This window comes from Panulirus ornatus, chromosome 19, assembly GCF_036320965.1.
Source record: "Panulirus ornatus isolate Po-2019 chromosome 19, ASM3632096v1, whole genome shotgun sequence".
NCBI lineage: Eukaryota > Metazoa > Arthropoda > Malacostraca > Decapoda > Palinuridae > Panulirus > Panulirus ornatus.
This window is the reverse complement of record NC_092242.1, coordinates 54,687,735-54,759,823: the sequence shown is the minus strand read 5'-3', so window position 1 is coordinate 54,759,823 and position 72,089 is coordinate 54,687,735. Positions and strand designations below refer to the sequence as shown.

Genomic DNA, 72,089 nt, shown 5'->3' with positions numbered 1-72,089 from the left:
TAACATGGGAAATGATGAACATTCATGAAAAAATATTCACATAATATACTGTATAATTACATAAAAACTACCTGAAAACTATAATTAACCTACAATTTTGAAAGTGTCTTAGCTATCTTTGCTAACAGTATTGATCATGGAAGAACCTCTTACTATACTGGCACAGAATTAGGGGCTGTCAGCATTTAGAATTTTATCATTGTTCATTCTGCTCACTCATTACCGTAACTTAATCAGAGTACTGTACCTGTGTACAACCCTATCAAATCATTCTTCCCTATTCACATTGTTCAGTTATCTCATTTTTTGCAAAGATGCAACTAGATGCTACAAGAAAATATGCAAGAAACTTATTAGATGTCAGAAATATACCAGAGTAGTGGATAAATGAAACAGAACAAATAAAGAAATTGCAATTGCTGACTTTATACAAATGTTTGAAAAGTTTTGAGACTGGAAAGTTCAGTAGAGAAGGCCCCATAAATGTTGAACTCCCTTACTTCATTGCACAAATAGCTAAAAATGAGCAGTTACACACACACACACTAACAAAATCAGATCAAGTACAGACATACTGACAAAAATCAGAACAATTACAGCATATTGAACTGCAGATTGCCGTTTGTGATTATGTTTGTAAGCGAACCTACTTCAACTTTCTCCCACTGTCACATTACATTTTAGCATTTCATTCTTTTTCTCATCATATGCTGTAAGTAAAGTCAGCTGCTAAGCAGGAGGCATATGATGTATAATGTAAACTGCCACCGTACCCATCAAGCAGTGGCAGTCATTCAAACATTTGCCAGATTGCAACATTCTTCTTTATTAACTCTTGATATATGTTCAGAACAGACTACCTGTAATGATAAAGGAGAATGGAATTGAACATTACTTTTGTACAGTACACTTGTAACAGTGCAGTGTGCTATATTCACTGCTCACTCACTGCTAATAAGTTGACTTTTCTGGTACAAGTATTACTGTTACTTCATTGTTACTGTGGTGTTTTTAACAGTATTTTAATCATAAAATAGAAATAAAACTGAAAAATATCAAATCATTCGGCAACAACAGTGAGGCTGGTAGCTTCAAGGCCTCCACCACAACACACTCCTTCACAATACATAGTACACACACACACACACACACACACAACCAAGTAATTGACTTTTTAGTGTGATTACATGACTGCCTTGCACTTCTACTGTGCTCTTTTTAAAAGTATAGGAATTATAGAATGGCAATGATAAAATATTAGAAAATCACACCAAATAGCAAGCCAGAGAGATGAGTGTGGAAGGACTCACCAATGCTTAACACACACCACCGCCAGTGAGTTGACTTTGTTTACCTACACAGTAGCTTTGATATTGTGTTAAAGAAACATATAAAAGAATGAAGGATTCCTATCAAGCTACAAGCATATAGGAGGAAGGTAAAGGAGGATAGTAAGTGATGATACCTGTAATCACCTTTTAAATGAATGCCTTGCATTCTTACTGTGTTGGCTTTAGCAGCACAGTAACTGTAGTGTAGTAATAATGATGTTTTTAGAAACTGATAAAGTAAAGAAATTCATATAAAGTATTTAGAAACTGATAAAGTAAAGAAATTCATATAAAGTGATATTGTTTTGCTGGCAGTTTAAATGCCAGTATAGGAGGCTTTTTGGGATGGGTTTCTGGTAAAATAACAATTTTGTTATTGTCCAGCAGTTGACTGTTTTTACATTCATTACATATATACATATTTGAATATGCATATATGTTGTGTTGTGTGGTTGCAGGACGTAGGCTGTAGATGGGGTTGTGCGGAGGAGGGTGGCTGTGTTGGAAATGAGATGTTTGAGGACAATGTGTGGTGTGAGGTGGTTTGATCGAGTAAGAGATGAAAGGGTGAGAGAGATGTGTGGTAATGAAGAGAGTGTGGTTGGGGGAGCAGAAGACGATGTGTTGAAGTGGTTTGGTCACGTAGAGAGGGTGAGTGAGGAAAGATTGACACAGAGGATGTGTGTCAGAGATGGAGGGAACGAGGAGCAGTGGGAGACCAGATAGGAGGTGGAAGGATGCAGTGAAAACGATTTTGAGTGATTGGGGCTTGAACATACAGGAGGGTGAAAGGCGTGCGAGGAATAGTGTGAATTAGAGCGATGTGGTGTACCAGGGTCAACGTGCTGTCAGTGGATTGAACCAGGACATGTGAAGCATTTGGGGTAAACCATGGAAAGTTTAGTGGGGCCTAGATGTGGAAAGGGAGCTGTGGTTTCAGTGCATTATTCATGACAGCTAGAGACTGAGTGTGAACGTTTGTGGCCTTTGTTGTCTTTTCCTAGCGCTGCCTCGCGTGTGTGTGGGAGGTGCCATTTCATGTGTGGCGGGGTGGCATCGGGAATGGATGAAGGCAGCAAGTATGAATATATACATGTGCATATATGTATATGCCTGTGTATGTATATGTATTGTATACGCTGAAATGTATAGGTATGTAAATGTGCATGTGTGGGCATGTATGTATATACACATGTATGTGGGTGGTTTGGGCCATTGTTTCGTCTGTTTCCTTGCGCTACCTCGATGACGCAGGAGACAGCAACAAAGTATTATATAAGAAATAATAATAATGCGCTACCTTGCTAACGTGGGAGACAGCGACAAAGTATAATGAAAAAGATAATAATGATATTTGAATATTTAAAGTTGTACATTATTTCAACTTTTTTTTTTCTGGAAAAAATACAACATAATGAATGCTATATCTTGGAAAGAAAAACATTAGTGTTTGGCAAGGACCACAAGCATTATGAGAATGCATATGGTCATAGAGCTATTCTTAATAACTGAAGAAGGCAATAACACTTCTTCGGTTGGTGGATATAGCTTGACATTGATGGCTTCATTGACCTTGTCAATTGATAAGTGTACATTGCAAGCAAGGGAGTAGTAGTGAGGCCTCAGTAAAGACACTGGATGTGAGGACCAGGTGTTTGCTTTGAAAAAGCCAGTTATGATAATAGGAGTGACTAAGTTAACAAAATGGGAATTTCAAAATTTCATATTATTAAAGGATTCAGAGCATTTAGGAAGAAAAGACATGTTGTAGAAGACTCAGAGATTGTGCAGTAGAGAAAAGGAAATTTTCTTTTTGCTTGTTTGATTTTTTCAGGTTCTTGATGTCGAAGAGGGAGAGATATGTGAAGACTCACAAACTTCATTGAGTGATTTGGAGGCAAAGAGACTCAAGATACTTAAAGAACTGGAAGACTCCACATCTCAAACTGCATGTGCAGAAGAGGACAAGTCCCAGAAAGACAAAGACAGTAGAGTTGTGATCACAGGTAATGATGAACAGTGTGGTGAAAACTCTGAAGACAGCAGAATGTCAGGTAATTCTGCTGCTGACTTAAGTCAGTCTGAAAATTCCAGTAATGAATTTAATGAAAATGTGAAGAAACATAAACGTCATCATCGATCTCATTCAAAAGGATTCAAGTTTGGGGCTGTAATTCCTGAATCCAGCACACCCTTCAAAGTTCTCCCAACTGCAGAGAAATGGGCAGTTGATGTTTCTGATCATATCAATTTCGAAAATCTCCCTAATGCTTTGGGAACATGGGATAAAATGAAAGGAGTTATGGGCAAAGTGAAGAAGCAGATGCATGAGTTACATAATGACGATGAATAAACTTGAACAATTAAAATGAAAGAATTTCGGAATTTTGGCTTGTAGATAAGGATATGGAAGTGGTAGGTCTAGTTTAAGGATTCTTAAGAAGTAATATTTATTATGATTAGATCATTATTTTATTGAATTACATCTTTAATATTTCAAAAACCATACTGTTAGGTTCAGCAGATCATGATGTGAGCATAGTACACTACCTTCTTAACATAAGATAAAAGATTCATTCATAGAGCATGATGAATTTGTCAGGGTGTGACTCTAGAATGCTCAGGGTTAGTCACTGCCTTCTATTTGTTACATGTACCTGACAGCATCTCACTAGGGACTGTTAGTTTGGTATGGAAAAGATTAAGAATAGTTAAAGCACCCCAGGTTTTCACAAAAGAAGTCAGTTGTATAAAAAAAAATTTACTTTATATTCAAGTATACCATTTCACTTTTGATCAGTATTAGATATTTTGAGACAAAGAAAATTATTGGTTCATGATGTTTTCAGTAAACTTTTAGTTATGCAAGAAAGTAAAGCCTTTTAGAGGTGCAGTATTACTTTTTTGGTATCATTTTTTTTTTGAACAAGGACTATCCATATTCCATATTTTGAAGCAGGGAATGTATACTGTATAGGATTTGATAATTATATTTCTTTTTCATACATGTTTGCCATTTTCTGCATCAGCAAGATAGCACCTGGAACTGACAAAGAAAGACCTTATTCATTTACATCCATTCTCCAGTTGTCATGTGTACTGTAGAAAACCATAACACCTTATCCATAATCAGGCCTCACAGACCTTTCTGTGGTCTACTCTGGCTGCTTCATATGCCTTGGTTCAATTGATTGACAGCACTATGTTCCCTATGCCAGATTACTTAAACTCTCTCTCTGTCTCTCTCTCTGTTTCTGTCTCTCTCTCTCTCTCTCTCTCTCTCTCTCTCTCTCTCTCTCTCTCGATTGATCGATTAATTGATTGATTACCATTTCCCATGTTAGCGAGATAGCAACAGGAACACACAAATCAAAACCGCAACTGTTCTTATCCATTCTCTAGATTTTGTGTGTAATTTACCCAAACCTCAGCTCCATATACCACATCTGTCCAATTCACCGTCTCTGGCATGCTTTTCACCCTGCTGCATGTTCAAGCCCTGGTCACTCAAAATCTTTTCCACTCCATCCATCTCCAATTTGATCTCACCATTCTCCTTGTTCCCGCCACTTCAGCTACATATATCTTCTTTTGTCAGCTTTTCCCCACTCATTCTCTCCACATGTCCAAACCATTTCGGTGCACCTATTTCCTGTGTGGTGGGGTAGTGACAGAAATGGATAAAGGCAAACAAGTATGAATATGCACGTTTGTATACATGTATATGTATGTTTATGTTGATATGTATATGTGTGTGTAGGGGCGTTCATATATATATATATTTGCGTATATGAGTGGATGGGCCATTCTTTGTCTGTTTCCTGGCACTACCTCGCTGATGTGGGAAACAGCAATTAAGTATATTAACAGATTTTTTTCAGTTATACTTAACCGCCGTCTCCCGCGCTAGCAATGTAGAGCAAGGAAACACGAAGAATGGCCTCACCCACCCACATACACTTGTATATACATAAACTCCTACACATGCACATATACATACATATACATTTCAATATATATATATATTTTTTTTTTCTATACACATTTGGCATTTCCTGCATTTGCAAGGTAGCAGTAAGAACAGAGGACTAGCCTTACAGGTAACATCTTCACTTGGCCCCCTTCTCTGTTCTAATGCAGGAGACAGCAACAAAGCAAAAATAAATAAATAAAACAATTTATTTGTTTTTATTTTTTTTTGTTTTATTTTGCTTTGTCGCTGTCTCCCGCGTTTGCGAGGTAGCGCAAGGAAACAGACGAAAGAAATGGCCCAACCCACCCCCATACATATGTACATACATACACGTCCACACACGCAAATATACATACCTATACATCTCAATGTACACTTATATATACACACACAGACATATACATATATACACATGTACATAATTCATAGTCTGCCTTTATTTATTTCCATCGCCACCTCGCCACACATGGAATAACATCCCCCTCCTGCCTCATATGTGCGAGGTAGCGCTAGGAAAAGACAACAAAGGCCCCATTCGTTCACACTCAGTCTCTAGCTGTCATGTAATAATGCCCGAAACCCCAGCTCCCTTTCCACGTCCAGGCCCCACAGAACTTTCCATGGTTTACCCCAGACGCTTCACATGCCCTGATTCAATCCATTAACAGCACATTGACCCTAGTATACCACATCGTTCCAATTCACTCTATTTCTTGCACACCTTTCACCCTTCTGTATGTTCAAGCCCTGAACGCTCAAAATCTTTTTCACTCCATCCTTTCATCTCCAATTTGTCCTCGCACCTCTCCTCGTTCCCTACAGCTCTGACATGTATATCCTCTTTGTTAATCTTTCCTCGCTCATTCTCTCCACGTGACCAAAACATTTCAGTACACCCTTCTCTGCTCTCTCAACCACACTCTTTTTATTACCACACATCTCTTACCCTTACATTACTTACTCGATCAAACCACCTCACACCACATATTCTCCTCAAACACATTTCATTTCCAACACATCCACCATCCTCCATGCATCCCTATCTATAGCCCTTGCCTCGCACCCACATAACATTGTTGGAACCATTATTCCTTCAAACATACCCATTTTTGCTCTTTTGAGATAACGTTCTCACCTTCCACACATTCTTCAACACTCCCAGAACCTTCGCCCACTTCCCCACCCTGTGATTCACTTCCGCTTCCATGTTTCCATCTGCTTCTAAATCCACTCCCAGATATCTAAAACACTTCACTTCTCCAGTTTTTCTCCATTCAAACTTACCTCCCAATTAACTTGTCCCTCACCCCTACTAAACCTAATAACCTTGCTCTTATTCACATTTACTCTCAGCTTTCTTCTTTCACACACTTTACTAAACTCAGTCACCAGCTTTTGCAGTTTCTCACCCAAATGAGCCACCAGTGCTGCATCATCAGTGAAAAACAACTGACTCACTTACCAAGCCCTATCATCCACAACAGACTGCATACTTGCCCCTCTCTCCAAATCTCTTGCATTCACCTCCCTAATAATCCCATCCCCAAACAAATTAAACAACCATGGAGACATCACTCACCCCTGCTGCAAACTGACATTCACTAGGAACTAGTCACTTTCCTCTCTTCCTACCCATACATATGCCTTACATCCTTGATAAAGACTTTTCACTGCTCAACTTACCTCCCACACCATATACATAATACCTTCCACAAATCATCTCTATCAACTCTATCATATACCTTCTCTAGATCCATAAATGTTATATACATATCCATTTGTTTTTCTAAGTATTTCTCACATACATTCTTCAAAGCAAACACCTGATCCACACATCCTCTACCACTTCTGAAACCACACTGCTCATCACCAATCTGATGCTCTGTACATGCCTTTACCCTCTCAATCAATACCCTCCCATATAATTTCCTAGGAGTACTCAACAAACTATACCTCTGTAGCTTGAACACTCACCTTTATCCCCTTTGACTTTGTACAATGGCACTATGCATGCATTCTGCCAATCCTCAGGCATTTCACATTAACTATACATACACTGAATATCCTTACCAACCAGTGAACATCACTGTCACCCCCCTTTTTTAATAAATTCCACTGCAGTACCATCCAAACCTGCCACCTTGCCGGCTTTCGTCTTTCGCAAGGCTTTCACTACTTCTTCCCTGTTTATCAAACCATTCTCCCTGACCCTCTCACTTCGCACACCACCTTGAGCAAAGCTCCCTATATCTGCCACTCTATCATCAAACACATTCACCAAACCTTCAAAATACTCACTCCATCTCCTCACTTCACCACTACCTGTTATTACCTCCCCATTAGCCCCCTTCACTGATGTTCCCATTTGTTCTCTTGTCTTACGCACCTTATTTACCTCCTTCAAAAACATCTTTTTATTCTCCTTAAAACTTAATGATACGCTCTCACCCCAACTCTCATTTGCCCTCTTTTTCACCTCTTGCACCTTTCTCTTGACCTCCTGCCTCTTTCTTTTATACATCTCCCAGTCATTCGCACCACTTCCCTGCAAAAATTGTCCAAATGCCTCTCTCTTCTCTTTCACTAGCAATCTTACTTTTTCATCTCACCACTCACTACCCTTTCTAATCTGCCCACCTCTCACCTTTCTTATGCTATATGCATCTTTTCACAAGCCATCACTGCTTCCCTAAATACATCCCACTCCTCCCCCACTCCCCTTACATCATTTGCTTTCACCTTTTTCCATTCTGCTCTCAATCTCTCCTGGTACTTCCTCACACAAGTCTCCTTTTCAGGATCACTTACTCTCACCACTCTCTTCACCCCAACATTCTCTCTTCTTTTCTGAAAACCTCTACTAATCTTCACCTTTGCCTCTACTAGATAATGATCAGATATCCCTCCAGTTGCCCCTTTCAGTGTGTGTGTGTGTGTCTGTGTCTATGTATATATTATCCCTGGGGATAGGGGAGAAAGAATACTTCCCACATATTCCCTGTGACTAAAAGTGGAGGGAGCGGGGGCTGGAAATCCTCCCCTCTTGTTTTTGATTTTCGAAAAGAAGGAACAGAGAAGGGGATCAAGTGAGGGTATACCCTCTTAGGCTCAATTCTCTGTTCTTGACGCTACCTCGCTAATGTGGGAAATGGCGAACGTGTTTGAAAAAATATATTTATATATGTATATATATTGAACCAGGGTATGTGAAGCGTCTAGGGTAAACCATGGAAAATTTTGCGGGATCTGGATGTGGAAAGGGAGCTGTGGTTTCAGTGCATTACACATGACAGCTAGAGACTGAGTGTGAACTAATGTGGCCTTTGTTGCCTTTTCCTAGCGCTACCTCACGTGCAGGCAGGGGGAAGGGGGTGCCATTTCATATGTGGCGAGGTGGCAGTGGGAATGGATGAAGGCAGCATGTATGAATATGTACATGTGTATATATGTATATGTCTGTGTATGTATATGTATGTATAGGTTGAAATGTATAGGCATGTATATATGCATGTGTGGGCATTTATGTATATACATGTGTATGTGGTTGGGTTGGGCCATTCTTTTGTCTGTTTCCTTGTGCTACCTTGCTGACATGGGAGACAGCAACAAAGTATAATAAATGATAAATGAAAGTATATTTGTATATATAAGTATAAAATGGGTAAGTTAAAAAATTGAAGGAGTGTACTCAAAAGAAATATGTGAGAACTAGTCCATGAATGTACATTAACTTTTATATTATTCAAACTGATATGTCTTTGATATGGACACTAAAGGTACAATATGGTTCATTCCTTGGTTCATTGAATTATTTATTTTTTTATTGTATTGTTTCTAAAATGACTATATTGTACTAGAATGTATGTATAATTTTAATAAGATGATTGAATTAGTAATCTGTAATAGATCCACATACCCAGTGTTACAGATGTAACATTCAAAGTTTAAAGTACAAGCATACTGAACCTCTATGCAGCCACTTGTGTCAGAGTTTGTGACACAAACTCGTAGCTGATGAGCACCTCATTCCTGAGCAGGTGTATAATGTATTTCATTTACTTATTTAATTTACACTTAATATTTGTTTAATTTAAATTTCTAGCAGTCCATGGTATACTTTAGACACATGGGAGATGTGTAATTAGTGGGTTAGAGGTGTGTTGATGAATTATCATTATGTGACCATGGTTGGTCTGGCAAAATGATTAATTCAGCAAGGCTTTGGAACCAAGAGTGCCGGAAAATCGGTGGTGTACCTATACAAGTACATAGTGTACCAAATATGATGCAAACGAAAAGACATTGATGCAGTATGAACAATAGATCTTGTTATCTGAATAGTTCCATGAACTCCTTTGAGTAAAATAATGAGCCAAGCACAACTGAGAGTTGATGACTAAGCTTCGATTCATATAAACTTCACTAACTCAGCAAGCTGCTGTACTGTGTGGTCTAGCTGGTAGTGGAGACACACAAGCTGACAGCTCTTGGAAGCAAAAAACAAAGTAATCCAACATTGCAGTGTAGGGCAAGCAGGTCAAGTTCTGAAGTTAGCCTGAGATAGTTTATAAATCAGATAGACTGCTTTTGACTCAACTCTGTTAAGTAAGGATGCAGAGCGACAACCATCCCAGCTGTGAGAGCAGTACTCCATACAAGGACTGATGCCAGTTCCCTACTGGAACTCCCACAAGGGGGTGGACACGGCAGTAGAGTCTCCATAAAAGTGAACTTCATTGCTGCTTCTTAGCCTTGATGCCTCTTTCTTAACATGTCACTGGCAGAGGGCAACTCTAGCACTGTGTTTATGGAGGCTGCTACCTAATGGTGCTATTGACTACTTCCTAAAGCTCCTACCAAACGTTCCTACCTATTACTTTTAACCAGTGTTTCCACCTAATACTCCTGCCTGAATGTTCCTACCCACTACTTCTGTCTACTGCTCCAACAAGTTTGCCAAAAGGCAAGGCTGACATATAGTGCTCACTGCAGGAAAATTTGAGTAATGAAGAATGAGCTATGTGAGTCAAGTGTTGTCAAGTGCTATGTATGACAAGAAGAATATGTGTTTGTGAATAGAATGCTAGTAGTTCATGTGTGTGTGAGGCAGAAAGAAGAGACAGCTATTTGGGCCTGAGGAGTGCAACTTAACAGCCATCGAAGTGCTGGCTCACTATGAAGCTGTCACTAGCCCTTCTGGTATCCAGGTAGGTAGTACTGTTAATATACCTCCCTGGTCATTGGCTGCATACCACTGACAACCTTCTATTTTAAAAAAACAGGTTTTTCATTTCTTCCAGAATTCATAAATGTTTTCCTTGTATTTCATATTCACAGATGATTCTTCTGCCTTAATGATGTCAGTTTAAGAACTAACAATGGTTATATTTTTTTACATTCACTCTCTTGGTATCTTGTATTATACACCAGAACCATAGCAAAGCCCCAAATACTATTTTATGGTTTTCCTGAACTGTTTCATATGGCCAAAATCAGCCCAATGACAACAGATCATCCCCATGAATACCTCATTGATCCAATTAATTTGCTCCTCTACATGCCTCTGACTCTCATGAAAGTTCAGGGCCCAATACCCCAAAGCCCCTGTCACTCCATCCTTCCATCTCCTTCATGGTCTCCCCCACCCCTTTCCTCTCTCATTCACTTGGGTATTTTTTCTTCTTGTATTCTAATACTGTATGGTTTAGATAAGAAATGTGAAAAAGTTCAAGTTCTTTTAGCATTAAGGTAACCAGTATAATAATTGAATAAGTCTCAATTTGGAACTAAAGAACTCACATTTATATCCAGGATTTTGTTCTCTACTGTGTAGAAGGATGGCTTACTCTTCATTTCTTTTAGATAGTTGCAGTCATACTTACCTCTGGTATTTATCCTTTCTGCAAGTCCATACCATTTCAAAATTTTATCCTTATTTTTTTTTTATCCTTTTTCCCTGTATCATACTTCACTAACATAACTATTTTCATATGGGTCAAAAGGAATTCATCTTCACTATTTGCAGTACCTAGTTTTGTATTATTGAATACTTATTGTCAAACCTTGGTAAATAGTTGTTAGGGCATCATTTGGTGCCCTGCTTTACTTGATGTGGAGGTCTGGTAATGAGGAGAAAACTATGCATAACAAATATAAAAACCATTCACTTATCTTTAAAAAACCATGACAGGAAAACTAAAACACTTTTGATGAATGAAAACTAAATAGTCTTTCAAAGAAAAGATAAATAAACCAGTGATACATTAACAGTATCCTGGGTTAGTAATTACAGACTCACTTAGTCTCTACATACAACACATCTTCAGTTTTCCGTAAAGGGTGATATAAACAAGTCCTTATGATATGTATTAAGGTGCCACACACACTACCAACACAGTATCGACTGTCTTTGGTTTCATACAAGCTTCTAGTTGATCCTTAAGGTATTCTCCATGTCTCCTAACCATCCTGTTGCAATCCACAAGAGAATACACTCTTTCCTACTACTGACATCCTCAGATAAGCACTAAGTTACCTGTATACTGGAGTCCTTTACATCTTACCAAATGAATAGCTCACAAGAGTTCACTCTCATCTGCACAACTCCATTCACGAGAAATCATTCTATCAACTCCACATTTACATGGCTGACATCAAAATTCCTATACAAGACACTGGTTAACTACAGATTTTCCTTACTCTGTAAAGTTATATTAAATCTTTACAGTTAAGAAGTCTTTTGGTAACTGTTCAAAGTGATCATCCAGACATACTCAACAAAACTGACAGATTGCTTATATTTAAGCTGATACATAATGATAAATTTGTGACTTCCAGTTTGATACTTGTCACTTTTACCTAAACCCAAAACTTAACGTTTACAACATATCAGTAAAGCAAATCTGAAGTAAAACTTTGTTAAAATCATAAAGAAAAACAATTATTGGAGTAAAGTTGTCCAACAGGTCTTACAAGACTTCAGGTTAGTAATGTAACTACTGAAACTCCTCTATGTATCTATAGGTAAAGTGGTTACATTACTCACCTGAAGTCTTGTGAGACCACTGATGTGATACCTGCACTGCTCCATGAAATCACAGCAATGAAAAGAATTAGAGGACACCCTGATTGCAGAGTCTTGATGACTAACTGTCTAAAGCTACTGGTGTAATCAGCTCATGTCCATCTCTGAATTCCCAAATATCTGCCACAAATTTGGCTCTTCAGTCAATCACATCTTTACTTAAGTTCCACATCAGCCAATCAGCTTTCTCTCCCTGAGTTACTGCTCACTTGGGTCCCTATGCAGGTGTGGACTCTGAACTAGAGAAACTACTCAAATTGATCATTTAACTAACATATTTGCTGACTTCTGAGATAGTTTTTGGTTACACTTCTTACTGTAAACTTTTGTCATTCCACATGATTTACAGCATCTCATTCTGTCTGTATTGTACATTCACTATGATTAATTTTACTCCACATTACTGAAGTGCTCTTCCACTGACGAATATGTTCGAGATAGAATTTCATTATGATATTTGTGCAGTAGCATTATCATAACCAATGAGGCTAGGAGATACTGCTACCATAGTAGAGAGCTCAACAATAAGGGAGAGTTAGAATTCAGTGCCTCAAGAGTAACCAAGTCTCACCCTGCCGTCCTGTGATGACTTGGTTAGTGCAGCCTCAGGGGTGGAACCAACTCTGTCAAGACAATAGTTTTTAAAACAGAAAGTCTTAGGGTTTGCTGAAATGTTAGTTTTTTTGGATAATCCGAAAGCTCTGCTGCCTCTAGGAAACTTTGTGCTGAAGTTACCCTCTGCCAGTGGCTTGTCAAGGCTGAGCCACTAAAGGCTGATAAGTGTCACTATTGTTCACTAGTTATCGTTATGCTGGGTAATAAATGGGATGAGTAATTGAGGGTAATGTTTTGAATGCTAATGGGATGACTGGTAAGAGTGAAAGGAGGGAGCTTGTGGTGAATTTTAAGTTAGTTTAGATGTGATTGGGATTAGGAATTCCATATCTTAGTATAGGGTGTATGGACTGGAAATGGAAATGATGAATGCTAGTTGTTGGAGGGCATGGAACGAGGAGTGGTATGGATAGGAATGAATGAAAATTAGGGTAGAGAGAAGAAGAATATGGGAAGATATTAGAGAGCAAGGAAGGAACTGACCAAGAATAGTGTGGGTGAAAGGAAATATTGGAATTCTGAAGTATACACATGGATATGTTCCTGTGAATATGAAGACTGTGCAAGATAAGGATGCAATGAAGCTTCTCTGAAGAAATTTGAATGTATAAATGGGTTTGAGAGAGAAAGGTGTTTATAATGCATGATATGAAAGCGAAGTTGGTTTATGATGAAAGAAGCGGGATAGTTGGTAAATGGAGAGTGCCTGGAGTGAATGAGAAAAGTTATCTTGTGGCTGTCTGTGCTGAGAGGGGTTTATTCCTTGCAAACACTCTTTCAGCATGATATGATCCACAGATGTACATGGATGACAAACGGTGGAAGAGAAGAACAAAGGGGTTTGATTGACTGCATCTAGTTACACTGCATCTCGAATATGCAGTGCAATTTTTTGGCCCCAGCTTAGGCAAGTATATCCTTAAATTGGAAGCAGTGCAGTGAAGAGCAGCTCACTTGATTCCTACCGTTATAACAAACCACATGCGGAAAAACTACGAGTTAAATTTGTGCTCCCTAAGCGAGAGGTGCCTACAGGACAAATTAGTACAGTGTTTTCAGATAATTAAATGGTTCAACAAAGGTGATAATGAAAATTTCTATACAGTAGCGCCATCATTATCAACAGGAAGAAATGGACTAAAACTTTCTAAGAGGTTACCAAGTTAATCTGATGTTCAGAGCACACCCTTAGAATCTTTAGAAATTAAGCTTGATCATCACTTGTCACTCTCCGACAACATTGGGACCTGCCCATTGCCGGACCACAGAAAACAGAAATTGACCCCTAAGCAAACAACCTATGTAAGCATATGTCCGAACCCTAGTCTTGCCAGTTCATTCCACATTATATATATATATATATATATATATATATATATATATATATATATATATATATATATATATATATATATATATATATATATTTCTTTCACACTATTCACCATTTCCCGCGATAGCGAGGTAGCATTAAGAACAGAGGACTGGGCCTTTGGGGGAATATCCCCTGGGCATAGGGGAGAAAGAATACTTCCCACGTATTCCCTGCGTGTCGTAGAAGGCGACTAAAAGGGAAGAGAGCGGGGGGGCTGGAAATCCTCCCCTCTCTTTTTTTTTTTAATTTTCCAAAAGAGGGAACAGAGAAGGGGGCCAGGTGAGGGTATTCCCTAAAAGGCCCAGTCCTCTGTTCTTAACGCTACCTTGCTATCGCGGGAAATGGCGAATAGTATGAAAAAAAATATATTATATATATATATATATATATATATATATATATATATATATATATATATATATATATATATATATATATATGGAAATACATGTATAAACTAGTAAAACGATGAACACACATAGGAGACAGTGGAGAAAGACAGCATCCAGTCATATCACACTCAACTTGATAACTGTCTGGGGGCAATGTGGTCAAACTGCATCACATACCAGAGATTACAAAGTTTGTACAGCAGGTCTCTGGAATCTTTAATCGGCTCAAATTCACATTTCACTTTGAAAACACAGAGTTCAGCTGAAAGAGTTTAAGTTAGTCTTCATGCAGTATGGAAATTTATTGATTATCCTTATTTTTTTTTACATAGCTATGTATTTCAAAATATTCATCAGGAAATTTCATCATATCAATAATCTGCTCTTCTTTTCTGACAACCTACTGTACATACACATTGTACGAATAAGCTAATCCTGCACTTCTGACTCTATTCCTGAGTAGATTTTTCTACAATGACCATCGTGGATTTTCTGGCAAAAAAATGCGAAGACCGCAACAGGTAACTGAGCAATCATAAAAAGTTATTCTTTACTTCTCCACTTGTGAAAAAAAAACAAAAAAAAAAACCACTATCATTTAGCTCGGCTGCAGTATAAATAGATTTTAACCCCCATATGATCGCCAGGGATAGGGGAGAAAGAATACTTCCCACGTATTCCCTGCGTGTCGAAGAAGGCGACTAAAAGGAGAGGGAGCGGGGGTGGAAATCCTCCCCTCCCGTTTATAATTTTCCAAGAGATGGAACGGAGAGATGGGCCAGTTGAGGATATATCGTCTAAGGCTCACTCCTCAGTTCTTAATGCCAACTCCCTAACGCGGGATAAGACGAATATGTATTAAAAAAAAAAAAAATGATCGCTGCTAACAGCGCTGCTCTGGTGGCAGATGCACAAACTATGGCGGCAGATTCAGAACATGGACGGCAGAGTGCCTGATTACAGAGGTACAACTTGTAATGAATAATTCATTTAATCAGCCTTCATATTGTAGTGGTATATCATGCTACCTTCTCATCCACTGATCTCTCCCCGACCGTGCTCAGGTAACATAACATTGGTCAACCTCCATGTCGACTGCAGAGGGAGAAAGTATGAATTATTGTATTCTTCAACATCAGAAATAGTGTAAGTGTGATATGTTGAGCGGCTAAAACTCAAGTTCGTCTTTACTGTTGTCTTCATATCAAAAAGGGAAGAAATGCATGCCATTGGTGATGGAATGCATAACTTATGTTCATTCTACCTTTCGATGTATTTTTTTCTTCAGTCATATTAATCCTGCAAGGTTTATTTTCTACCTGTTTTAAGTCTGGTGTGTTACGAGAGAGCTTTTACTTTGCTATCCTTTTCTTCTATTTTTAAGGGAACTTTTTTTTTCATTCAAGGCCAGACCACTTCACTTGGACCTTTGCTCTCTCTCTCTCTCTCTCTCTCTCTCTCTCTCTCTCTCTCTCTCTCTCTCTCTCTCTCTCTCTCTCTCTCTCTCTCTCTCTCTCTCTCTCGCGAGGTAGCGGTAGGAAAAGACAACAAAGGCCACATTCGTTCACACTCAGTCTCTAGCTGTAATGTATAATGCACCGAAATCACAGCTCCCTTCCCACATCCAGGCCCCACAAAACTATCCATGGTTTACCCCAGACGGTTCACATGCCCTGGTTCAATCCATTGACTGCACGTCGACCCCGGTATACCACATCGTTCCAATTCACTCTATTCCTTGCACGCCTTTCACCCTCCTGCATGTTCAGGCCCCGATCGCTCAAAATCTTTTTCACTCCTTCCTTCCACCTCCTATTTGGTATCCCACTTCTACTCATTCCCTCCACCTCTGACCCATATATCCTCTTGGTCAATCTTTCCTCACTCATTCTCTCAATTTGACCCAACCATTTCAAAACACCCTCTTCTGCACTCTCAACCACACCCTTTTTATTACCACTCATCTCTCTTACCCTTTCATTACTTAATCGATCAAACCACCTCACACCATATATATTCCTCAAACATCTCATTTCCAACACATCCACCCTACTCCGCATAACTCTATCTATTGCCCACGCCTCGCAACCATATAACATTGTTGGAACCACTATTCCTTCAAACATACCCACTTTTGCTTTCCAAGATAACGTTCTCGACTTCCACACATTTTTCAATGAAACCCAGTACTTTCACCCCCTCCCCCACCCTGTGACTTACTTCCGCTTCCATGGTTCCATCTGCTGCCAAACCCACTCCCAGATATCTAAAACACTTCACTTCCTCCAGATTTTCTCCATTCAAACTTACCTCCCAATTGACTTGTCCCTCAAGCCTACTGTACCTAATAACCTTACTTTTATTCACATTTACTCTCAGCTTTCTTCTTTCACACATTTTACCAAACTCAGTCACCGCTTCTGAAGTTTCTCACCTGAATAAGCCACCAGCGCTGTATCATCAGCCTCTCTCTCCAAAACTCATGCATTCACCTCCCTAACAACCCCATCCATAAACAAATCAAACAACCATTGAGACATCACGCATCCCAGCCGCAAACCGACATTCACTGAGAACCAATCACTTTCCTCTCTTCCTACACGTGCACATGCCTTACATCCTCGATAAAAACTTTTCACTGCTTCTAACAACTTGCCTCCCACACCATATATTCTTAATACCTTCCACAGAGCATCTCTATCAACTCTATCATATGCCTTCTCCAGACCCATAAATGCTACATACAAATCCATTTGTTTTTCTAAGTATTTCTCACATACATTCTTCAGAGCAAACACCTGATCCACACATCATCTACCACTTCTGAAACCACACTGCTCTTCCCTAATCTGATGCTCTGTACATGCCTTCACCCTCTCAATCAATACCCTCCCATATAATTTCCCATGAATACTCAATAAACTTATACCTCTGTAATTTGAGCACTCACTTTTATCCCCTTTGCCTTTGTACAACGGCACTATGCATGCATTCCGCCAATCCTAAGGCACCTCATCAAGAGCCATACATACATTAAATATCCTTACCAACCAGCCAACAACACAGGCACCCCCTTTTTTAATGAATTCCATTGCAATACCATCCAAACCCGCCACCTTGCCGTATTTCATCTTCCACAAAGCTTTCACTACCTCTTCTCTCTTTACCAAATCATTCTCGCCAACCCTCTCACTTTGCACAGCACCTCGACCAAAACACCATATATCTGCCGCTTTATCATCTAACACATTCTATAAACCCTCTCCTCACATCACCACTACTTGTTATTACCTCCCCATTAGCGTCCTTCTCCGATGTTCCCATTTGTTCTCTTGTCTTACGCACTTTATTTACCTCCTTCCAAAACATCTTTTTATTTTCCCTAAAATTTAATGATACTCTCTCACCCCAACTCTCATTTGTCCTCTTTTTCACCTCTTGCACCTTTCTCTTGACCTCCTGCCTCTTTCTTTTATACATCTCCCAGTTATTTGCACTATTTCCCTGCAAAAATCGTCCAAACGCCTCTGTCTTCTCTTTCACTAATAATCTTACTTCTTCATCCCACCACTCACTACACTTTCTAATCTGCCCACCTCCCACGCTTCTTATGCCACAAGCGTCTTTTGCGCTCGCCATCACTACTTCATTGAATACATTCCATTCCTTCCCCACTCCCCTTACGTCCTTTGCTCTCACCTTTTTCCATTCTGCACTCAGTCTCTTCTGGTATTTCCTCACACAAGTCTCCTTCCCAAGCTCACTTACTCTCACCACTCTCTTCACCACAACATTCTCTCTTCTTTTTTGAAAACCTCTACGAATCTTCACTTTCGCCCCCCACAAGATAATGATCAGACATCCCTCCAGTTGCACCTCTCAGCACATTAACATTCAAAAATCTCTATTTCACGTGCCTATCAATTAACACGTAATCCAGTAGCGCTCTCTGGCTATCTCTCCTACTTACATACGTATACTTATGCATATCTCTTTTTAAACTAGGTATTCCCAATCACCGGTTCTTTTTCAGCACATAAATCTACAAGCTCTTCACCATTTCCATTTACAACACTGAACACCCTTTGTACACCAATTATTCCCTCAACTGCCACATTACTCACCCATTCAAATCACCCATCACTATAATCCGGTCTCATGCATCAAAACTACTAACACACTCATTTCGCTGCTCCCAAAACACTTACCTCTCATGATCTTTCTTCTCATGCCCAGGTGTGGTGGCTTCGGGGTCTCATCTCTAAGCCTCCATCTTTTAGCATCCCTCCCTCACTTTTCTCCTCTATCTTTAGCGTCCTCTCCGCCCAATTAATCTCTGTGGTTGTTGATGGATCAGCCTCCCCTTTTTCTCCATCACCAGCGGTGTCCCTCAAGGTTCTGTCTTGTCCCCTATACTTCTTTTTTTTTTTTTTTTCAACGGTTTCCTTTCTTCTATAAATACTCCAGTGCACTCATACGCCGACGACTCAACACTACATTCATCAACATCCTTTAGTTCTGCTCCTTCTCTCACTCGATCTGCATCGCATCCTGAAACTGCTTCCTCAATAAACTCAGACTTGGACAGGATATCTCAGTGGAGTAGACGATATCTAGTTAAGTTTCATGCCTCCAAGACCCATTTTTCTACCCATCTTTCTATCGACTTCTTACAACTCATGTCTCTCTTTTGACAGTTCTGTAATTCCATCTTTTGACTCAGTGTACATTCTTGGTATTACTGACCTCCACTCTTTCTTGGAAACCCAACATTACAGGAATGGCTAAGTCTGCCTCTAAGAAACTGGGTGTCCTGTATAGATGTCAAAACTTCTCTTCTGAACAGTTGCTCCGTTTATACAAGGGATAGATTCAACCTTGTTTGGAGTACTGCTCTCACATTTGGGATGGTTCTAAGTCAATATGCTTACTTGGCAGAGTTGAGTCGAAAGCGATCCGACTTATAAACTGTCCGAGGCTAACTTCCAAACTTGACCCCCCTGCCCTACGCCGCAATGTTGGTTCACTTTCCCTCTTCTATAGGTATTACTTTGGATTCTGCTCCCGAGAGCTGGCTGCTTGTGTGCCCCAACCACTAGCTAGACCGTGCAATACTAAGGAAGCTGCTGCAGCAAATGATTATTGTGTGGCCATTGGGAACTCAGGGTTGGGCCATTTTGATGATTGTTATTTTTCCTACACGTCGAAGCCTTGGAACTCTCTACCTTCTCATGTCTTTCTCAATAGCTATGATCTGGCACATTTCAGAAGACAGGTTTTTCACTTCTTCCAAGATTCGTAAATACTTTCCCTTGTCTTTTCTTTTTGTTTCATATTTCTCTCTTTATTTCAATTCAGGACCTGCCTTGATGTGGACTTTTCTCCGTGATTGGAGTCTTCAACATAAACCAAAGTGACTTGTAGTGGTATAAAGCCTTACGATTTAGGACGTATTTCAGATTAGGTAAAACTACTATAAAGCCTGAGAGGTGAGGTCATACTGGCACAAAATCAGATTAAGGTGTTCACTGGACTAAACCTTAGTTAGGCTATACTGGTACAAATCCTTATATGATATTACAATGGTACAAAGCCTCATATGTCAGGTTTTACTGGTACAAAGCCTCATATGTCAGGTTTTACTGGTACAAAGCCTCATATGTCAGGTTTTACTGGTACAAAGCCTCATATGTCAGGTTTTACCGGTACAAAGCCTCATATGTCAGGTTTTACTGGTACAAAGCCTCATATGTCAGGTTTTACTGGTACAAAGCCTCATATGTCAGGTTTTACTGGTACAAAGCCTCATATGTCAGGTTTTACCGGTACAAAGCCTCATATGTCAGGTTTTACTGGTACAAAGCCTCATATGTCAGGTTTTACTGGTACAAAGCCTCATATGTCAGGTTTTACTGGTACAAAGCCTCATATGTCAGGTTTTACTGGTACAACGCCTCATATGTCAGGTTTTACTGGTACAAAGCTTCAGATATGAAGTTATACTAGCAGAAAATCTCAGATGTGTGGTTATACATGTACAAGTTATACTAGTTGAAAGTCTCAGATGTGTGGTTATACATGTACAAGTTATACTAGTAGAAAGTCTCAGATGTGTGGTTATACATGTACAAGTTATACTAGTAGAAAGTCTCAGATGTGTGGTTATACATGTACAAGTTATACTAGTAGAAAGTCTCAGATGTGTGGTTATACATGTACAAGTTATTCTAGTAGAAAGTCTCAGATGTGTGGTTATACATGTGCAAGACCGCAAGATTGATGTTATAATCTCAGGTGTGAGATTATACCGGGATGAAACCTCAATTTCTCTACATTATTTGGGAAACTGAATTTCTTCCCATTTCTTCATCTTTTTATGTAATATATAGGTATGACCTCTGGCCCTCGTCTCTGAGTCTACTTCTTCCAGTTCTTTGACACATTTAACTATCAGTACTATATCATCCCTTATTCTCCATTCACCTGAAGTTGGAAGGTTCTCTTTTTATTTCTAAATCCTTTTTTCCATAACTTAATTTTTCCATGGTAGGCGCCCAATGTGGAGTTATTCTTTAATTTTCCCTCGAGTGTGGGTTCCACACAAAAGCAGTATACTCCTGGGTTCCTGGTTGGTCGTATGAAAATTAGTGAGTTGTCTTTTAACCATAGCTCCAAACTATGTATTTGAAGTTTACCTTCATATAGACTCATAATCTCAATCTATTTCTAGTTCATTACTATGCCCATCTGGCGATAGAATGTACGTAAACTTATGCCCAAGTCTTTCTTTACCTACACTTCGATCGCCATTATACCTCCCCACCTTATGTTTAGGTCTTCTGCCACTTTTTCCACATTTTATGACATAGTGTTTATCAGCTTTGAATTCCATACGCCATATATTTTTGTAACATCTTGCTGAAGTGGTAAACTTGATTCTCTTGTCTTAATTGGCTTCAGATTTCTTGACATCATCTGCAAACATTCATACAGCTGTCGGAACTTATAAAGTCACATACCCTCGAAGGATCCCCAATGATGATTTCCAACAGCAAAACGTATCTGTAATCACTATTTTCATTTTCCTTTGATTCAATAAATTCGTCATCCAGCCCAGTAACGTTCCATGACTGCCTCCATTATACTCTAACTTCCCTATTTACCTTTGTGGAGGAGGTACACAGTGGAATACTAGTGAGTGATCCAGGTATATACTGCCAAAGTATCCTTTCCCATTTTCTGGACTTCCTTTGACAACTTGTTATGAATCCTTAAAAGATGTATGCCGCATTATTTCACACCTTTAATACCCAACTCTTCTATCATATGGAAGGGCAGCCTTCTCTAGATGTTCAACCCACTTTTTCTGTACTGTACTCTCTGATAATCTACAAAGTACAATGTTGAGACATGGTCCATTAGAGCCACAACTTCCTTGTTTAATAGTCAAGGTTCATGTACAGTATTGTTATAATACATCATCCATATCTTAATGTAAAGTCATCATTTATTTTAATAATCAGTTCGAATTGATTTGATTATATCAGGGTTGGCGTGGCTCCCACTAAGAAGCAAGCATGGAACACAGTAAATTGGGAAGGAAAGATATTCTTTTGTTGGGTGGGGGATTAATGAACAGTGTTCCAATCAACTACCATTTGTTTCAATAGGAAGGAAACTGATCAGAATAGGTATTCAGTGATGTAAAAGAATAACAGACATGAAATATAGAGATGTTCGCTTTTATAAGGTTCTACTCGTCATATTTTTTGTTAACCTTTTCTTTTTTGATTGCTGTACGCCCATATCAAAAAAAGGGGAAAAAAGATGTATTATCCAATTGTTTCTGGTTTGATCTTACATGACATATGTCATGGAATAGGTCTTTTTTCTGAGGGATGTGAGCATGATACCCTGATAACGTTGTCCATCACTCTCCAACCTTGAATGACCTGGTGTGGTCAGCACCCCCTACGTACTGGTCCTACATTTAATGAAACATTTTACAAAAAAGAAATGAAGAAGAAATGGATAGAAAAGTAGCTTTTTATATAAAGAATACCAAATTGTTACACTAGAATATAAAATTACTTTATATTTATCATGTAACTAGAAATAGAAAATGTATGACCACAATTATTTCCACCGTGAGGTCCGAGATCAGCTGGAGTTAGAACAACTGATCGAGAAAATGGCGAGTCTAGCTGCTCCTGTTCGTGTTTCCCCATTGATTAAGGTAAATGGATTGCACTAGTTAAAGGAGCAGTAAGTGAAAGGAACTTGGGTATCTGTTGCCGTTAAGAATGTGGATGTGGTATGAATTTGATGTATTAATATAAGATGGTGGAGGCGGAGTAGCCAGAAGCCGGCCTAACTACTGCCGTCTGCTGATCATATATAAATTTTACATTTGCTTATACAAGCAGACCTTTACCATGGCGTTTCATGTCATAAGTACAAGAAAAATTCGATCTAAAATAGAATAGAAGTAAATGATACATATAACTAGTGAATAACATTTTAAAGTTATAAGACCAATTTTCGATTTGTTCTTCAAAATATTAAACCTGTGACATAACAAATTGGCAGGGGTAATGTTATTACATAACTGGAATGTGATATACGAAAAAAAGAATGTGCTAGCAGAACTGAGTCAAACAGTATTGAGAAGTGGTCGGGAAAAAAATGGGTTTCCTTTTTTTTTGTTTTTTATTACTGATTAAATATGTGAAAAATCAGAGAACGCTGATTCCCAATGTAGTCCTCTTCTACATACAAACAGGACTTATAATGTATCATTCTGTGCTAAGATAGTTGCAATAAATTGGCATAATGAGTGAAAAATGAACTTTAAAGAATTGAGCTTGGATTAGTATTTGCTATTTTATATATGACCTCAGACTGATGTTTACCCATGTCTGAGGTGCTTATCGAGTTTGGCTTTAAAATTTATTTTGCAGGGATATCATATCAAGGGAAATCATTTGGTGAAAGCATGCAAGTTTAAGGAATTGATTGGTACGACTTGTCTAGTAGAAGAAGAGGGATGCTGCTATAGTGTTCATATTTCCTTGCACTGTGTTTTAGGACTGTAAAAGATAATCTTCCAGTAGACTTAAAGATAAAGTTCCACCTAGTACTTATTTGGATTTTTGTTGGGTTTTATGTGATTTGTAAATTAGTGTACAAAGGGTCTACAACTGATATGAACAGTTTAGATATGGTGACACTTGTTGAAAAAAAAAAAAATATCTACATAAGGCATACTTTCCTCTCTTGCCATCTGTATGTTTTCTCTTAATGGTAAGGATGGGTTTCATGTATAAAGGAATGTCAGTACTACACCGAATGCTTTTTTTCTTATGTTGAAGGCTTGGTCATGGACAAAAGTCTACATCAAAGGAGGGCCTTAATTGAAATGTAAAGGGAATAATGAAAGGGAAAAAGAAGACAAGGGAAAGTATTTATGAATTATGGAGGAAATAAAAAACTTGTCTTTAAAATGCGCCAGGTCATAGTTATTGCGAGACATGAGAAGGTAGAGTTTCCAAAGCTTTAACGTGTAGGAAAAGAAGCAGTTATCAAACTGCCCATGCTTGAGTTCCTGATGGCCACACAATAATCATGTGATACAGCAGCTTGCCTAGTATTGCATGGTCTAGTTAGTGGTGGGTGCACAAAAGTAGTCAGCTCTCGGGAGCAAAAACTAAGGTAATACCTGTTGAAGAGGGAAAGTGAACCATCGTTATTCATAAACTTTTTTGAATACGAGTAAAGTTTTCATGAAAAAAATAATCAGTGTTCGTCAGTGAAAAGGTATGTTTCCATTGTTTGCCCAATGAACAGGTTCCCAAACTACTATTGATCCAATTCTTTTACAAGCTTTCTGAAGCTCCAATTAAAAATGTGATGAAAACTGCAATGAATAAAGGCATCACATTTGATATAAAGGATATTAAATCCCATTTACAGAGATGTCAAAGCTGTCTTAAGACACATCATGTTTAAGCAAACATCATGTCTAAGCCAGTGTTAAGTCATGGCTTATCTCTCATCACCTAAACAAATGCTGTTATCACTAACAATAGAATTATTGTTACTTATGTAGAATTAGTTTTTATGCATAAATAATTTACACACAGTTCTAATACTCCAAAATATGTTATGGCTTGTTAAGGGTTTGTTGATAAGCCTGATGCATTAAAAGGCTTATTTATTATTCATTAGAACTATCCTTCGATAGAGAAGTTTTGTTCTTCATTGCTTGTATGGTGTTTGAGAATATATGATTATGTTGTATATTGCCATAGTTAAGTATTAGTGGTGAGGGCTATGAATATCAATGGAGTGTGAGGTTAATTAATGTGAAATGTAGGTAAAACCTTGTAATAATCACACTTAAATGTACATTTTTGTTCCATTGCCCTTATACAGGGGCACTGTCAATGTTTTAGAGTTTTGTAGAATTTTGCAGGGATAGTATAGGATGAGGAGGAGACTCGTTGAATCACCCTTCCAAGTAAAAGAAAACTAAACATGTGGATATAATTGATATACTTTATGACAATAATTTTCTGTTGGATAAAAAAAATGACAATTTTCACTTTAAAAAGGGTGTCGTTGGAGAAGTACAATGTCTTTTCTTGCAGTTTGGTCGATGGGCTGCACTGTTGACAGGCATCATATATGGGAGAAGCCACTTCAAAACCCTGAGTGCAAAGGAAACTGTCATTAGAGAAGAGGAAACCAAGCAGGCTGTTATTAGAAATGCACAACTTGCTGAAGAAAAGGCTAAATATAACAGGAGTAAGTACAGTTCCTCTTTGTGAAATGTGGATAATAATATTAGTGATCAAGAAGCATAACTGTTAACTTTAAGTAGAAAGACACACATAATTTGTATATTTACAATAGTTAGCAACCCCATTGCATATTGGTTAGCATCATTTGGTAACAAACACTACCATTAGGAGAAGGGCACTGACTTTTAAAGGTAGTTCTTACTTAGGCCCCATTCATTCTGAAGTATTCCAGTTTTTATTTCCTTTTCTAACATCATCATTTCCTCCTCTTTTCTGCTTTCCTTTTCATGCATTCTGAGACAACGGTTTTTCAGTCATTCATACATCAGAGGAAAATGATGGCAGCTGCTTATTTGGTGACCAAATTATCATTAAGAATTCTATACAAATTCAAGTAGTTCCTATTGTGAACTGATCCTATATCTTTCTTTGATTTTAGACCTTTGCAGCATTTTGCAGTGGGAATTAGTAAAACATTTAAATTCAGTTGTACTAGAATGTAATTTGTTATAATATCTGTCATTCGTTTTCCTCTATTCAGTTTCAAAGCACCACAGGTCATCTTCATTATTAACATTTAGGGCATAACCATACCCTCCACTCTGTCCTGGAAAACCCATGTAATGAACTTTGCAAAGTATGCTTTCCAATAGCTAGGGGTGTTGTGTAGGTGCCATGGTTATATATATTTTTAGCAACAGCCTTATTTACTTTGGATTTATATGCCCTAGTATGGAGTATTGCTCAAATATCTGGGATGATTCTTTCTCCTCTCTGTAAACCAGGTGGAATCAAAAGCCTCTTTATTTTATGAATTTTCCTGGCATCGGCTCTCTTCAGCCTTCCTATCTGTACTCTGCAATGCTGTTTGTGTCTCTCTTTTGTACTTGTAATATTTTTGCCACCGTTATCTTAAGCTAAATGTCTGCATGTCTCTATCCCCAAATCTTGGACACAAGGCACCTGGCTGGCAGCAGCTTCCCAGAGTTTCTGTATGGAGACTTGTCAATTCTCAAGTGGACACAAGGCATCTGGCTGGCAGCAGCTTCCCAGAGTTTCTGTATGGAGACTGGTCACTTGAGAATTAAGCATTGTGATATCTTGAAGAGCTAAGCTCGGGAATTTTTTTCTCATTGCTTCTTAATATAATCTTTCTTCTTTTAAGATTCAGGTCTACAAATACCAGTTGAGTCATGATTAATTTCTACTCATTTTTCTGCTCTGTATTTTTCACCTAAGATTGTCTTTGATTAGGGCATCTTTTGCCTATGCCATATCAGTACTTTAAAAAATTGCAGTAGGGAGTGTTTCACCATAGGAGACACTAAAGATGTCATCAAGCAGGCATATTTCTGAAAGATTTTCTCCTGGGAACTTGTTTCTGGCAACTGTGGTGAACTCCGTCACATGAGCAGAATTGCATAGATATTGATTTGTCACCCTTCCAAACAAAACAAACGGGATGACTATCAACTTGAGTGTGTTAAGAGATAGTTAATGTATTTGGTATTTTATGCTTGATTAAGCAAAAGGGATAAAAACTGTTAAGTTCTGCAAAGCACTGATGAAGCACCATTCATGGCGATGAACTATCAGAATTTACACAAACACAGTTTGTACTATTCAGATCACCAGTTATTTCCAGCTTCTCATGACTGTTGAAGTTCACATAGAAATTCCATTATTTTATTTATTGCCTCCCCTTAGATTAATCTTGATACACTTTTGACATTGTGATGTTTGCTGCTATATGCAGACTCTGGATCTAGGTAGCAACCCTGATAATGCTGAGTAGTGGTGACAAAACTCATATATGAGTTCATTTCTATACTGATTTTCCTAAAAGGGTACACGATAGCAAGGAGGGTCAAAGAAGTTGAAGGAAGGGATGGGATTTGCCCTCTTAATGAGGGGTCTTGTAGTTACTTCAGGTCGCCTTTTCTGGTAGTTCTTGCAGCCCTAAGGCAGGAAATGGTATACTCCTTTTTAATGAGAAGTTGACATGACTAGTCCCATTGATACATTCTAGTCTAAGGTGCTTTTCACACATATTGTAACCTCATGCAAGTAGGTTCTGCACTTAACACAGTTGTGTAGTACAATATGGGAGTGAGCGAGTGCAGATGTAGACTTTTTGGTATAATTACCATAAACTGTCAGACATTGTGGTTAGATATTGCTTTCATTTACTATTAACCTAGGTGCTGGAACAGTTGTTGCATTGTCCTATAAATGCTAATGACACATTTTTTTAGAATGGTCTTGTAGGCCTTTTTATTTTAGGGACCCATGGGCATCTGCCTAGTCTGTCTTGCCTAAATCTGCCCTTGTGCTTGTATCTCACCTACCCATTTCTGCAAATGTCATTTAACCACACTTCTCCACATTTATAAATTCCCCATGAGATATTACAGATGTCAACATTGCTGTGTAGTAAAACTTTTCCTAAAGTGTAACACAAATATTTTTATTGAAAATTCCTTTTGAAATACATGCATATGTTTGTTGAAATTGGATCTTGTTCTTATTGACTTGTTTTTCTCCATAGTTGAAATGATCGAACTGGCGGGACAGGCTGGTGTCAAAGTTCCACCAGACTTCTAGTAGCACTTACGTTCCAGGGGTCCATTCGTATGTATTCATCAGTAATATCATTACACTGTATAAATTTGTAATGGAAAAATATTGTATAAATTGTATCTTTAATAAATGAAAAAGATTTTCTTGTCATTTAATAACCGATTGAATAGCTCTCATGTACTGTGAAAAATATTCCAAAAACTTTATTCCTTCATCCACAACCAAGCCCCACATATAATTGACTTGACCTACTCTTATTCACGCCCATTAACCTATTTACTACGCAATTCAACAAATGTGGCCCTCCCCTAAGTATGCAAAAATTTCCTCTACCAGGATATATGTATAGTATGAATAGTTAAAGATAATACCCAGAAAACCACAATACTTCCCCGTTCATCAGTCATGTAAGTTGATAAATGAACATTAAGTGACTGGTTTGTATCTCCACAATTGTGTTATATGTATACCTGTTTTTTCCAAGTGTAATTTCATTCGACATACTCTAAAAACAGTACAAACTTGGAGCCACTAAAAATCAAAGTGGCTGTACAGATGGATGTTGCCTTAAAAGCATTCATATTACAATACTGTAATGAAAGTAGCTATAAAAGAAGACTATCATTAACAATGATGGCAATAGATGTTGATAAGTTACAGGTTACAGTTTTTGATTCTGAAGAAAGAGGGACATTTATTTATTTATTAATGCATTACCTAGTACATCTAAAATTCACACAATATTTTCAAAGGGGAGAAGTGTATTAAGTTATAGAAATGATAAAAGTGAAATTAAATGTAAAAAATGAGATAAGGATGCAAAGGCTCTATAACACTAAACCTGATGAACACAATCATACCAGATATGGAGCACATAAGGAAAGATGATCATTATCAACAGAAGCACACTCCCTTACAGATGATGGACCGATACTAGCAAAAGCAGTTGAAGAGGCAAAAGAAAACACCGACCCATCCAAAGAGTGGACTCTTTCTTAGAGAAAGGTCCTAGGCAATTATAAAGTGCAAAGTCTGGATTAGACAGAGATGAGTAAAATAATTACCTTTAATATGAAAGAACAGCCAGAAAATATGAGACATATATGTGACATGAAGTTAGAATCCTGAAATAAATAATAGTTTCAAATATAGAAGAAAACTTTTGCGGAAAGTCACGAGAAACCTGATATACCCAGTCACTCCACAAAATCTGTAATAGAATATTAATTGGAAAAATTTAGCGGTAACAATTATTGTGTAAGGATTGCAGTAAATTTTAAAAAACTGAAACAGACATAATACAGTAGCAGAAAATGCAGTAAATATGCCTACTTAAGGAACACCAAAATATATCCAGAAAACAGCACAGTGAAGAAATGGAAACCCAAGGAAAGGTAAATGGAATTGAATCACCAGAAAAGAGAATGAAGGTAAAAGATAGGGGATTAAAACAAAAACTATCTTCAAGAGATGGTAACTGAATAGTAATCTACAGAAATTAACAGCAAGATACAAGAGTAACAATCAAAAAGTTGGAGAAGGGAGACAGAAACAAAGTTAAGATACATAATCTAAGAAATATATTGTCTGAAGGAACACTGAACAGGTGTAGACCAGCATCCATTATCATGTTCCTTTGTAGAACAGTTAACCTTCCCTTGAAGGATAGATAGATATTCAAGAGACATGACCTGCAACTTTTGAGAGAAAATTTGTCATTTTATTTTGTGGTCCCCAAGCTGAGCATAATGCAGAAAGAAACAAGGTTATGGTAGCCACACGCAACTAACCTATCAGGATAAAGAAAATTTAGACATTTAGATATATAAATTTTGGGGGATTAAGGGAAACAAAAAGGAAGAAAGAGAATACTCAGTTGACCAATAAAGAGTAAGTTCATACCACACACCAAAGAATGAGGCAGCAGCATGAATAAAACAAACAGGTAAGGGCCAATGAAACGACAAAGAGCAAGAAAACTGAACCTGACAGCGTGTATCTATGGTATCATGTAAAGAGTCCAGATTTACAAACCAGCTACTGTAGTAAGTTTTAGAATGAACATTTTTTTCATGTATCCATTTCCTCCATTAGGAAGGTTGTGCCAGTAATAGACAAAAAGAAAAAAGGCACACTCACATGCATTCTCTAGCTGTCATGTGTAATGCACCAAAATGATGGCCCTGTATCCACAACCAGGCCCAACAAGCCTTTCCATGGTTTCCCCCAAGCTACTTCATATTCCCTGGTTCAGTCCACTGACAGCTTGTTGCCTCCTATACACCACACAGCTCACTGCATGCCTTTCACTCTCCCACATATTCAGATCAAGATCACTCAAAATCTTTTTTATTTCATCTCTCCATCTCATATCTGGTCTTCCTCCTCTTGTTGCCTCAACTTCTGATACATATATTCTCTGTCATCCTCTCCTCACTCATTATATTCAGACCTTTGCACACAACCTCTTCAGGTCTCTCGACCACACTGTTCTTAATAGCACGCCTCTCTAAACATTCTGGTTGTAACTTGATCAAAGCACCTTACATTGCTTAATGTCCTCAAACATTTCATTTCCAACACATCAACCCTCCTCCATACATACTTATATATAGCCCATGCCTCACATTTATACATCACTTGGATTGCCATAACTTCAAACATATAAGTTTTGGCCTCCCAGCTGACTACCTCTCTTTCTACATGTTCCTCAATGTTGCAAGAACCTTCAACCCCTCTCACCCTTTGAGTCACTTTTGCTTTCATGGTTTCATTCCTACAAAGTCTACTACAAGGTATCTAAAGCTCTCCACTTTCTCCAATATTTGTCCATTCAAACTCATACACCAATTAACCTCCCCTTTGCTCTGCTAAACCTAATAATTGCTTTTATTCACATTTACCCTCAACCTCCTTTCAATCTTGCAGTTTCTCAGTCGAATCTGCCACAACTGCTGTTAGGTCCAGGTTCCCTCACCCCCTACAACTTGCATACTCGCCCGTCTTCGAGGTCCTTCCATTTACCCTTCTCACCACTCATTCCATAAATAAATGGTGACAACACACACCCCTGCCGTACACCACCCTTAACCTAGAAGCACTTTCTCCTCCTACTAGTACAAACGCCTTTCCTCACACACCATATTGGTAAGAGCTTCCATAAGGTATGTCTATCAGTCCTTCTCATATACCTTCTTTAGATCCATAAACGCCACACATATCCATCTGTTTCTCTTTATTATTTCTCACATCCATTATTGCAAACACCTGATCCACACACCCTCTGCCACTCGAAATAAAGTCCTACAGTTCATCGCAAACGAAAAAAAAAATACCCTCACATCGAAAACACACAAGAACGATTTAAAGATGGAACCAAGTGACACGTGCTGCAATGAAGAAGCACTGAGTAAAGCCATCAGTCAATAGTTCTTGCACGAAATGCAATTACTAGACGCTATGACCGGAAGCTGAGAAAAAGGCTGGTCAAGAGGGATTTATAGAAAACCTTAAGTTTACGGGTAGTAGATGGTTGGAATGGTCTAAGCCATGAGACTTAATGCCGGCAGCTTGTTGATGATACAGAAAGGATAAGAAATGGAAGATATGAGTCCAATATTCTCTCCCCGTAATGTACAAGAGGTAATAGCACATATACACAGTCTATCTAAAGCCAACAAAAATGCGTATTCAGTAAACACGAGTAAAACCTACACCAGATATCTATAGAAACGCTATAGCCATCTTCCGTTTCTTAATTGTATCTTCTCTCTCAACTTTTTTTTTTTTTTTGGACACACCTAACCACACACTTTTTTTTTTATTTTGAAAGATGGGAGTGTAGACTATGGAAGAGTTGGATAGATATAGCGAGATTGATGGTTAAAGCCCGCGATGAATCAGATATCAGAGATGAATGGTATTAGTATGTATTTGTGGCATATTTTGTGTAAGGTGGTATGTTTGCCAATTTTGATCCCACTTGAAACATCTTTATGAGCGATATGGGAACAAGAATTTTACTTGTGGAAGAGCATGTTTCACACACTTTTACACACTGAGAATGGGTTGAAGATGTGGGCAAATGATTTTCGAAGGCTGTTGTGTACTTGTTTCGCTCTCATGGAATTAAGAATGAAAAAAAGGATGGATTTTTATCCTCCTAGACCCTTTCACACATACTTTACTTTTTGTTTGCTAGCAATTATGTGTGCCAGTTTTTTTTTTTTTTTATTGAACTTAATCTGAGACTATGTTCGCTGTGACTATGTTCGCTGAGGTGGGAATAGAGCGGGTTTATTTACAGTCGGTAAGCGGCGAGATGAGGAACCCTATCAGCTGATTACTCCACCTACCCGACCAGAGATAAGTAAACACTCGACAGCTGGTTACTGAGTATAATAACTATCAGAGAAGGACTTGTCTAGTATCTAGAAGTAAATAAAATTCGAAGGAAATTTGTTAAAGGGCACGTTGGCCACTTAGTGTATATGTGCTTTTGTTGGTTCACACGCTAAAATGTTATACATAATCAGAGCCTCCGTAAGAACCTTCGTGGAATGCCGGACAAGTAAATTTTCAACACGACAATCACTGTGCAGATTTGCTGGCCTTGGGTGGACCACCCGTGGTGTGTCCAGCAGCACTAAAAAGTACAAGCGGCAGAAGGACCCGGCCAGGCAGTTCCCAGAGCTTGAGGACAGATCGGATGATCATTATCGAAAGATCAAGCATGTTAATCCGTATCAAAGGACGTATGATATATTAACTAGTGACGTAAAGAATTTCTATAAAAGTGTTAAAAGTAAGATTAACAGAGGAGAGCCACAGGAAAGTCGAGGTTCATCCATGGATTCAAGAAATAGGCCTGAAAAAATTTGGCCATCATATTGCGATGTTTTGGTGGTAGGTGGTGGAGTAATGGGATCTTCCGTTGCATACCATCTAAAAGAACGTGCTCTTCAGGGATTAAATGTGGTAGTTGTTGAGCATGACTCCACGGTAAGTGTGAACTTGAAAAGTATTTTATAGTAACCTTAGATTAATATGTTATGAAAGACAAATTTTGATATACTGTATTAAGAGAAAAATGAAACAGGAGAACATTAACTGGTAACGTCAATTTTCATTATAGTATGGGATGTGGTGTATAGCTGAGAGGGCTATGATGAGGGGAAATGTGGAGTTATGTAATGCTTAAGTTAAGTGAAACATTTGTGGAAATTGACAGAACCAATTAAAACTTCAACTAACCTTTCCTAGTAGCTGATTAACCTGAATTATGTTTACAATAGCAAGTGTGCTTCATGAAAATGCATTTTCACACCTGAGAGGTGCTCAGTGTGGCAGAGGTGGATTTTAGCATGTATTTCTGCTGCCACACTTTTTGAACACAGAATACTTCCTCACTTTGCTTTGCTAAAGAAAAGGGCAGGTCTCATGGGAGCCCATCACTTGAAACTTAAGTATGGAGTGACTATTGTAGAACTCTGGGTTTAGAATTTTGGTTGCCATCTGAGTTAAGGTTACTCTGGATCTACCCCTCACTCTGCTTATGACAGGACCTGCCCTGACTGTGAATAGACTGACCCTGCTCTATTAGAGGGTTTGATAGTCCTGTTGATGCCCCTCTGTTTAAAGGGAAAGGAGGTTCTCTGATCTTCCATCGAACTTAGAAACCCCCTGGTGGATGGATCCATTGCAGCTTAAGAATAGTTTTAAATCTTGCTGGGATCTTTCATCAGCTATAAGAACCTGTGTATATTCCTCAGTCTTCTTCCTCTCCTTCAAGGAAATTTTTTTGGGGCCCTTTCATGATACAAGAGCCCCTTCCAAGTCCTAAGAAGCCTTGTGTCCCTTTCTTTCCCTGTGGTTGGAGTACTCTAACTCAGTCTGAGGCTTCATATAATGAGAAAGTATCAGCAGAATCTGCTCAAGGGAACAGTTTGACTTTAGGAAGAGTTGAATCTCTGTTTACCAGTAATTTGGATGGTCAGTCCTGGCTCCCATTTCACAGACCATTTGCCACCTGATTATTGTTTTAAGTTAGACATTCACATGCTTGGAGCTTGGTTCTGGTTGATCTCAGTTTTCCCACTACTGATAACCTTCATCCTGGAAGAAGTTATTTGATGTTCAGGAAACCTTCACAGAGTTTTTACAGCAGGTCTTTATTTTTTGAGAATACTTCGGAGGTCCTCAAGGTCCTTAATACTGCTCCTGAAAACAGACAAAGCATTTTCTTTAGCTTTCCATACTGGATTTTTCCCGTGGAGGATTTTTTTGGCTAATCCTGAGGTGTTTCAGCAATGATTTTTGGTTAAGAATGTTCACCTTGTGTATTCCAGAACTGTTTCACAGATAAAGGAAAGATGGATTTCACCTTTTGAAACTTAGTTGCTTTTCACCATGGCATGCCTGGTCTAATGGGATTTGGAAACATTTAACCTGTTAGTTTTTAACATATCTTCCTTTCTTCACTTCAATTCTGTTAGTTAATTAATCTTTTAGTTAGTTAATCTGCCTATTGTGAAGCCTGTATCTCACTAGCAGAACATTTCATTAATTAGAGGTGTTTTGGAGAGTCTTGGGGTATGCTCTAAGATACTTAGGATAGAGATGTCCCAATTGGAGAAGATAGATCTGAGTGTGCCACAGGATAACTTGTAAGGTAACTGATTATTGCCTTCATTTTTCATCTTTTTTGAAAGCTTTACTCTAGCCCTCCTCCTTCATGTTGGTATGCTCTCAAGCTTACAAGATTTTTCATACCTAGAGAGAAATGCAAGTTTTGAAAGATGAAAGACTTTTTCACTCCAGAGCGGCATCCAGAGAGCATTTTTTTCTGGGTTAATGTTTCCTACCCTTCCTTGTCCTTTGTTTTTTCAAATAACTTATCTCTTAATCAGTGGTGACCACCACTGATGCAGAGTTTCTGATCCAAGAATTTTACAGCAGCTGGTCAGTACTGACCCTGGCAGAGAGAAAATAGTAATGTCTTTGCTGACATGATTAGTCAAGGTCAGATCTGAGACCATGCTACTACTGGAAGGGTGTTTTAGTGACAGGGGAGAAGCAGTTACCTCTCCTGAAGGCAGGAGATTAGAACATTCTAATCCTCAGGATCCTGAGGATATTCTCAAGTTTGTAGGACTGCCCCAGAGAGAAGGAATTTTTCATTCTTTAGAAATTAGATTTTTATAATATTAATATTTTTATAATATTAATTAGCTTGTCTTGGAAGCTCATCATAGCAGTCAGTTGTGTTGACCTGATACTCATGAAGCTGATAACATACAGTGTGCTCAGAATGCATCAAAAGCATTCTAGTAAAATGAATTTCATTGTTCTTGTAATGCTGTTGCCTCTTTACTTCAGTCCAAAATATCCGTTACTATCCTGTGGCTTACTCCAGATAATTACAGTGGAATTCTTTTGCAAATAGTTTAGTTCTTACTTTTTGATATTGTGTAAGTGCAGTATTTTCACTTATTTATATTTTACTTCCAGTAGATATTCTGCATGGCAAGTAGCATAGTCCCACAGACCTTCCTCATAGGTACTTGTAAGCCATCACCAAAGGAAGGCATTTTAAGTTACTTCATATCCTGTGTGCAAATAACACATCCTTTCTTTTTTAAAGCCCAACTTAATTACTAATTTCATATTGATTCAGTGAAATGAGTATATGAATTAAGTATACGGTAATGGAATGTTTGTTTACACCTGCCATGAAGCTTTGTTTTGTTTGCTTTGTCGCTGTCTCCCACGTTAGCAAGGTAGGGCAAGGAAACAGACAAAAGAATGGCCCAACCCACCAACCTACACGTCCACACATGCAAATATACATACGTATACATCTCAACGTATACATATATATACACACACAGACATATACATATATACACATGTACATAGTTCATACTGTCTGCCTTTAGTTCATACTGTCTGCCTTTATTCATTCCCATCGCCACCCCAACACATATAAATAACAACCCCCTCCCCCCACTTGTGCGCTAGGTAGCACTAGGAAAAGACAATAAAGGCCACATTCGTTCACACTCAGTCTCTAGCTGTCACATATAATGCACTGAAATCACAGCTCCCTTTCCACATCCAGGCCCCACAGAACTTTCTATGGTTTACCCCAGACGCTTCACACGCCCTGGTTCAATCCATTGACAGCACGTCGACCCCAGTATACCACATCATTCTAATTCACTCTATTCCTTGCACGCTTTCACCCTCCTGCATGTTCAGGCCCCGATCACTCAAAATCTTTTTCACTCCACCTTTCCACCTCCAATTTGGTCTCCCACTTCTCCTCGTTCCCTCCACCTCTGACACATATATCCTCTTGGTCAATCTTCCCTCACTCATTCTCTCCATGTGACCAAACCATTTCAAAACACCCTCTTCTGCTCTCTTAACCACTTTCTTTTTATTACCACACATCTCTCTTACCCTATTATTACTTACTCGATCAAACCACCTCACACCACTTATTGTCCTCAAACATCTCATTTCCAGCACATCCACCCTCCTCTGCACGACTCTCTATCTATAGCCCACGCCTAACAACCATATAACATTGTTGGAACCACTATTCCTTCAAACGTAGCCATTTTTGCTGTCGAAGATAATGTTCTCAACTTCCACACATTCTTCAACACTCCCAGAACTTTCGCACCCTCCCCCACCCTATGATTCACTTCCACTTCCATGGTTCCCTCCGCTGCCAAATCCACTCCCAGATATCTAAAACACTTCACTTCCTCCAGTTTTTCCCCATTCAAACTTACCTCCCAATTGACTTGTCCCTCAACCCTACTGTACCTAATAAACTTGCTCTTATTCACATTTACTCTCAGCTTTCTTCTTTCACACACTTTACCAAACTCAGTCACCAGCTGTATGTACAATTTATGATATAGATAAATAAAGTGGAATGGTAGTCAGGAAGAATGCTCTACTACAAAGCTTGAGGAGGTAAGTTTGAATTCTGTCTATGCTTACCTTGAAAGGTTTGCCCAACACTTTCCCTGTCTCTAAATGGGCAGTTGCTTCCTCTTTGTGACCAGATGACTAAAGGTGATACATAATGCCAACCACATTAATCCCTGTTCCATCAGCTTTGAAATCTATGTTGCAGTGTGCTTTAAAATTAATGATGATTATGGTTGATGAAGATATAAGAGGCTTCTTTTTCTCTTTCTCTCACCAGTACAAAAAGGCATCAACTGTTTTGTCAGTAGGTGGCATCCGCCAACAGTTCAGTGTACCCGAGAACATCCAACTTTCAATGTATGGAGTGGAATTTTTACGAAAATCTAAAAGTCTTCTAGCAGTGGAAGGAATGGATCCTCCTGATATTCAGTTTAATCCTCATGGTTACCTTACTTTGGCATCAGAGGCTGGAATCCAGCAGCTTATTGAAAATTACAATTTGCAGAGGCAAGTTTTCTTTAAGTATTTTTGTTATTAGAGTAAGATATCCCACTCAGATATGTTCTGCAGTTGGAAATGAATGGATTAGGGTAAATTTTCAGCCATCATAATGAATGTGTGATTTTTTCCAGGTCATCTGAATTACCCCAACCCTTAATTAACCCTCAAATCAGTTGAGTAATGTATTGCATACAATGGACATCCTTAAACACATGAATATGCTAATGTAGCTAGCATAGCACTGTATCTTAGATTTAGTGTCATATACCAAGTTTGTGTGTGGACATTACCTTAAATGTTTCTTTTTTTCTTTTTATTTTCACTTGATTATGAATCACTAGAACTTTGAATACCACTTGTAGGAAGTAGAAAGAAATAGTGGTAGTTGTAGGTGAGGAATAGGGAAGCAGTTATGGCATGTACAAGAGGTGCATGTGTCCTGTGAAAGTGGGAGGTGGGCAGATTAGAAAGGGTTGTGAGTGATGGGATGAAGAAGTAAAGTTGCTAGTGAAAGAGAAAAGACAGAAGTTTGGTCAGTACTCACAAGGAAAGAGTGCAGATGATTGGGAGATGTATAAGAGAAAGTGGGAGGAGGCCAAGAGGAAGTTGCACGGGTTGAAAAAGAGGGCAAATGTGTGTTGTGGTGAGAAAGTATCATTAAACTTTAGGGAGAACAGAAAGATGTTTTGGCAGGAGGTAAATAATGTGCGAAAGACAAGAGAACAAATGGGAACATGGGTAAAGGGAGCAAAAGGGAAGTGGGAACAGGTAATGATGGAGTGAGTATTTTGAAGTATTTTTAAATGTGTGAGATGATAAAGTGGCAGATGTAGGGTGTTTAGGTCAGGGTGATATGTGAAATGAGAGGGTCAGGGAGTGATTCAGTGAAAAGAAAAGAGGTGGTGATATCCTTGTGGAAGATGAAATCCAGCAAGGTGGTGGGTTTGAATGGTATTGCAGTTGAATTTATTAAGAAAGAGGGTGATTGTGTTGTTGACTGTTTGGTAAGGATATTCAGTGTATGCATGGATGGATCATGGTGAACTGCCTGAGGATTGTAAGAATACATGTATAGTGTTATTATATAAAGGCAAAGGGTATATATAGGTGAGTGTTCAAACTATAGATGCATAAGTTTTTTTAGTATACTGTAAATTGTAAGGGAGGGTATTTATTGAGAGAGTGAAGGCATGTATAGAGCATCAGATGGGAGGAGCAGTGTGGTTTCAGGAGTGGTAAAGTAAGTGTGGATTAGGTGTTCACTTTGAGGAATGTGTGTGAGAAATACTTAGAAAAACAGATGGGTTGTATGTGGCTCTTATGGATCTGGAGAAGTTATATGATAAGTTTGATAGAGATGCTTTGTGGAAAGTCGTAAGAATATATAGTGTGAGAGGTAAGCTACTAGAAGTGGTGAGAAGTTTTTATCAAGATTGGTCTGTGGCAAGGGTGTGTGATGTCACCTTGGTTGTTTAATTTGTTTATGGATGGATGGTACGGGAGGTTATACAAGTCTTGGAGCAAGGGGTGAGTATGCAGTCTGTTGGGGATGAGAGGACCTGGGATTGTGAGTCAACTGTTGTTTGCTGATGATACAGCTTTTGTGGCTGATTTGAGTGAGGAACTGCAGAAGTTGGTGACTGAGTTTGGGAGGGTGTGTGAAAGGAGAAATTTGAGAGTGTATGTGAACAAAAGCAAGGTTATTAGGTTCAGTAGAGTTGATGGACAAGAGAGTTGGGTTGTAAGTTTGAATGGAGAAACACTGGAGGAAGTGAAGTGCTTGTTTAAGATATCTGGGAGTGGACTTGACAGTGAATGAAACAATGGAAGCAGAGGTGAGTCATTGGGGGGGTTCTGGAAGCGATGAAGATGTGTAGAAAGAGAGAACGTGATCTCAGAGAGCATTAATGGGTATGTTTGAAGTAGTAGTAGTTCCAACAATATTGTATGGTTGTGAGACATGGACTATAGATAGGGTTGTGCAGAAGAGGGTGGTGGTGTTGGAAATGAAACGTTTGAGGACATTATGTGGTGTGAGGTGGTTTGATCGAGTAAGTAATGAAGTAAGAGAAATGAAGATGTGTAGAAAGAGAAAACGTGATCTCAGAGAGCATTAATGGGTATGTTTGAAGGAGTAGTAGTTCCAACAATATTGTATGGTTGTGTGGCATGGACTATAGATAGGGTTGTGAGGAGGAGGGTGAATGTGTTGTTCAGGCCCTGATCAATCAAAATCTTTTTCTTTCCACTCTTCCATCACTAATTTGGTCTCCCACCTCTCCTTGTTCTTCCACCTCTGACACATATATCCTCTTTTTCAACCTTTCCTCACTCATTCTCTCCATATGTCCAAACCATTTCAACACAACCTCTTCTGCTTTCTCAACCCCACTATTTTTACTTCCACACATCTCTCATACCCTTTCATTACTTAATCGATCAAACCACCTTACACCACATATTGTCCTCAAACATTACATTTCCAACACATCCACCCTCTTCTGCACAACCATATCTATAGCCCATGCCACGCAACCATATACCATTGTTGAAACTACTATTCCTTCAGTTATACCCATTTTTGCTCTCCAAGATAACTTTCTCTCCTTCCACACATTCTTCATCGCTCCCAGAACCTTCGCCCTCTCCCCCACCCTTTGACGCACTTTCATTTCCATGGTTCCATCCACTACTAAGTCCACTCCCGGATATCTAAAACACTTCACTTCCTCCAGTTTTTCTCCATTCAAACTTACATCCCATTTAACTTGTTCCTCAGCCTTACTGAACCTAATAACCTTGATCTTATTCACGTTTACTTTCAACTTTCTCCTCTCTCACATTTTTCCAAACTCACTCACCAACCATTGCAGTTTCTCACCCAAATCAGCCACCAGAACTGTATTATCAGAGAACAACCACTGACTCACTTCCCCGGCCCTCTCATCCACAACAGACTGCATACTCACCCCTCTCTCCAGTACCACCCCATCCATAAATAAATTAAACAACCATGGGGACATCACACACCCCTGCCACAAACCGACATTCACTGGGAACCAATCACTTTCCTCTTTTCCTACTTATATACTTGCCTTACTCATACACATGCCTTACATCCTTGATAAAAACTTTTTACTGCTTTTAGCATCTTACTTCCCACACCATATACTCTTAAGACCTTCCACAAAGTATCTTTATCAACCTGATCATATGCCTTCTCCAGATCCACAAATGCTACATACAAATCCATGTTTTTTTTAACTATTTCTCACATACATACATACACTCTTCTTTTTTTCTCCTACATATTCTCCATTTCCCATGTTACTAGCATTGAAAGCAGAAGAATGAGCCTTAGAGGGAAGATACTCACTTGGCCCTTTCCTCTGTTCCTTCTTTTGGAGTAGTAAAAACTGGAGGAGAGGATTTGCAAAGCTTTTTTGAGGTCCATAAATGCCACATACAAATCCTCTTGTTTCCCTAAGTATATCTCACACATTCTTTTTAGCAAACACCTGATCCACACTTTGTGTGTGACTTCTGAATCTACATTTTTTCTTAGTCGGATGCTCTGTTGATGCTACTGCCTTCTCAATCAACACTTGTCTATACAACTTACCCGGTACACCCAGCAAACTTATACCTCAGTAATTCAGACACTTACCTTTGTCTTACATGCCTATATACAATGGCACTGTACATGCATTCCACCGGTCCTCAGGCAGCTCACAGTGATCTATGTATGCATTGAAAATCCTGACTAACCAATCCACAGCACATTCACCCCTTTTCTCAAAAAATTCAACTGCAATACTCTTCACTCAGGCTACCTTGCCAATTTGCATCTTATTTAAGGCTTTCACCACCACTTCTCTTTTCACCAAACCACTTTCCATGAATGTCTCACTTTGCATGGCTCCCTCACCCAAACACCCTACATCTGAAATCCTATCATCGCACAGCCCTTCGAAGCACTCATCCCATTTCATGTTCACCTAATTACTTCTTGCTACCACTTTCCCATTTGCCCCCTTCATGAGTGCTCCCATATGTTCTTTTTTTCCACACTATTAATCTCTCACCAAAACATCTTATTCTGCTTTTAAGTTTCTAGACACTTGCTCACCTCAAGTCTCATTTGCCCTCTTTATTAACACCTACACCTTCCTCTTGACCTCCTGCAGCTTTCCCTGTGCATCTCTGAGTTAATCTTACTCCTTCCCTGTAAGTCTGTAAGTACTGCCCATTCACCACTCTTTTATCTTTCATTTGCATATTTACTTCATCCCACTTCTTAGAACTCTTTCTCACTTGCCCACCTCCAATCTTCTGCATGTCACACACATATCTCACACATACTGGTACTGCTTTCCTAAATACCACCCATTTCTTACTCACTCCCCAAGCTTTGTTTACTCCTACCTTTTCCATTCTACACAATCTAATCAATTATCTTTTGCAAGCTCGCTCACTTTCACCACTCTCTTCTCACCCTTATTATTTTTTATTTTATATTTATTTTGCTTTGTCGCTGTCTCCTGCATTAGTGAGGTAGCACAAGGAAACAGACAAAAGAATGGCCCAACCCACCCACATACATATGTATATACATACATGTCCACACACACAAATATACACACCTATACATCTCAATGTATACATATATATACACACACAGACATATACATATATACACATGTACATAATTTATACTGTCTGCCCTTATTCATTCCCATCACCACCCCGCCACACATGAAATAACAACCCCCTCCCCCCACATGTGCACGAGGTAGCGCTAGGAATAGACAACAAAGGCCACATTCGTTCACACTCAGTGTCTAGCTGTCATGTATAATGCACTGAAACCACAGCTCCCTTTCCACATCCAGGCCCCACAGAACTTTCCATGGTTTACCCCAGACGCTTCACACGCTCTAGTTCAATCCATTGACAGCACGTTGACCCTGGTATACCACATTGTTCCAATTCACTCTATTCCTTGCTCGCCTCTCACCCTCCTGCATGTTCAGGCCCCAATCACTCAAAATCTTTTTCACTCCATCTTTCCACCTCCAATTTGCTCTCCCACTTCTCCTTGTTCCCTCCACCTCTGGCACATATATCCTATTTGTCAATCTTTCCTCACTCATTCACTCCATGTGACCAAACCATTTCAAACACCCTCTTCTACTCTCTCAACCACAATCTTTTTATTACCACACATCTCTCTTACCCTATTATTACTTGCTCGATCAAACCACCTCACACCACATGTTATCCTCAAACATCTCATTTCAGCACATCCACCCTCCTCCGCACAACTCTATAGCCCATGCCTCGCAAACATATAACATTGTTGGAACCACTATTCCTTCAAATATACCCATTTTTGCTTTCCGAGTTAATGTTCTTGACTTCCACACATTCTTCAACGCTCCCAGAACTTTCGCACCCTCCCCCACCCTATGATTCACTTCCAATTCCATGGTTCCATCTGCTGCCAAATCCACTCTTAGATATCTAAAATACTTCACTTCATCTAGTTTTTCTCCATTCAAACTTACATCCCAATTGACTTGTCCCTCAGCCCTACTGTACCTAATAACCTTGCTCTTATTCACATTTACTCTCAGCTTTCTTCTATCACACACTTTACCAAACTCAGTCACCAGCTTCTGCAGTTTCTCACATGAATCAGCCACCAGCGCTGTATCATCAGCGAACAACAACTGACTCACTTCCCAAGCTCTCTCATCCACAACAGATTGCATACTTGCCCCTCTTTCCAAAACTCTTGCATTCACCTCCCTCACAACCTCATCCATAAACAAATTAAACAACCATGGAGACATCACACACCCCTGCCACATACCAACATTCACTGAGAACCAATCACTTTCCTCTCTTCCTACATGTACACATGCCTTACATCCTCGATAAAAACTTTTCACTGCTTCTAACAACTTGCCTCCCACACCATATATTCTTAATACCTTTCACAGAGCATCTCTGTCAACTCTGTCATATGCCTTCTCGAGATCCACAAATGCTACATACAAATCCATTTGCCTTTTTAAGTATTTCTCACATACATTTTTCAAAGCAAACACCTGATCCACACATCCTCTACCACTTCTGAAACCACACTGCTCCTCCCCAATCTGATGCTCTGTACATGCCTTCACCCTCTCAATCACTACCCTCCCTTATAATTTCCCAGGAATACTCAACAAACATACCTCTGTAATTTGAGCACTCACTTTTATCCCCTTTGCTTTTGTACAGTGGCACTATGCAAGCATTCCGCCAATCCTCAGGCACCTCGCCATGAGTCATACATACATTAGATAACCTTACCAACCAGTCAACAATACAGTCACCCCTTTTTTTCATAAATTCCACTGCAGTACCATCCAAACCCACTGCCTTGCCGGCTTTCATCTTCTGCAAAGCTTTTACTACCTCTTCTCTGTTTACCAAATCATTCTCCCTAACCCACTCACTTTGCACACCACCTCGACCAAAACACCCTATATCTGCCACTCTATCATCAAACACATTCAACAAACCTTCAAAATACTCACTCCATCTCCTTCTCACATCACCACTACTTGTTACCACCTCCCCCTTAGCCCCTTTCACTGAAGTTCCCATTTGCTCCCTTGTCTTACGCACTTTATTTCCCTCCTTCCAAAACATCTTTTTATTCTCCCTAGAATTTAATGATACTCTCTCACCCCAACTCTCATTTGCCCTCTTTTTTGCCTCTTGCACCTTTCTCTTGACCTCCTGCCTCTTTCTTTTATGCATCTCCCAGTCATTTGCATTATTTCCCTGCAAAAATTGGCCAATTGCCTCTCTCTTCTCTTTCACTAATAATCTTACTTCTTCATCCCACCACTCACTACCCTTTCTAATCTCTCACCTCCCACGCTTCTCATGCCACAAGCATCTTCTGCACAAACCATCACTGCTTCCCTAAATACATCCCATTCCTCCCCCACTCCCCTTATGTACTTTGTTCTCACTTTTCCCATTCTGTACTCAGTCTCTCCTGGTACTTCCTCACACAAGTCTCCTTCCCAAGCTCACTTACTCTCACCACTCTCTTCACCCTAACATTCTCTCTTCTTTTCTGAAAACCTCTACAAAGTTCACCTTTGCCTCCACAAGATAATGGTCAGACATCTCTCCAGTTGCACCTCTCAGCATATTAACATCCAAAAGTCTGTCTTTCACGTGCCTATCAATTAACACGTAATCCAATAATGCTCTCTGGCCATCTCTCCTACTTATATACGTATACTTATGTATATCTCTCTTTTTAAACCAGGTATTCCCAATCACCAGTCCTTTTTCAACACATAAATCTACAAGCTCCACCATTTCCATTTACAACACTGAACACCCCATGTACACCAATTATTCCCTCAATTATTCCCATATTATTATCTCTACAAATTTTCATCCTCTCCATCAGGTAATGATCAGACATCTACCACTTGCCCCTCTAAGCACATTCACATCAAAGACTCTTTTCCATCCCTTTCACTTAGTATGTGATCCAGTATTGCCCACTTTTCATATTTCTCTCTCACCCATGTATTATGTATGCCCATCTTTTAAAAAAAAAAAAACAAGGCCCTGTATTCCCAGTCACCGGTCCTTTTGCAGCACTCAATTCTACAAGCTGTTAACCATTTCTGGTCTCTTTACTGAATACCTCTTGCCTCCCAGTTATACCTTCATATGCACCACTACTCAATTTTGCATTAAGATCAACCTCTTGCCTCCTAGTTATACCTTCATATGCACCACTACTCACTTTCACATTAAGATCAACCATTAATGATACTTTGTGCAGACACACTTACTCATCTTTTTCCAAAACATGCCTCTTTTCCTCATTCTTCTCATGGCCTGGTGCATAAACACTGATGATGATCCATTTCCCACATTCCACTTTCATTTTTACTCACATCAGTGTGGAGCTCACTTTCTAACACTTTTCACACTTTCCTACAACCCTAGACTTAACCTCTAAGACATTCCTAAACCATTCTGCCACTTTACCCATGGGCTTTTTTCACTCAGAGCTAGAACACCCATGTTCCATTCCTCAGACTTAATAACTATCTTTCCTTTCTTTACATCTTGTTTATATTCACACACATTTAGACACCCTAGCGATAGCTTTCAAGGAAGGTTAGTACTTCTCACCTCACTCCTTCATTGTTTCAGCTTTTAGAAATTGAAATACAAGAGGGGAGGTCCCAGTCCCCCACTCTCACTTATAACAGTATTTATAATCATTTGAGTTGTTTCCTTTCTTTTCATACATTCTTGCTATTTCCCACCTGATTAAGATAGTGTTAGGAGCAGATTAATTATCTGTAGGGGGGGGGGTGAATTTTTGTTTAGCTACCTTTATTCCTTCTTTTGGAAAGTGTAGGTGATAAATTCCTATAAATAAATGAAATCACAGATTATATGGCAGTCTGATTTTGAACTGTCTAGTCACCTTCAGCCATTTTTGTGTAACTGATGGATATACTTGATCAGGTGGGCTCCCATGATACAGCAGCCTTTCTAGCTTAATTTCAAATATACACAAAGTAAAGCAATTTGTGATTGATAGTTTGACATTGGACCTTTGTATGCTCAGCTCTCAGCCATTTTAAGAACTTATATGCTCAGGACTCTCAACCACATGCACTTTGCTCAAAGGGCTTGTGTTGTGAAGTAAAATACCATTTTTTTCTCATGGTAAAATATTTTTCTTTGTAGATGGGTCCAATGAATTTTGAAATAATCAGTACAATTTGCTTTGTCCACAGTTGGGTTGGTTAGCATGAATGTGAGAAATTTCCAAATAATTATGGTACCTCCACTCTGTTGAATTTTGGAGTATTTGCATATACATATGAGATATGTGGAAAAAAGGATGGTATGAAAATAAACGGGTTGGAGCTGAGACATACCTCAATGTTTCAACCGTTCAACGGTCTTCTTTGGTGGATACTGTCTTCCCCAGCAAATGATGGTCACCCGGTCAGATGTCTTGGCATGTTGCTCTCTGATTGGATTGCTTGTCTTTCTGTCTCTATGTGTTCACAATGATCGCTGCCTAATGTGACCAGCAGATGAACCCAGACCTTGTGTTAACGTTGTTTTTAATCCCTTCCTCTGGCTAAGCTCTCACACTATCACTAAACAGTTTGCCACTTGCTTTTAGTTGACTTGGCATCAACTATTTAGTGATAGGGTGAGAACTTACCAAGGGGAAGGGATTAGGCATAAAGTTAGCACAGGGTCCGGGTTCATCTGTTGGTCACGCCAGGCAGTGGAGATCACTGTGAATGGGTGGAGGCAGTAGGACAAGCAATCCAATCAGAGAGCGGCACGCCAAGGCGTCCTACTGGGTGGGAATACAGTCCCTCCAAATGCTGGAATCAGTATCTCCTGAGGAAGACCGTTGAATGGTTGAAATGTTGAGGCATGTCTCAGCTCTAACCCATTTGTTTCCATATCATCCTGTTTTACACATTTGTCGTGATAGATAATAGATAATGAGATACTTTGGGGATGGGACCCAAGTCTAAACAGAAAATCCATTTATGTTTTGGATACAGCTAATACACATAGTCTGAAGGTAATGTATAATATATTTTTAATGATTTTGCACATGAAACAAAGTTTGTGTAACACTGAACCATCAGAAAGTTAAAGTGTCACAACATCAGCCACCCATGTGGCCAATCTGTGGTTGTTTGGTATGACCTTCATTCATGACTCTGAATTTATATGCTGCTGATACACAGTCATTTTCTTACACTTATTCACACAGAGCAGAGAATAAGCTAAAAACACAGTGAGTAATGCACATAGGTCTGGCAGTGACGATGGTTTGTAACAAACTGGTGCTAACAGAGTGTCAGAGCCCAGCATGGATAAGTGAGGTCAGCTGTGGAATTTTCCACTTGTAACATCATGTCACCTCTCAGAAAATGTCATATTTTAAATTTTTGGATTAGGGATGCTCAACCTGTATTACTTTATGACAAATGACAGGATATATCGCTAGCAATCGATATATTAGATATCATGAAAGCAGGAATACCAGTGTGGTGCCAGACTGATGGCCATTTCTCTGAATCCTTTGGCTGTTGTGTCATCCTATTTCACTTAAAAAGTGGTATGATTTTTTTTTCTTATTGTGTGTACACTCTTCCAAAAAGTATCAGCCCCTCAGGCTTGAAGTTTCTAATGGTCTACAGTTGGCCAGGTGAGATTAAAACTCGACTTCTCTGTGGTAACAAAATTGTTTTAATCTCGGTTGGTCATTTATAGATTGTTAAAAACCTCAGGCCTGTGGGGCCAATACTTTTTTGGGAGAGTGTACATTCAGTAAGTGTACAGTTTATCATGAAATATGTTTTCTTTTCTGACCAAAAACAAAGGCTAATGTATGCCATACATTAGTTTCATACGTTCTCCAGATATATTCATAGATATCACTTGTGTTAGGAAGTTAGAGGGTTGTTTGTTGATGAAAAATTTACCATTAATCTGTTTGATATATATGATATTTTTAAGTTTAACATTTTTTTTTTTTTTTTCGCTGTCTCCCGCGTTTGCGAGGTAGCGCAAGGAAACAGACGAAAGAAATGGCCCAACCCACCCCCATACACATGTATATATATACGTCCACACACGCAAATATACATACCTACACAACTTTCCATGGTTTACCCCAGACGCTTCACATGCCTTGATTCAATCCACTGACAGCACGTCAACCCCAGTATACCACATCGCTCCAATTCACTCTATTCCTTGCCCTCCTTTCACCCTCCTGCATGTTCAGGCCCCGATCACACCAAATCTTTTTCACTCCATCTTTCCACCTCCAATTTGGTCTCCCTCTTCTCCTCGTTCCCTCCACCTCCGACACATATATTCTCTTGGTCAATCTTTCCTCACTCATTCTCTCCATGTGCCCGAACCATTTCAAAACACCCTCTTCTGCTCTCTCAACCACGCTCTTATTATTTCCACACATCTCTCTTACCCTTATGTTACTTACTCGATCAAACCACCTCACACCACACATTGTCCTCAAACATCTCATTTCCAGCACATCCATCCTCCTGCGCACAACTCTATCCATAGCCCACGCCTCGCAACCATACAACATTGTTGGAACCACTATTCCTTCAAACATACCCATTTTTGCTTTCCGAGATAATGTTCTCGACTTCCACACATTCTTCAAGGCTCCCAGAATTTTCGCCCCCTTTTGTATGAATATGTTTGTGAAAGTTATTGAGTTTGTTTTAAGATGTTTTTCTGTTTTAGGGAAATGGGTGCTAAAGTGGATTTCTTATCAGCAGTGAAGCTCAAGCAGAGGTTCCCATGGCTGAACACAGATGGTGTTGAAGCAGGAGTCATAGGCTTGGAAAATGAAGGATGGTTAGCAAACATTTTTTGCATTGTCTTATCCTGTAGATAATGTTATATGTGTACAATACCTTATAGATACTGTCATCATGTTCAATTGTAATTCATCAAAATGTGTGACCACCAGATTTGATTTACCTAATCTGATGCATCAGGGATGTTGAAATATTGTTTGGAGTGATGTAGGGATGGATGATGTTTAGAATGTAGATAGGAAAGTGCAGCTTGTATTTGCTAGGAGAATCTTGCTTCTGTTGGCTATATGTCTGGTGGGATGGAGTTTAAGATTGGGTTGGGGGCAGTTGTTTAGTGCTTGTTGGGTTCTTTCAATGTGTATGTGTATGATCAGTGTTCTAATTGTTAGGGATGGTAGGACCTGTGAGTGGATATTGCTGAATTGTGAAGCATAGGTAGGCTTTTATCGTTTAGTCATGAAGTGGTTTGTCTGAGAGGGATTTTCGGTTGTTGCAAAGAATTGAGTACTGAGCATATTAAGGTGAGATTGTATTAGGAGGATCTTTGTTTTATTATATAGCTTTCTTTTCCATAGTTTGTTGTGATATGACTATGACATCAAAATGTCACCACTGATCTTGTGAAAAGTATGATTTTGAGCTAGAGTTTTTGTTTGCCCTTAACCCCTTGTATAACTAGCCCACATTCCCCTTGAGGAGCTTGGCTCAACTTATGATGGCTGAGGGCTTAACACGTGTGGTATATATAGATGAGTGGGGGAACATGGAAGTGTGATGTTATGAATAGAGCATGGGGGTACAAGTTTAGCAGTTTATTTAAGACATTTTGTCACACAACTCTTCAAGGAATATCATGATCATGTTTTTTGATGAGGCAGAAGCAATAATACTTTGTTCACACTGGTAGCAAAAGTTCAACATATGAAAAATCCTCAGTCTGTTCTTATTATTAACTGGAGTATGATTTTCTGATTAGAATAATTTACAGCTAAACCTTTTAAGTTTCTGTTTACATGTGCTGTTTGCTCTTTATTATATACTGCACAACATGCTAGGAGTATGAGGTGTTCTATGATTATTTTCAAGCATACCAAGTGATCTATGTGGTATTTCTGTAAATGTTTTTGACCCAAAGATGATTGATACATCAGAAAAATTTCTGTTATCTTGTCACAGTGACACACCACCAAAAATCATTACATAATTTGAGGGGAAAAAGGTTAGGCTTTATACTTGGAAATTATGCATGGGATGCCACTACAAGTATTAATGGCTTTTTTTTTTTTTTTAATCAAGGCAGAGGTGGCCTCTTCAAGAATTGATCCCTACATTAGGTCAGCCACTCCCCATTAAGAGATCCTCATATGAGGACATCTAAGTGCATCTGTGACTTTTTTTATTTGAGTTTGCATTTGTCACCATGTCAGTTATGTTGTTTCAATGGCTTCATAGGCGAACTACTTGGGTAAAGGGTAAGTGTGGACTCTTGTTCAAATATTGCTTTTCTCAAGTTCAAAGCTGACTCTTTATTTCTCAGATGGATGTGGTTTTGGAGAAGGGGAAAATAAAGTATCAGGCAAAACATGGAACTTATAGGTAGTAGCAGTCTAGTTTAGGGATATCACATTGTTGAGTTTCCCTTTTGGCATAGCAGGCACTTAGATATTACTTTATTGTCCTGATTAGTCTGTTCATCTACACATCATTCATCTGTCCCTCCAGTCATCCTCCACTTTGGGAGTCACAATTTAGCCTTTGCTTAATCATCACAACTTGAGAACTCAGACCAAGTTGGTTACTTCCAGTGTAGAATTTTTTTCTTAGCATCAAATGGATTTAGTAGCACAAGGCCCATAACTTAAGTTTGGTTTTAGAATGAATACTGTGACTTATAAGAATGTTTAATCTGGAACTTAACCTACCACATAACTTAAAAATTTAACCTTTGGCCATGAAGCTGTAAATATCTGTTTCCCTTCATCCAAAGAATTGAATGATGTAAAACCCTTACCACTTTAAGTTATGTTGCCAGCTTAGCAAGGTAGATGCATAGAAATTGCTTTATCCATTGTTATTGTCCATCTTCCATCTGTCCATCATTTATGACTGGGAGTCAGACTTTAACTTGTAACATATCTTGCAAAAGTTGAATTGAATATTCAGTGAACTTTTTCCAATTATTTCCCAACATCTGCAGATTTAAATAGCACAGGACACTTGACTAGTTTGGATTTTGCCCATATTAGAATCTTTATAAAATGTTTTAACCTGGAAGTTAGATTGTCCCATAACTTGAAGAAATTTCACCTTTGATCATGGAACTGATTTTTTTTCCCAAAATAGTGTGTCCATCCATTTCATTCCCATTTTTTCTGTTTCATTGTAGGCAGCACAAGTTTTCCTTGAAACACCATTCTAATGTTCATAACATGGTCATACAGATATATATATATATATATATATATATATATATATATATATATATATATATATATATATATATATATATATAAACACTTAATTTCAAAGCATAATTGTTTTAGTCAGTAACCAGATATACAGTACTTCTGACCATTTGACCTGTGGCTTTAAGCATCTGATCATTTGAACATTTTGTTAGAACAAAAGTACTCTGCCCTGTGCTATTGAAATCAGAATCATAGCTGCTGTTTCATTTGTTACTTTCATGCTTAGAAATATTTATTTTGAAGGCACATATAGAACTAAATCTTGGTGTAGTAGTATCCTTTAGTATTCATCCAGTTATTATCTCATTTTGTGTAGGCTCCCTGAATCTGTTTAGATTTGCAAAGGTGGTAATTTTAGTAGTGTTGGATTATACCATGAATACTTACTATTGATGCTCAACTATATATTGATAGATTTTTAATGCTTTTCATAACTTTATCACAGTGTTTTACCATAGGTTTGACCCTTGGAGTCTGCTATTCAGTCTAAAACGTAAGGCTGTGTCTTTAGGAGCTCAGTATGTAACTGGAAAAGTAACAGGACTTAACTCTGAATTGCAAGATGAAATGATCCTAGAAGGAGTGGCCATGTCAAACATTAGACATATTAAGAGCGCTGAAGTGAGTATTGCTGGTGAGTTTGTTAATTAGAATGATTGATTTAAGAGGCTGATTTAAGAGGCTTTTATCACTTTCAAATGGTAAAAAAATCAAACTTAGCAAGAAAATTATCTATCTGTATCTCTGATGCCTGTTCCAACTGGAACTCCCTCTTGGGGGTGGCCAAGACAATAGTCTCCATAACTAGTAAACTCCACTGCTGATTCTTAGCCTTTATTGCCTCACTCTTAACAGGCCACTGGCAGAAGGCAACTCTGGTTCATTGTTTCCAGAGGCTTATACCTAATGTTCCTACTGACACTTTTACCTAATGCTCCTACATACTTCTACTTAATGTTTTGGCCTAATGCTCCTGCATAAATGTTCTTACCTACTGTTTCTATCTACTGCTCCTACCATTTTGCCAAAAGGCAGGGCTAGCACATAGTGCTCACCATCTAGAGGTACAAAGAATGAGCTGTGTGAGTTAAGCCTTGTGTTATGCATGATAAGGAAAGATTGTGTGTCTGTGGACAGAATGCCAGTATTCCACATGTAGGTGAGGCAAGAAAATAAGGCAATCATAAAACAATTTTCCCAAAATGGTATTGCCCAAGTAAACTTAACGTTTGATTTATCAGTTTAAACTCTACCCACTTTTTGTTTACATTTGTTCCATACTCACTGCTAGAGTCGAGACTTTCTGTGGATTTATTTTATTTTCTTAGGATATTTTTATTTTTGGCAACTGCATTTACTCCAGTACTTCTCATCCTATTTATTTCACGGCTTAGTTTCGAGTTTACTTGAATTTTGCAGCACATTAATTCATGAAAAGTATGGGAAAACAAATGTAGTGCTTCTGTAATCACACATATATATTCAAGTAAGAGTTAAAGGTAATGTCGAATGGGAGTGTACAAATGAAGACTTGCATTTGGTTACTGCATTGTTATCTCCATTACTGTATATTTTCATAAAATGAATATTGTAGTTGTTTGTGAAGACATTGCAATATCCATTTTATTTGTCCAATTAGCAGTTGAAAGAGACTGGATTGTTGAATTGTGAATTTGAATGGGTAGAACATGGATGAAGTGAAATGTTTTAGCTACAATGAGGGTGGATATGGCTTGGGAGCCATAGGATAGGCAAGAGGGCAAATATCTTGGGTGCATTAAGTAATGTGTGGAAAGAGGTCACTGTCTTTAAGGTAAAGGTGGATATGTGTTATGGTATAGTAGTTTCATCAATGCTATTTGATATAAAGTGTGGGCCTTAGACAAAAAAAAGGTATACAATAGGGTGAATGTGCTGGAAATTAAATGTTTGAGGGCAAAATGTGGTGTAAGGAGGGTTGATTGGATTAGAAATGATAGGGTAAGAGAGAGGTGTGGTAATAAGAGGAATATGTATGAGAGAGCTGAAGAGGGGGTGCTGAAGTCACAAGTGGAGGGACCATGGAAATGGGGAAAACAAAGAAGGTGAAAGGATGGAGTGAAAGATGCTCTGAAGGTTCAGGGCAAATTAGAGCAGTGTGGTTTACATGGGTTGACATGCTGTCATTAGGCTGAACCAGGAAATGTGAAGTGGTCCAGGGAAACCATGGAAAGGTCGGAGAAAGAGAAAGGTATATGATAACGTGCTTGGCATTGGATTGAGGGTATCAAAAACAATGACGCACTGTAAGAGCAATTAATTCTGCAGTAACACCTTGATCAGCTCCAAAAGGATATTGCTGTTAAAAGAAATGAATTGTTAGATAAATGAATAAATTAATAAATGAATGAGATAAATATTCACTTGTGTACCAAGTGAAATAAATCTTCATGGGATAAGTACAGATAATTGGCTCAAAACAGTTCCTCGAGAACCCAAGATTGATGATTATACAATGTGTTTGCAGTAGAGAAATAACGTGTTTTTCTTCAAGCAAAGTATGGGGTGAGCACTGCACACAAGCCCTTCCTCATGGCAAAAGCCCATCTTCAGTACTTATAGGCAGGTAGGTACAAGAAATCTCCCATTTCATCTCTGGCATATCCTTACTTTTCTCTCATATTGTATTTGCAGTATGTGCCTCCCTTCCAAAATGCTATTTCATTTATACTTGCTTACTGTTTCCCACCTTGGTGAGATATCATCCAGAAGAGAAAACAACTGAGCCTTGAAGGAAAATCCTCTCATAATATCCTCCTTTTTCTGCTTTGGAAAGTAATAATGAAGGAAGGGATGATTTTTCAGGCTTTACCTGCTCCCCATCAGTCACCTTTTGTGACATTAAGAAAGTGGCTATCTCTCTCTCTCTCTCTCTCTCTCTCTCTCTCTCTCTCTCTCTCTCTCTCTCTCTCTCTCTCTCCCCCCCCCCCCATCCATAGTTACAAAGAAGCTGGTTATTCTTGCTCAGATTTTTATTCAAGGCTTTATATTCTTTTGCCTTTGTATTTCCATCACAGTTTTATATTTTTGGAGATTTACTTAATCTTTTCTAACTCTTTTTCTCACAAAATTACTTTCACTTATCCAACATCAGTTGATATTTTCTAAAAATACATTTCAGTTATTTTTTGGATACAGGTTACTCTTCCTAACGGAGAAAAGCATAGCATCAACTTTTCTATATTAGTGGTAGCAGCAGGAGCGTGGTCAAGTGAAGTGGGACATCTGGTGGGTATTGGAGACGGTGATGGCATCATGTCCTTTCCAGTACCGGTAGAGCCAAGGTATGTGCAGTTTTTGATGGGCATTTTTTGTCATTCAGTTTTGCCCAGTGTGATATCTTTCAAAGGTGAGGACCCCCTCATATCCTTAGAGTTTCCATACCTCTATTTAGCAGACACTGATTTTATGACTGATAGTGCACAAAGGAACAGTTTGGATGGAATTGTGTTCATTTCTGTAGATGATGAGTTGTCTTAGCTATCTATAGTCACCCACAGGTCTTGACATTCACTTGATTGAGCATGCTTTTATGTACAGTTGTTACACATGGGGTATTCAGTGTTATGAATGGAAATGGTGAAGAGCTTGTGGAGTTGTGCACCAAAAAAAAAGACTGGTGATTGGGAATACCTGGTTTAAAAAGAGGGATATACCCAAGTATACATACATGAGTAGGGGAGATGGTCAGTGGGCACTATTAGATTATGTCTTAATTGATAGGCATGTAAAAGAGAGACTTTTTTGTATGTAAATGTTCGGAAAGGGGCAGCAGGTGGAATTCTGATCACTACCTTTTGGAGGCGAGGATGAAGATCTGTAGAGGTTTTCGTAAAAGAGGAGACAGTGTTTGGGAGAAGAGAATGGTGAGAATAAGTGAGCTTGGAAAGGAGACTTGTGTGAAGAAATACCAGGAAAGATTGAGCGCAGAATAGCTAAAGATGAGAGCAAATGAAATGAGGGGAGTGGGTCAGGAGTGGGAGGTATTTAGAGAAGCAGTGATGGCATGTGCAAGAGATGCATGTGGCATGTGAAAGGTGGGAGATGGGCAGATAGAAACGATAGTGAGTTGTAGGATGAAGAAATAAAGTTGCTAGTGAAAGAGACAAGAGAGGCATTTGGGCAGTACACTTACATGGAAGGAGTGCAAATGATTGGGAGATGTATAAGAGAGAGCAGCAGAAGGGCAAGAGGAAGGAGGAGGGGTTGAAAAAGAGAGCAAATGAGAGTTGGGGTGAGAAGGTATCATTAATCTTTAGAGAGAATAAGATGTTTTGGAAGGAGGTAAATAATGTGTGAAAGACAAGAAAATAAATGGGGACACCGGTGAAGGGTGCAAAAGGGGAAGTGATGACAAGTAGTAATGGAGTGAGGAGGAGATAGAGTGAGTATTTTGAGGGATTGTTAAATGTGTTTGATGATCGAGTAGCAGATACAGGGTGTTTGGCTCAAGGTGGTATGTGAAGTGAGTCAGGGAAAGTGGTTTGGTGAAGAGGGAAGAGGTGGTGAAAGCTTTGTGGAAGATGAAATCTGGCAAGGTGGTGGGACTGGATGGTATTGCAGTTGAATTTATTAAGAAAGGGGGTGACTGTGTTGCTGATTGGTTATTATGAATATTCATTGTATGTATGGATCATGGTGAAGTGCCTGAGGATTGTGAGGAATGCAAGTATAACTTTTCCTGAAGATTGTGAGGAATGCAAGTATAGTGCCATATAGGTAAGTGGAAAATTATATGGGAAGGTATTGATTGCTAGTGTGAAGGCATACATAGAGCATTAGATTGGGGAGGAACAGTGTGGCTTCAGAAGTGTTAGAGGATATGTGGATCATGTGTTTGCCTTGAAGAATGTGTGTGAGAAATACTTTGAAAAACAGATGGATTTGTATGTGGCATTTATGGATCTGGAGAAAGCATATAGTAGGGTTGATAGAGATGCTTTGTGGAAGGCCTTAAGAATATATGGTGTTGGAGGTAAGCTGCTAGAAGCAGTGAAATTGTTATATGAAGGGTGTCAGACATGTGTATGAGTAGGAAGAGAGGAGAGTGATTGGTTCACAGTGAAGGTCCTGTATGCATCAAGGGTGTGTGATGTGACCATGGTTGTTTACTATGTTTATGGATGTGGTGGTGAGGGAGTTATATACAAGAGTTTTGGAGAGAGGGGCAAGTTTGCGGTCTGTTGGGGATGAGAGGGCCTTGGAAGTAAGTCAGTTGTTTGCTGATGATGATTGGGGCCTGGACATTTAGGAGGGAAGGCATGTACAGGATAGAGTGAATTAGAATGATGTGTTATACAGGGGCAATGTGCTGTCATTAGACTGAACCAGGGCACGTGAAGTGGCTAGCATAAACTGTGGAAAGGTCTGTTGGACCTGTTTGTGGATGGGGGTGTAGTTTCAGTGCATTGCATACTACAGTTAGAGAGTGGCTGATTTGAATAAGAAACTGCATAAGTAGGTGACTGAGTTGAAGAGTGTGTAGAAGGAGAAGGTTGAGAGCAAATCTCAATAAAAGCAGGGTTATTAGGTTCAGCAGGGTTGTGGGACAAGTAAGTTGGGATGTAATATTGAATGGAGAAAAATTGGAAGTCAAGTGTTTTAGATATCTAGGAGTGGACTTGGCAGTGAATGGAACTATGGAAGCGGAAGTGAGTCATAGGATGGGGAAGAAGATGAAGGTTCTGGGAGTGATGAAGAATGTGTGGAAAGAGAGAATGTTGTCTCGGAGAGCATACAATTACTCAAACCTTCCTTTTTTTTCACACGAGTACTGTGGACAACCCCTGTCCATTCAAACATTTTTAAGTATTATCTTGACAGTCCAACAGAACTATAGCCCCTAGTTCCTGGCATCATGAGCTGCTAAGAATTACCAGGTTTCTCCCTGACTCCACTGCCATTAAGAGGGAGCGTTCTGACAGTAGACATACCTACCCCTCCCACAACCTTTCCCTCTCTGTTAGACCTTCTTTTTCCATTCACTATACCAACATTAATGGTCTCTCTAGTAACCTCTTCTCTGGTTAACACCATCTGTTGAGTACCTCTCCTAATATCTCACTTCTCTATGAAGTTCAGTTGTCTAATAATGTTCATACTAGTCCCTTTTTGATATCCAACTCTAAGCTCCACTCACAATTCCAATTCAAAGGTGATGTCTGTGCTTACTCCAACATCAACATACCTGTTGCATGCCTCAAAGACCATGAGTCCCCGAACTTTTATGCTGTGTGGCTGAAGGTCTGTCTCCCAACTACCACACTTTTCCTCTGTTTTGCTTATTGCTCTCCTAATTCTACAAATTTTATATCTTTCTTTGACTATCCAAACTCCTGCCATGAGATTGTGAAATCCTGTTACCCACAAGCAAAGATCCTCTTCTTTGGATATTTCACCATTCACTGTAGAGAATGGTTGAATTCTTCCCATACGGATGGTGGAGGGATTGAACCCCTCACATTCTTAATTCTCAATTTAGAGCAAATTATCTCCCACCCTACCTCTATTCCTGAATGTTGTAATACTCTCCTAATATTCTGGATCCGTTTTTCATCTCTAGTCCATCTAACTGTAAGTACTCAATCTCACCCCCAACTGGTTTATCTGATCACACTTTCATAAAAATATCTATTTTGATGCCACCTTCCCCTCCAACAGCCCCTTCTAGCTTAAATATTGGCACCTCAACAAAGCGGACTGGAATAACTTATGTAACTTCTTTTCTGACTTTTCTTAGGTAAATTACTGTTCCTCATATAGTGATGCTTCTGTCTCTGCCACACACATGACAGAGGTTATTCATGAGGGAATGGAAGCATTTATCCCCTCTTCCTCCAGAACAACCTCTTCATCCAATCCATGGTTCAACAGTTCCTGTTCTGAGGCCATTCAGGCAAGTGAATAGGCAAGTTGGGCTTGGAAAAATTCTCTTACCTCTGACTCCCATTCGACTTTTATCACTGCAAGCATGTCATCCATGAGGCAAAGCATTCCTTTATTCAGAGGAAATGCAATAACCTCTCTTCATCATCCACTGATAGGTCTTTCTGGTCTTTAGCCCAGGGCATCTCTAACAACTTTTGTCATTCTTCCTTTTTTTCACTCTTCCATTCTGATAGTACTGTAGCTGTCTCTCCCATAGACAAAATAACTCTTTGGTTCCTGTTTCTATTCTTACTCCTCCTTTTATGACTCTAACATGCTTCATCCCCTGATGCTCCTCTTATTAATTGTATGCCCCTCCCTGTAATCTCTTTTCAAACTTTCCAAAAAATGCTTCTCTTTCTGGACACAAGCAAGGCTTATGGTCCTACTGGCATCCATCCCCATGTACTGAAAGAGTATGCCTCTGAACTTGTACCTGTTTTCTTGTCTGTTCCATTTCTGTTTAAAAACCAAAACTTTTCCTTCTTGGAAGCATACATCCCATCCCTAAGAAGGGTGAATGTTCTGACCCCTCTAATTATCATCCTATTGCTTTGACTTTTACAATATCCATCTCTCCTTTGACAGTTCTTTAATTCCACCTCTTGCCTCAATGAACATGCTTGGTAATTGTGTATGGATGATGAGATGATATGGTTGATGAAGTAGGTAAATGTTTGGGATGTGGAGAGAGGGGGCAAGTAAATAATGTGCAGGGGAGAAGGGACATGGGAAGTGAGTCAGTTGTTATTTGCAGATGACATGGCACTGTTGGCAGATATGAGTGAGAAACTGCATAAGTTGGTGACCGAGTTTGGGAGAGTGTGAGTTGAAGTTAAAAGCAAATTTGAATGAAAGCAAGATTAGTAGGTTTAGCTGGGCTGAGAGACAGGTTAGTTAGGGCATGAATTTGAAAAGAGAAGAGCTAGAGGAAGTGAAGAGTTTTAGATACTTAGAGGAGTGGACATAGCAGTGAATGAAAGAAGTGAGTACGTGAGGGTGAAGGTTCTGAGAACATTGAGAAATTTTTGGATTCAAGGCATGGGCTATAGATTTAGAACGTGTGGAGAAGATTGGACATGTAAGAAATTAAATGTTTGAGGATTATATATGGTGTGAGGTGGTTTGACTGAGTTAATAATAAAGAGATGAGAGGTTTGGTAGTTAGAAGAGTGTAATTGCGAGATCTGAAATGGTTGTGCTGAAATGCTTTGAACACACAGAGAGAATGTGTGAGAATTTGATAAAGAGGGTGTATTGTGTCAGAAGTGGAGAGGGCTGAGAAAAGGTGGGACCAAATCAGAAAAGGAAGGATGGGGATGAATAAGATTTTGAGTGATTGGGGCCTGGACATTTAGGAGGGAAGGCATGTACAGGATAGAGTGAATTAGAATGATGTGTTATACAGGGGCAATGTGCTGTCATTAGACTGAACCAGGGCACGTGAAGTGGCTAGCATCAACTGTGGAAAGGTCTGTTGGACCTGTTTGTGGATGGGGGTGTAGTTTCAGTGCATTGCATACTACAGTTAGAGAGTGGATGTGAGCTAATGCAGGCTTTCTTCATCCGTTCATGGTGCTACCTTGCCAATACAAGAAAAGGTGAACAAGCATGGAAAAATCATTCCTTGCTCTCTTATACCTTACAAATTTTGGCTGGCTGGAGTGCCATGTATATCTTCACTTTAGCATATCTTGAAGCTCCTTTGCTATTTGACATCTTTTATTGAACCATTTCTCCCTTTTTCTTCACCTTTCCTCTATATTTGAGACGAGAGGTACCTGACTTCCTACTCCTTTATAGCAAATTTCAGAAAGTCTTTCACCAAAAAGCCTTGGTTCCTGGCATCCAAACACCATTTCCCCAGATTCCTTACCGTAGCAATTGTCAGGTTTTCTGTAATGAACGTGATTGTATCTCCTCTTTAAGTCTTGTCTCATCTCTGCTCTTTTCACCAACTTACTGACTACATAAGCAAACTTATGCATTATATGAATACTTTTCCCAGCCAGTGTTTCATATATTCTCAACTTCCATGCTAGTATGTGTGAAGATAAGATCTAGTAATGATGGTGTATCAGTCCCTCTCATCCTTGTTTTGTTGAATTGTTTAGGTAGGAAATTTTCCTGTATGCACCTTTTAGAACTTATGTATCCAAGAACATCCAAATATCCTCAGTCGATCTCTTTATAATTGAAATCTCCCATTATTAGTACTTTACCATCTCTTGAGAATTGTAGGTTTTACTGCTTCTTGTATTGTTATGATTGTTCTCTCATTGTATACTGTATATCTTCTGGTTTCTTAAAATTTTTGAAGGATTATATATTAGCATCACCACTGTGCACTTCATTTTCTACAGTCACCCTTCCCAATACATACTGTTTGAATGGACCATTTTCCAGTATATCCAGAAACTCAAGGCTTTTTGTTATTATTAAGAGGGCTAGTCCTCCTCTGATGTTTTCTCATTCTGTCTTTGCTACCTTGTATGCCTCTGGGAGGGATCAGGCGAGATCTTATTTTATGGTAAGTTTTCTCTTTAGATATCCAACAATATCAGGTGCATATTCTGCCATATGATCCTTGAATATTAACTCTTTACCATTTGCTGCTAGTCCATTTGCATTTGTATACAGTACTCTTAGTCTGATATTCCCTTCACTTAACATTCCAGACCTCTCTGCATACTTGACAAGGCTGTTTCATACTCTAATGTCATCTGGTGACCCATTGTTTCATACTCTAATGTCATCTGGTGACTCATTTTTGGCCTTTTGTTTTTCCCCCTCTCTTTCATTGGTCTGCCACATCTGATTAATATCCTGCCGAGTTCCATTGTGTCGTTAACTTTCTTAGCCTGTCTAAGGACCTTCTGGCTACATAACTTCAGAGCAAATGTAACCATAACTGGTTAACCCCTCATGTCTTGATTATATCCACCAATTCTTCTTTATTACAAAAACTGCATCTAGCTTTTCTATAGCCTAGAGTACACTTTCAGTCTGCATTACTTCGTTGTGTTTGTGTTTTTTTTTTTTCGCTGTCTCCCGCGTTTGCGAGGTAGCGCAAGGAAACAGATGAAAGAAATGGCCCAACCCACCCCCATACACATGTATATACATACGTCCACACACGCAAATATACATACCTACACAGCTTCCCATGGTTTACCCCAGATGCTTCACATGCCCTGATTCAACCCACTGACAGCACGTCAACCCCGGTATACCACATCGATCCAATTCACTCTATTCCTTGCCCTCTTTTCACCCTCCTGCATGTTCAGGCCCCGATCACACAAAATCTTTTTCACTCCATCTTTCCACCTCCAATTTGGTCTCCCACTTCTCGTTCCCTCCACCTCCGACACATATATCCTCTTGGTCAATCTTTCCTCACTCATTCTCTCCATATGACCAAACCATTTCAAAACACCCTCTTCTGCTCTCTCAACCACGCTCTTTTTATTTCCACACATCTCTCTTACCCTTACGTTACTTACTCGATCAAACCACCTCACACCACACATTGTCCTCAAACATCTCATTTCCAGCACATCCATCCTCCTGCGCACAACTCTATCCATAGCCCACGCCTCGCAACCATACAACATTGTTGGAACCACTATTCCTTCAAACATACCCATTTTTGCTTTCCGAGATAATGTTCTTGACTTCCACACATTCTTCAAGGCTCCCAGGATTTTCGCCCCCTCCCCCACCCTATGATCCACTTCCGCTTCCATGGTTCCATCCGCTGCCAGATCCACTCCCAGATATCTAAAACACTTCACTTCCTCCAGTTTTTCTCCATTCAAACTCACCTCCCAATTGACTTGACCCTCAACCCTACTGTACCTAATAACCTTGCTCTTATTCACATTTACTCTTAACTTTCTTCTTTCACACACTACCAAACTCAGTCACCAGCTTCTGCAGTTTCTCACACGAATCAGCCACCAGCGCTGTATCATCAGCGAACAACAACTGTGTTGTGTGTAGGTTTATTTATTTGTTTTAGACACTGACATCTTCTTTTGCACTTTTACAAATAAATGTACATTTCCAGGCCTCTGTTATCTGTGGAGTGATTTATCTATCATTATTGATAGTATTGCATTGTGGCTGTATTAGTAGATTGCAGCATTTCCACCTGAAAAGTGATGCTGCCAATAATCATGTTTAGAAAGGAGGTAAATAATCAGGCTTGAGTAGATTTATCAGAGATGTAGGTATGTGACTTTCATTTGTTTTTATCCCTGGACTTTTTTTTTTCCCAGGAAACGATATGTTTATTGTGTACATGCACCAAATGGTCCAGGTTTAAACAGTCCATTGGTCATTGATCCTAATGGTACATACTTTCGACGTGAAGGTTTAGGTGGTCTCTACCTGTGTGGACAGTCTCCAAAAGAAGTTAACGAGCCATCGATAGATAATCTTGAAGTTGATTATGAATATTTTGAAGATGAAGTGTGGCCAACTATTGCCCACCGTGTTCCTTCATTTGAAAACTTAAAGGTATTGATGTCTAACTCGAAGTGTAGTATATTTTAAGTGGCATTGTACTGTACCATGTTTCAGGTATATTGTGATCAAGATATTTCACTATGATGTAATAGTTGAAATTGAAGATGCTGAAAATTAGTGCTAAACAATAGCCTTAGCTTTATAGGATAATAAGGTATTTTGGTTTTAATTGACAGCTTCATACCTCGTGGGCTGGTTATTACGACTACAACACTTTTGACCAAAATGGCATCGTTGGCCTTCATCCACTTTTCTCCAATATGTTCCTCACTACAGGTTTCAGTGGCCATGGTAAATTTTTACTGTTTTGCTCTGCTTGAAATAAGTGGTGTCTAAAAGGAGTTGGGAGAGAATAGTTTTAAGGCTAAAAGCATGTGAAAAATGAAAAATGTCATTAATATGTGAGAGCTAGGGAGACATGGTTCAGAGGCCATGTATGATTTGTATGAGGGAATAGTTTAGAAGCCAGTTATAAGTGAAGGTTTGAAGAAAATGATCCACAGCACAGAAAGTGTTGGGAGATTAGTCTAAAAGCCAGAAACATGGGAGACAGAGAAGAGGCTACTTGTCAGTGACTTGAATTCTGGGGCAGTCTGTTAGGTAATTTAAGTTAATCAGTGGTGGTATTTGGAAAAAACAAATGTGTCAGATTTCTTTATTATATTAGTCAAAGACTGTGTGGAAAAATTGTTTTAAAATCTTTCAATGCTATGATGTCATATGCTTGTAAGATTGTTTATATATATTTTGATGTTTATGTGACAAGTGAGACCTTTGACAGTGTTGGCAAGGAGAAAATGGGGATGCAAAGAGTTCTTATATTTTCTTTTTACACATACCTAACCCAGTTTCTACCATTTTTGATTGATTTCCTTTATCTATTTCAGCAAAGCAAAAAGTGAGTTTAGTTAGTATAGTAGGTGCCATGATAGTGCTGAAGCTGCTGGCGGGTCTAGTCTTGAAGGCCCTCAGGGCTTTTGTTAGGCTGGTTCTCTAAATGCTGATAATGGCTCTGCACATGACCAATTACACTATAATGACGATGTTAAGGAAGTAATGAGTGTGTCGTGAGGTGTTTAGATATCAGTAAGTAACGTAAGGGTAGACGTTAAGAGTGTGTGAACAATAATAAAGAGCTGGTAATTTTTGAGAACTGAGAGAGATGGGTACTAATGGTTTGGGCAGCATGAGAGAATGGATTGAGGAGAGATCTGTTATCCAAAGAGATCAATATGTTCTAGTCAGGAACTAAGGGAAAGGAAGATCCATTGAGGTGAAGATGGAGTAACAATAATTTTGGGACGCCGCAACATCTTGAAACATGCCAGGAGTGTTGAAAGGCAGGGCAATGAAAGTAGTGAAATGGATTCATGTGATATAAGGGATTTTACATGTGCGTCATGATTGAATCAAGCATGAATCTGTATAACCATGAAATTGAGGTATGTATTGCTTTACTTAGTTGTTATGAGGGCATCTTGTCTTTTCCTTTACCTCCAAACGGAGCACCAGTTAAAAAAAAATATGAAAAATGGGTGCATTGAATGACATTTTGGTGATCAATTTATAAGTACGAATGACTTATATGGCCATTACAAAACTGAAACATGAAAACAGTCTGTTAATTGAGGGTTTACTGTACATACATACAAAGGCCCTTCAAGAAAAGAAATCGAGTCAAACCAAAGTCAGAGATTTGGAAGTAATTATAAGTAAAAAACTTGAATTCAAGAAACATTTTGAAAAAAAAAAAGTGCTTTTAAGCCAAATAATGAGTGAAATGATATTAGGAACATTTGCAACGAGAGGAAGACACTTGATGATGAAAATCTTTAATGTATATAGAAGTCAACTTGAATGCTGCTATCTTGTTTGGTCACTGGTAGTACAGACTGAATTGAACAAGCTAGAGAGAATGCAATAATATTTCATAAGTAGGATAAATGAAGTGGATCATAAGAATTACCTTGAAGGACTAAAAAACTAGAGATTTACAGTCTCAAATGTTGGAGGGAGAGAGAAATTTTTTATATGCCTAGAAGCAAATAGAAGGAATAAAGAACAATGTTATGAATTTCAAATTAACCAAACAAGAACAACACAGAATTATTAAGTCAAGACTAATTTCTTAAAATTTTCAAAAATGACCAAGAAAAAAATATGTAAACATCCAGCAAGGAAGCTGGAATTCAGTGTGATCCTGAAGTCACCACTTTTCCATACATCTCTCCGGATATACCTAAGAACCTTATACTTCTGTAATTTGAACATTTACTTTTGTTCCCCCCTTGCCTGTGTGGAATAGTACTAAACAAGCATTCTGCCAATCCTTATGCACTTCATCATGATTTGAAAATCCTAACTAACCAGCCAACAACACAATCACTCATACTCTTATGAAATTCAAGTGCAATCCTATCCAGTCCAACTGCTTTGACACACTTTATTTCATACATCCCTTTTCACACTACTTGCTATAGCTCTTTAACTTCACATACAATTTTCAAAACAAACAGATCACACATCCTGTCCCATGCTTGAAGCCACATTGTTCCTCTCCAATCTGAAGCTCTGAGCTTGCTGCACCCATACAACTTACTAGGTACACTCAACAGACTTTTACCTCATGCACAGACATGTACATATTCATACTTGCTTGCCTTCATCCATACCTGGTGCTACACCATCCCACAGGAAACAGCATCGCTAACCCCTGCTTCAGCAAGGTAGCACCAGGAAAACAGATGAAAAAGGACACATTCGTTCACACTCAGTCTCTAGCTGTCATGTGTAATGCACTGAAACTACAGCTCCCTATCCACATCCAAGCCCCACAGACCTTTCCATGGTTTACCCCAGATGTTTCACATGCCCTGGTTCAGTCCATTCATAGCATGTCAACCCCAGTATACCACATCATTCCAATTCACTCTATTCCTTGCATGCCTCTCACCCTCTTGTATGTTCAGGCCCTGATCACTCAAAATCTCTTTTGTTCCATCCTTCCATCTCCAATTTGGTCTCACGCTTCTCCTTGTTCCCTCCACCTGACACACATATCCTCTTTGTTAACCTTCCCTCCCTCATTCTCTCCATAGGTCCAAACCATTTCAACACACCTTATTCGCTCTCTCAACGATACTCTTTTACTTCCACACATCTCTCTTACCCTTTCATTGCTTACTTGATCAAACCACCTCACATCACATTTTGTCCTCAAACATTTCATTTCCAACACATCCACCCTCCTATGTATAGCCCATGCCTCGCAACCATATTCTTCATTCCTCCCAGAATCTTTGACCCCTCCCTGACCATGTGACTCACTTCCACTTCCATGGTTCCACTTGTTGCTAAGTCCACTCCCAGATATCTAAAACATTTCACTTCCTCCAGTTTTTCTCCTTTCAAACTTACATCCTAATTAACTTATCCAATTAACCCATCAAACATAGCACCCATTTATCCCTTCTTTTCATCCTGGTTGCATCCACACTCATTTAGACACTTCAGCATGAAGATTCTTAGAAAAATCCTTCCTTGGTTCTTTCATTTGTTGTAGTTTTTTGAAAACTGCAAAATATTAATATTACAGCATTATTATTGACTAAAATAATTTTTCCACAACAGTGCTTATTATGTCACAGTACTTGGTATAGATAAATTTGCTATAGATACATTTGCTAATTTCTGTTTTGCTACATACCTTTTACATGAATTGACGAGAGTATCAGAATTCTTTAGATAACCATCATTTGTATGCAGATCAGATGTAGCAACATATTTTTCATCATAACACTTAAAAATGTACAGATAACTGGTAAGTAAAAGAAGCTTCCTTACATGCCATTCTGCTTTGAATCCAGAAAAGTTAATGGGAATATATGTATTGCAGTGGAATTTATTAAAAAAGGGGGTGACTGTGTTGTTGACTGGTTGGTGAGGATATTCATTGTATGTTTGGCTCATAGTGAAATGCGTGAGGATTGGCGGAATGCATGCATAGTGCCATTGTACAGAGGCAAAGGGGATAAAGGTGAGTGTTTAAATTAGAGGTATAAGTTTGTTGAGTATTCTTGGGAAATTGTATGGGAGGGTATTGATAGAGAGGGTGAAGGTGTGTACAGAACATCAGATTGAGAAAGAGCAGTGTGGTTTCAGAAGTGGTAGAGGATGTGTTGATCATTTGTTTGCTTTGAAGAATGTATGTGAGAAATACTTAGAAAAACAAATGGATTTGTATGTAGCATTTATGGATCTGGAGAAGGCATATGATAAGAGTTGTTAGGGATGCTCTGTGGAAGGTATTAAGAGTGTATGGTGTGGGAGGCAAGTTGCTGGAAGCAGTGAAAAGTTTTTATCGAGGATGTAAGGCTTGTGTACGAGTAGGAAGAGAGGAAAGTGACTAGTTCCCAGTGAATGTTGGTTTGCAGCAGGGGTGCATGATGTCTCCACGGTTGTTTAATTTGTTTGTGGATGGGGTTGTTAGGGAGGTGAATGCAAGAGTTTTGGAGAGAGGGGCAAGTATGCAGTCTGTTGTGGATGAGAGGGCTTGGGAAGTGAGTCAGTTGTTCATTGATGATACAGCGCTGGTGGCTGATTCAGGTGAGAAACTGCAGAAGCTGGTGACTGAGTTTGGTAAAGTGAGTGAAAGAAGAAAGCTGAGAGTAAATGTGAATAAAAGCAAGGTTATTAGGTACCGTAGGGTTGAAGGGACAAGTCAAGTGGGAGGTAAGTTTGAACGGAGAAAAACTAGAGGAAGTGAAGTGTTTTAGATATCTAGGAGTGGATTTGGCAGCAGATGGAACCATGGAAACAGAAGTGAGTCACAGGGTGGGGGAGGGGGTGAAAGTTCTGGGAGTGTTGAAGAATGTGTGGAAGGCAAGAACGTTATCTCGGAAAACAAAAATGGATATGTTTGAGGGAATAGTGGTTTCAACAATGTTATATGGTTGCATGGCGTGGGCTATTGATAGGGATGTGCGGAGGAGGGTGGATGTGTTGGAAATGAGATGTTTAAGGACAGTGTGTGGTGTGAGGTGGTTTGATCAAGTAACTAATTAAAGGGTAAGAGAGATGTGTGGTAATAAAAAGAGTGTGGTTGAGAGAGCAGAAGAGGGTGTGTTGAAATGGTTTGGTCACATGGAGAGAATGAGTGAGGAGAGATTGACAAAGAGGATATATGTGTCAGAGCTGGAGGGAACGAGGAGAAGTGCGAGACCAAATTGGAGGTGGAAGGATTGAGTGAAAAAGATTTTGAGCGATCGGGGCCTGAACATGCAGGAGGGTGAAAGGCATACAAGGAATAGAGTGAATTGGAACGATGTGGTATACTGGGGTCAACGTGCTGTCAATGGATTGAACCAGGGCATGTGAAGTGTCTGGGGTAAACCATGGAAAGTTCTTTGGGGCCTGGATGTGGAAAGGGAGCTGTGGTTTCGATGCATTATACATGACAGCTAGAGTCTGAGTGTGAACAAATGTTGCCTTTGTTGTCTTCCTAGCACTGCCTTGCACACTTGCGGGGGGAGGAGGGTGTCATTTCATATGTGGCGGGGTGGCAATGGGAATTGACTAAGGGCAGCAAGTATGAATTATGTACATGTTTATATATGCAAATGTCTGTGCATGTATATAAATGTATACGTTGAAATGTATAGGTATGTATATGTGCGTGTGTGGACATGTATGTATATGCATGTGTATGTGGGTGGGTTGGGCCATTCTTTCATCTGTTTCCTTGCACTACCTTGCTAACACAGGAGGCAGCAACAAGGTATAATAAATAAATATATATGTTTAGAAATTGACTAAGGGGGAATTGACTAAGGGCAGCAAGTATGAATTATGTACATGTTTATATATGCAAATGTCTGTGCATATATATAAATGTATACGTTGAAATGTATAGGTATGTATATGTGCGTGTGTGGACATGTATGTATATGCATGTGTATGTGGGTGGGTTGGGCCATTCTTTCGTCTGTTTCCTTGCGCTACCTCGCAAACGCGGGAGACAGCGACAAAGTATAAAAAAAAAAAAAAAAAAAAATGTTTAGAAATGATGTTATGTTGAAAGTACTTTTTAATATTCATTGTCTTTGCTCTAGTTATTTTCAATTAGATTAGCTTAATGAAAAAAGTTAATTAAGAAATAAGTAAATGTTGCTGGGTGCAACAGACTTTTCTCGAAACCATAATAACCCACACTTTCTTGCTGAGAGGCTACTACTCTCAGAAAGAAGCGTAACATGTAAGAGATGTTAGATCATACTGTGTTGGTTAGTTTGAGGTGGTGTTTTGGGTAAGACATTTTCTGTTGTGTAAGTGGAATTCAATCATTAATAAGTTGAAAAGCTTTATCTAAAAGAGTTAAGGTTCAGCCATGAATGTTTAAAACTATGAATAGTATTTTAAAATGATATCCTCCTTTTATGTCTTTTGTGTCTGCACTGATATATGATGGGCAAATACCTATAATTACTGTAGTTGTGAGACTATCATCCTGAATGTTAACTATCCCATCTTTAATGACTGTCTACAGGCATCCAGCAAGCACCAGGTGTGGGCCGAGCTGTCATGGAGTGTATCTTGCAAGGGGAGTACTGCACTATCAATCTGGAACGTCTTGGTTTTGACCGGATCATTGCAAATACACCTCTTTTTGAGAAAAATATAGTATAGAAATGTTCTTTAGGTTAGTAAATCTACTTCAGGAATCAGGCATCTTTACCCATGTGCCATGCTGTGAAGATTAGAGATAGGGCCAGCCTACCAAAATTAATCTTTAAAAAATGTATTTGATGGACTTGATTTGTACTTTATAAATGGAAATGGCATTAAATAAAATAAAAAAAAAAATAAAAAATGAAAAAGAATTCTTGTCAAAACTTTTTTGATATACTGAAAAGTTTAGAAGTTCAAAGTAGTTTTTTGGGACTGTTAATAAGCTATTTCAGTTGAAGGTTGCATATGGACTCCCATGGTGTAATGATTAGCGTTCCTGACCATGATGCATTCATAGGCCAACCAGGGTCAAGTGCATGGGTTCGAATCCTGGTTGTGGCTGTCAGTCCACAGTCAACCCAGTTACTTATCCACCACTATGGTTTGTTCGATAAAATGGGTACCTAGCTCAGGTTACAGTGTGAAGAGTCTGGGGTAAACTATGGAGAGTTTTGTGGGGCCTGGATGTGGAAAGGGAGCTGTGGTTTCGTTGCATTACACCTGACAGCTAGAGACAGAGTGTGAACAAATATGGCCTTTGTTGTCTTTTCCTAGCGCTACCTCGTGTGCATGCGGGGGGTGCCATTTCATGTGTGGCGGGGTGGTGATGGGAATCGATGAAGGCAGAAAGTATGAATATGTACCTGTGTATATATGTCTCTGTATATATACGTTGAAATGTATAGGTATGTATATGTGCATGTGTGGGTGTTTATGTATATATATGTGTATGTGGGTGGGTTGGGCCACTCTTTCGTCTGTTTCCTTGCGCTACCTCGCTAATGCGGGAGACAGCGACTAAGTATAATAATAATAATAATAATATATATACTATCCCTGGGGATAAGCGAGAAAGAATACTTCCCCCATATTCTCTGCGTGTTATAAAAGGCAACTAAAAGGGAGGGAGCGAGGGGCTGGAAATCCTCCCCTCTTTTTTCTTTATTTTCCAAAAGAAGGAACAGAAAAGGGGGCCGAGTAAGGATATTCCCTCTAAGGCTCAGTTCTCTGTTCTTAATGCTACCTCATTACCCGCAGGAAATGGTGAATATGAAAAAAGTATATATATGTATATATTTATATATATGACATAACAGCTAGAGACTAAGTGTGAACAAATGTGGCCTTTTTGTCTGTTCCTGAAGGGGGGGATGTTGTTTTATGTGTGGCGGGATGGCGACAGGAATGGATGAAAGCAGCAAGTACGGATGTGTACATACGTATATATGTATATATGTGTATATGTGCGTGTGTGGGCGTTTATGTATATACATGTGTACATAACATGTATATTTCATATATATATATATATATATATTTTTTTTTTCATACTATTCGCCATTTCCCGCATCAGCAAGGAAGCGTTAAGAACAGAGGACTGAGCCCTTGAGGGAATATCCTCACTTGGCCCCCTCCTCTGTTCCTTCATTAGGAAAACTAAAAACGAGAGGGGAGGATTTCCAGCCCCCCGCTCCCTATGTCATATATATATATATATATATATATATATATATATATATATATATATATATATATATATATATATATATATAGAGTTGTATATATAGAGTTGTGCGCAGGAGGATGGATGTGCTGGAAATGAGATGTTTGAGGACAATGTGTGGTGTGAGGTGGTCTGATCGAGTGAGTAACGTAAGGGTAAGAGAGATGTGTGGAAATAAAAAGAGCGTGGTTGAGAGAGCAGAAGAGGGTGTTTTGAAGTGGTTTGGGCACATGGAGAGAATGAGTGAGGAAAGATTGACCAAGAGGATATATGTGTCGGAGGTGGAGGGAACGAGGAGAAGAGGGAGACCAAATTGGAGGTGGAAAGATGGAGTGAAAAAGATTTTGTGTGATCAGGGCCTGAACATGCAGGAGGGTGAAAGGAGGGCAAGGAATAGAGTGAATTGGAGCGATGTGGTATACCGGGGTTGACGTGCTGTCAGTGGATTGAATCAAGGCATGTGAAGCGTCTGGGGTAAACCATGGAAAGCTGTGTAGGTATGTATATTTGCGTGTGTGGACGTATGTATATACATGTGTATGGGGGGGGTTGGGCCATTTCTTTCGTCTGTTTCCTTGCGCTACCTCGCAAACGCGGGAGACAGCGACAAAGTATAATAAATAAAAATAATATGTATATATATATATATATATATATATATATATATATATATATATATATATATATATATATATATGGGGATAGGGGAGAAAGAATACTTCCCATGTATTCCCAGTGTGTCGTAGAAGGTGACTATAAGGGGAGGGAGCAGGAGGCTGGAAATCCTCCCCTCTCGTTTTTTTTTAATTTTCCAAAAGAAGGAACAGAGAACAAGGCCAGGTGAGGATATTCCCT

General features: G+C 39.1%; 3 protein-coding genes across 4 annotated transcripts in view; all 3 read left to right on the top strand.

Annotated features, from left to right (window-relative positions):
* The window catches only part of LOC139755515 (zinc finger CCHC domain-containing protein 8 homolog), a 67,937-nt gene extending 58,245 nt beyond the window's left edge, over positions 1 to 9,692 (top strand). For both annotated transcript variants that reach the window (XM_071673898.1, XM_071673897.1), the window contains exon 12: positions 3,166 to 9,692. In XM_071673898.1, the coding sequence (XP_071529999.1) occupies positions 3,166 to 3,684 (519 nt within the window). In that variant the 3' untranslated portion in view covers positions 3,685 to 9,692. The remainder of the gene's footprint in view (positions 1 to 3,165) is intronic.
* A 13,155-nt stretch (positions 9,693 to 22,847) lies between these two features.
* Positions 22,848 to 28,294, top strand: ATPsynE (ATP synthase, subunit E). Its single transcript, XM_071673887.1, has 3 exons — positions 22,848 to 23,006; positions 25,420 to 25,576; positions 28,121 to 28,294. Exons 1-3 carry the CDS (start codon positions 22,893 to 22,895, stop codon positions 28,174 to 28,176), a joined length of 327 nt encoding a protein of 108 aa, XP_071529988.1. The 5' UTR covers positions 22,848 to 22,892; the 3' UTR covers positions 28,177 to 28,294.
* A 4,155-nt stretch (positions 28,295 to 32,449) lies between these two features.
* On the top strand, positions 32,450 to 71,054 carry LOC139755512 (FAD-dependent oxidoreductase domain-containing protein 1-like). Its single transcript, XM_071673885.1, has 8 exons — positions 32,450 to 33,153; positions 37,376 to 37,605; positions 48,961 to 49,074; positions 51,964 to 52,126; positions 54,683 to 54,828; positions 62,755 to 62,995; positions 63,181 to 63,295; positions 69,549 to 71,054. Exons 1-8 carry the CDS (start codon positions 32,671 to 32,673, stop codon positions 69,686 to 69,688), a joined length of 1,632 nt encoding a protein of 543 aa, XP_071529986.1. The 5' UTR covers positions 32,450 to 32,670; the 3' UTR covers positions 69,689 to 71,054.
* The last annotated feature ends 1,035 nt before the right edge of the window (positions 71,055 to 72,089 follow it).

Excerpts from the sequence above, each read along its gene's own strand:
- ATPsynE (XM_071673887.1), top strand. The coding sequence starts at position 22,893 with ATGTATGACCACAATTATTTCCACCGTGAGGTCCGAGATCAGCTGGAG. Across the intron at positions 23,007-25,419 it reads GTGTTTCCCCATTGATTAAG|TTTGGTCGATGGGCTGCACT; the intron begins GTAAATGGATTG and ends CTTTTCTTGCAG. Across the intron at positions 25,577-28,120 it reads AAAGGCTAAATATAACAGGA|TTGAAATGATCGAACTGGCG; the intron begins GTAAGTACAGTT and ends TTTTCTCCATAG.
- LOC139755512 (XM_071673885.1), top strand. The coding sequence starts at position 32,671 with ATGTTATACATAATCAGAGCCTCCGTAAGAACCTTCGTGGAATGCCGG. Across the intron at positions 33,154-37,375 it reads TTGTTGAGCATGACTCCACG|TACAAAAAGGCATCAACTGT; the intron begins GTAAGTGTGAAC and ends TTCTCTCACCAG. Across the intron at positions 49,075-51,963 it reads GGCTTGGAAAATGAAGGATG|GTTTGACCCTTGGAGTCTGC; the intron begins GTTAGCAAACAT and ends GTTTTACCATAG.